This window comes from Pinus tabuliformis, chromosome X (assembly GCF_031772625.1).
Source record: "Pinus tabuliformis cultivar Carrire ecotype Pingquan chromosome X, CPIR1, whole genome shotgun sequence".
Taxonomy (NCBI): Eukaryota; Viridiplantae; Streptophyta; class Pinopsida; order Pinales; family Pinaceae; genus Pinus; species Pinus tabuliformis.
In genome coordinates, this window is record NC_142308.1 from 1307620488 (window position 1) to 1307692576 (window position 72089).

At 38.4% G+C, this 72089-nt stretch overlaps 1 protein-coding gene and 1 pseudogene across 1 annotated transcript; both read left to right on the top strand.

Annotated features, from left to right (window-relative positions):
* The first annotated feature begins 29190 nt into the window (after nt 1-29190).
* Nucleotides 29191-29844, top strand: LOC149144875 (uncharacterized). The gene has a single exon (XM_089452296.1). It carries the CDS (start codon nt 29191-29193, stop codon nt 29842-29844), a length of 654 nt encoding a protein of 217 aa, XP_089308422.1.
* A 32632-nt stretch (nt 29845-62476) lies between these two features.
* Nucleotides 62477-72089, top strand: part of LOC149144876 (G-type lectin S-receptor-like serine/threonine-protein kinase At1g34300 pseudogene) — a 9837-nt pseudogene continuing 224 nt past the window's right edge.

Sequence of the window (72089 nt, forward strand, 5' to 3'; positions counted from 1 at the left end):
TTACAAGATATGGTCAGATTCATTTCTTCTTTATCTAGGCTTTGTTCCTGGAGTATATCCTCTTCTTTTGACCTTTCTTGCTCCTTTTTTTCTTCCTCTTCACAATCTATGTAGAATAATTTCTTCTTAGCACACTTATGACCTTTAGTGTATTTGCTATCACAACTGTAACAAAGCCCTTTTGCTCTTTTTTTTCCAATTGTTGTGGTGTCAACCTTATAGGTTGTGGAAGACTAGGGGAAACAACACTTCCATCTTCATAGTTGTGAGTGGTATGCTTCCTGGTTGCCATAATTTTGCTTTCCTTTTTTCTTGCTAACCTGAATGCCTTCTCTAATGAATCAGGTTCCCAAAAGCGAACATCATGTTGGATATTATCCTTTAAAGTCCCTATGAACACATCAATCCTATGCTCCTCTAGAATATTTTTTACCCTTATGTTCAATTTTTGGAACTCCTCAATGTGCTCCATTATTGAACCCTTTTGTTTGAGACTTATCAATTGGCTAAAAAAAGTGTTGCTTTTTTTATCCTCATAATGTGCTGTCAATTCTTCCGTAAAAATTTCCCAAGTGATAATTTGTTTACGGGAGAAAAGCCATTGATACCATACAAACTGATTTGGTTCCAAATATAAGGTTGCAATATGTACCTTTTGTGTGTTTTGCACATTATTGAGATCGAAAAATTGCTCTATCTGTAATATCCATGTTGTGGGATCCTTGCCATCAAACTTTCTTATATCGATTTTTGGAATATGGTGGGTCTTCGATCCAACATTAGAGCCTATGGAATCACGATTAACATTTCTTTTGTTCTCATCATGAGTTTCATTTACTACCCTTTCACCATTAGTGACCATTTCTTGTAGCAACTTATTCATATTTATCTTCAATTCTTCCATCTTATCATCCATGCCATCAATTTTAGCATCCATGCCATTCATCTTAGCTTCCATGCCATCCATCTTAGGTTCTATGCCTTTCTTTAAACAATCCATTTTAGTTTCTACACCTTTCTTTAAACCATTAATCTTAGCTTCTACACTTTCCTTAAACCATCCATCTTAGATTCTGTTGCTTTTTGTGCAAGTGACACTTGTTGCACCTGGTCTCGTAATTTTGATATATCATGTTGCATTTCTTCCTCTTCTTCATAAGTCATGCTAGAAATTTCAGGTTGCTTACTAGGTGTTTGCATTTTCTTTCCTCAGGGCATCAATTACTGATTCAAACTAATTTTTCAAACCAAGCTTATGCAAAAATTTAAAAAAACTACACACCTTTTTTCACTTTGTAGAAGCTTGATATTGAATCTGATGTATCTCTGCAATTTCGAATCATCTAGTTCTGAAATTGCGACCCGTAGTGGCCCTCTGTGTCCTCTTTCCAATGCCACTAGTCTGATCCAAGTTGGATTCTCCAAGGGAGAGTTATGCACAATCTCCCAAGATGACCTGATTATATACTATTTCAGTAGAGCGAACTTGTATGATGTGCCACGAGTCACTGTTTCGACCTTTGGATCTGAAAAAGATATACAAGAAACTACAGTCCGTCCTCTTTCTGTAACTTCTTACTAAATTTCAATCTGATGCTTAGAGAGAAAGTTATGACAATTTTCCCCAGGTCACTTGTTTGGAATGTAATTCAGGAGTCTACAAAAAGACCAAATTCCTCAGATCATATCTCCGCAAATATAGTGTGAAAAGCTCTAAAATTTGGATCCGATATTCAGCGTGATTTCTTCTCAAATGGGTTTTTTTAGCTTCTGAAACGTCGTAGCAAAAAAGTTATAGTGAAAATGCCACGATGACCTGTTTGGAGCAGTGAAACCCTAGAATCCAAAGGTCTGATACCAAATGTTATGAAACCAGCTCACAAAAAGATAGAAAAGAGAGATCCACGCCTTAGAATTCAGCCTCTTCGAGGGGGAAACCTCCTTTACATTACATAAATGAGCAATTCTTCGATGATTCAATTGAAAAAACCTCCTTTCTATATATAGGAGTCTAAGGAGTCACAATATAACCCAGCCGACCTAACAATAATAATATAAAGCCACAAAAATAACAATAGAGGGATTCTATGGGGCACAGTAATAATAATATGGGGACAATAGGGGCACAACAATATTAATAAGGGATACAAATACAATAGTAATGGCGTAATCACTAGTATTATAGGTACCCAACACATTGACTCTTTTTGCATCTAATTTGGATAAGAAATTTCCAGCCACTAACCATCAAATTCGGCCTGAAATCCGCCAAATTTGCCACATTTCAGCCACCGAAGCCATACTTTTCGACAGGTTTGGAAATCACAATCGCAATCGACATTGGTGAAGAGACGGATGGAACAACTCCTTTCAAAAACTGCGATGAGTGATTTGCGATGGCGGACTTAACGATTTATGCACCACTGTTCATAACAATTTCACGTCTGGTATATATCGCCTTGTCGCCTATGAATCAGGCTGTGAATCGACCATGTTCCAACCATTGTTAGCATCCAACAGACTGTACGCCTAAATTTGCTCGGACTTATCCATAACGATACACCCAAGGTCATTTGGGGTAGAGTAAGTGAAATACTTGTACAAACCATTACTAAAAAGGGTGAAGTCTGAATTCGACTTCTTGTATCCATAATCATCCACCTCTACCAACTCCGACCCGACAAGTTTGCTAAACATGTTGTTGTACAAAATACCGCTTTCCTAGTATTTGTAGTCATTCTTCCACAACAACACAAGCTGGTTGACTTTGCTTGGATCCATTTGAAAACTAAAAGGACTCCGCTTGGATGAATTAAATTAATAATTTATTTATTAATTATGTTTAATTTATTTATTTTAAATTAATAATTGATTAATTAATTACAATTGATTTATTGATTTTATATTTTATATATAATTAAAATATTTAATATATTTTATTTATAAAAAATACATTTAATATATTGTGTAGTGTTTATCAATATTTAAATTTTATATAGTGTTTAATTACGTCGAAGGTGTTTTTTAAGGGAGTGGTATTTTGTGATTTTTCATCGTTTGTCGATAATCATTGGGACCTCGCTACATATTTGTCAATTTGTCCACTTGCACATTAATTACTCCATTAATTAGATGAATTTGTAATTACTCATATCAATATTTTCCGTTAGCTATGTTTCTGCTAGTAGGAAGCTAAACGGTCTAGGTCAATAAGGGGAGACTAGAACGTAGAAACCCATGACATATAGGCATACTAGGAATGCAATTGTTGAGAAGATTTGGAGGCATGTTATACATGATGGGAAGTGTCAATAGATTGTTTTGTTGTGCTAGAGCAGTGAGGGGCAAGGACTCAGCCTCTAATTGTGCAGGGGTTGGCTCCTCTTCATCCAGCGGGAAGCATCCCAACCCTCATTTCCATTAGTTACAGTCAAGTCTAGGACACTCAATAAAAACATGAATGGAATTTGGAAAATAAGAAAATGCAAAATAAAATTGGGTCCGCACCATCTACAATTGTTTCGATAGAGATGATGACGAAAGATTCCCATTGATGGATATCTCTGTAGAGCTCTAGTTCTCAAAAGGAAGGGTCGTTTCATGGTGATTCGTATTTGTATGGGGTTTTTCGATTATTCTAATTCTGTCAAGTTGAACCCACCTACCCTACGAGTCTTGGATCAGTGTTTTGTTGGCTTCTTGCCTCTGAAATGGTGGAACCAGGTAGTGTTCCTTTAGAAAATCTCACGACATAGTTCACCATAGTTGGATTATAGCCTGATGACGATGGAAGAGTTCTTCCCTCCCATGTTATACGTCCAAAATATGGAGATCGGCCTCCACATTATAAAAGGAGGATATAACATGTGTGGGCTTAAGAGCTTCCAACAAGGCTGTAGAGCCTCCGCACCGTCGGATGCGTGCCTTTGGTTACTCAATTTTCCGCCGCCCACAGTGGAAGTTGACTTAACAGCCTGCAGTGTTAAAATGTCCATCGCAGTGAACATACTACCAGATCACCATTGAAATAAATCACAACAAAGTGTAGAGAGATGGCATCTTTCTATATGTTTTGGACTATCAACTGGTAAATTGCCATTGTTATCAACCCTTCAGGCTGTTGGAGCAGTGGAAGGCCAGGATCAAAAACCCATTGTAGTAAGAGTAGATCATACCGTTGACCCGCGTAATGTAGAGGATTTTTTCGCAGTAATGGAGAGTTTTGACATTGGATTTCTTGTTCGAAGACTTTTTGTTGCAGCATTGGATGGAGAAACCCCATCTAGAGGGCGACAAGAAGTGTCTAAATTGAGGGAGGTGGGTTTTGCATTCACGATTGGTCTGGTCCACTGATCTACATTAGAACATAAGCTCCTATGGTTTGAATACTCCTCTATATCACATTTTTAAGGCTCCATGTGCTCTATTGTTAGCCAACATTGCGTATTCCACCTTGTCGACCATACATCCTAGTTACCTCCCTCTACATGCCCCACCTTTTCTAACTATTGAAGAAGAACGACAATCATTTTATATTTTCTAAATTAAATTTATTAATATGGTTGGCCTTATGATATTTTCATAGAAGCATCCCAAAAAAATTTCTAAATTCTATTTATTAATATGGTTGGTCTTACTGATGGCTTCACCAGATACGTTTAAAGTCTTAAAATAATATGACAAATATTTGAGATTTTCAAAAACTCTTTTCTGAAGGATATTTTTCTCTGTTTTTAGGGTTTAGGTTCGAAACTTAGTTATTATTTTAATAATTATTATTGAGAATTGATTTAACATAATATTCATAGGAAAAGATCCCATTTATCATGAATCAAAAAATAAATTTTGATAAATTAAATTTAATAGAATTTTATAATAGAAAATTGTGATTTAAATAATGAAATTATTTCACACATTTAAATTTTGTAAATAAATTAGTAAAGTCTCATTCCTATTAGAGTTATTTATTGCAATTTTACAAATTAAAACTTGTAATTTCAACAATTTACTAAAAATCTATGTACTACAAGATTAGCTATATTATGTTTTATGCTAGATAATAGTTTACTTGAATTTTAACATCATTTACCTTCTTTTTTGTCTTACACACAAAAGGAATCGACACCATTGAACAGACTACTAGCATTAATGGTGCTATAAATTGTTGAGAACACTTGTAATAATGCAAGGGAGAAGTTGGAGATGGTTTTTGATACTAGACATCTTGTAGTGCAATTTATTTATTTATTTATTTTTTATTTTTTTTTAATAAGGCTACTTCTATATTAATACAAAAATATTTTACACTGAGGCCATGACATCGTAGAGCTAGCCCAAGATTGTGGCATGATTACATGCAAAACAAATCTGTGTGCCAAAATCCATTAGAGTATTGCCCTCCAAAACTGTAGAGAGCTTGTTCCTGAGTAAAGCAAAAATGCAGAAAGCCCCATAGTTGTACTTGGAATTGAGAGTTGAACCTGAGCTGTACGACAACCAAAACTTGGAATTGGGAATTAAACCGGATCTAGACGACAACCCAGACAATAAAACTAGACTTGGTAGCTGTGACCAGCTACACGACAACCCATAGCTGAAAACAGAGGTAACTGTGACTGCGACCAAAAATGGAATCTGAAGGTTGGAAGAATACCCTTTGCATATAGAAAACTGGCAGTATGAACTAATGCGATTGTAATCATAATTAGGACAGTGATAGGTGAACCTTCTCAAGCTGGCAGAAGTCCAACAGAACCAAAAAGAACCAACCTGCTTAAGCATCAGGAGAGGGATCAGGCGGCTCCTCGGTGATGCGGCATCCATATTTGTAATCATCGTCGTCATCAGAGGAGCTCGCTGGATTCTTCATGCTCTGTGAAGCCTTGCCTTTACTAGAGCCTGAAGCTTTGCTCTGATCGAGGTTTGCCTGGATGGGACCTGGATTGTCTGCCACCAGCCTGTCCGAAGTCGCTCTGAGGGAGCCGGCTCCATGACTCGAATTGAGCTCGCTAAGCTCAATGGTGACCGTGGCCATGAAGGTGGAAGAGCCATGACTGCAGGGGAAACGTAACCGAGCGGCATTGGTCATTGAATGGAAGGAGCTTGGAGCTGGTATCTGTAAACCTCTGCCCCTACCCCGTCCGCTCCGAGTGGCAGGGTATCTATCCGAGCGTAGGTCCGGGCCGGAAGTTGAAGAGTCTGTCATGGAGGAGGTGGCCTGGCGCCCAGTTTTCCCGCGAGAGCTGCCTCTTCTGCAGCTCATCCGCTTTCGCAATTTCGGCATAGCTGGAGGGGCGGGATGAACCTGGCTTCTTGGAGGACGAAGGAAGCAGTGAAAGGAGAAAACTAACTTGGCTTCAGAGCTCAGGGCAGCAAGCGGGTGGTGAGCATAAGAGCAAGGGGAACAGAGGATGGCTTGAAGGCAAAGCCAGAAGCCCCTCCAGCGAGCCAAAGCCTGGTTTGCTCCTGAGAGAGGACGAAGACAAGCCGCTGCAATTGCAATGGAGGAGGGGCCAGAGCGGAGAGGATAAACACGATTATGGCGGGTTGATAGCGCCATGATCAAGAAATTAGCCGGAGTAAATGACTGTCCTGGTGTCATTAAAGACGCATTAAGTTGGAGCAGATGTGGAGTGATAACCAGAGCCTCGAGAGGATATGTGGCTGTACAGAACAACCATGCGTCCATCCAAACCACTGGCCACGCGCCTTTGTTACCGTCAGACACCCGGATCTGGGATGGATAGATCTTGTTGCACCATAAGAGTGCAGTCGCTTTTGAGTTGTGGATCATTGGAGCAATTCAACGGACTAGAGAAGAAGGGGAGCTGCTGATGAGCCCCTTGATTAGCCAGTCTGTTTGCAACCTTGTTAGCTATGCGCTTGATGTGCTTGAAGGAAATGTTGCGAGGAGTTTTGAGCCATTCTTCGATTTGTTCCAGTCTACTGAGAAGCCTCCAACTCGAAGCTATCTTTGCAGCTGAGGATCTTGATTGTATCCAGATGGCAACTTCTATGAGAATTTGAGAATCCCCTTCAACCTCTAAGGCGAGAAAGTTCTCTATTTCTGCTATACATAACCCCTGCCATAAGCCTTCAGTCTCAATTGCGTTGTTGGTGTCTCAACCCATCGAATCGTGATACATATGCAGAACAGAACCCTCAGTGTTTCTGATGATGCCCCCATATCTAGCCGGCCCAGGATTGCCCTTAGCCACTCCGTCGAAGTTCAGCTTGTAGGGATGGATGATCGGAGGAGACCAAGAGTGTGCAGACTCAGAGTTTATAGAATTATTAGCCTTGATAAGATCTATAGAGGTGAGATTTAAATTCTAGTTGGCAAGAATGAGGCATTCCTGAGGGGAGACTGGCATGTATGAGTCTTGCCATTGACTGAGGGCTAGAGTTTCTTGAAGATTCTACTTGAGAAGCATCCAAAGGAAGTCTAGAGGTGAACTGTGATTTTTGAAGATCCTGCTGTTTCTTTCCTTCCAGATAATCCAATAAACGAAGCCCGGTAGGAGGTTCCAGAGAGCGTTGAGAAAAGGACTTTGGAAAGGCTTCTGTGGCCAGGTTCTGATAGTGTTTACGATATCTCCCTCTCTTCTGCCTATTCTTCTGTTACACTGTGTTGTTCTCTCCCACATTTGAGCTGCTAGAGGGCAGGTGTCCAAGAGATGATTAATATCCTCTAGGTGATGATTGCAGTTGGAGCATCTAGATGGTCTGATAAATCCTCGCTTTTGTAAGTTATCCCATGTGAGGATCCTTTTTTTGCTAAGAAGCCAAAGGAATGTGGAGACCTTAGGCCATATTTTTGGTTGCCAGACTTGATCCCATAGTTGATCTTTTTTTATCTGAATGGGGTGATGAAGGATTTGATATGCTTCCTTGGTAGTGAACATACCCTTGGTGGTATATCCCCATCTCAAGCGGTCTTTCTGATCAGAGAGTTTGATTTTCCTGAGATTGAGTTCTTGATCAATCTCGTCATATGTTTCCTCCTGCCAATTGGCCTGCCAAGTGTTTGCCGGTTTCCATAGATGAAAGCTTTGGGGAGATTGTTGCTGCCAGAATTGGTGAACATGGATTTGTTCATTCTGCTACATGGTTGCTTGCCACTTGGGTTTGTTAAAGAGGGAGGCAAGTTTGGGAAGTTGTTGCCAGGAATCGTCCCAAAATCTCGCAGTGGTGCCTGAATGAATTTCCCAGAAGCTGTGTGCTTGAATGAAAGCATTGTGTATCTTGGCAGCATTCCAGATTAGCGAGCCAGGAGTGGTTGGACTGCAACGGATTAACTCCTCTTTTGTACTTCCTGGAGCATACTTGGCCTGCCAGAGACGACCCCAGGGAGTGTGCGGTTTAGAGATCCAATTCCACCATATGCGCGCCCCCATGATGTTGTTGTTGTGTTGGGGATCCCACAGACCCAGTCCCCCTGCTGATTTCGGAAGACATACTTCCGTCCATTTGACCAGGGCCCATTTTCTGTTGTGGCCTGTTGAGCCCCAAAGGAAATTTCTTTGCAAATTGCGAATATTCCTGAGAACCCATTTTGGGGTAGCTAAAATTGAGAACAGATACAGAGGCATGGCTTGAAGAACAGATTTGATGAGGATGATCCTACTGGCAATGTTGAGGGAGCGGAAAGTCCAGGAAGAGAGCTTGGTTTCTAAGTTGTCAAGGAGGGCCCTCCAAGAGGCATGTTTGATAGCAGAGTCAAACAGGGGAGCTCCCAAATATTTCGACGGAAGCTTGGCTATAGAAAAGCCCAGAATTCTGGCTATGTTCCTCTGCGTGAGAACGGGAGTATGGAAGAAAAAGAGCTGGGATTTGGAGGCATTGATGGTAGTGCCCGAGGCTTCTGAAAAAAGATTGAGCAGGAGTTTGAAGGCAGAGGCTTCTTGTACTGATGGGTAGCCAAAAAGCATATTATCGTCGACAAACTGTTGGTGAGTGATGGGAGACTGGCCATGCAATGAAATGCCTTTTAAGGAATGTGAAGAAGAGGCAGAATGAAGAAGGCGGCTTAGCCCTTCAGCCATGAGAACAAAAATGAAAGGGGAAAGAGGATCTCCTTGACGAATACCCCTAGAAGGTTGAAAAGGAGGGGAGGGGGATCCATTGAGAAGGATGGAGAAGCAAGGGGAGGAAATGAGATTCATTATCCATCGAGTCCAGGTAGCATTGAAGCCGAATGCTAGTAAGATGTGTTTGATATAGGTCCAGCTGAGTTTATCGAAAGCTTTGGAGAGATCTAGTTTGAGAATCATACCTGGTTTTTTCAATATCTTGAGAGAGTAGATCACTTCATGGGAGAGGATGATGCCATCCAAAATCTGGTGCCCTTCTACATATCCTGTCTGCTCTGGCGAGATGAGAAGAGGGAGAAGAGGTTTGAGTCTGTTCGCCACTACTTTAGGTATAAGCTTATAGATGACGTTGCATAATGCAATTGGCCTATATTTTTCAAGAGTCTTGGATTCTTCCACTTTAGGAACGAGTGCTATGAAGGTCATATTTAGGGAAGGAAGAACCCAATGCATTGACCGAGATTCATCCACTAGCTCCCATACCTCTGTTTTAATAAGCTCCCAGAAAGCATGAAAGAAGTTGGCTGTGAATCCGTCAGGTCCAGGCACCTTACCATCCTTGAGTTGGGTCATTGCATCCTCCACTTCCTGCAAAGAGATAGGCTGAAGAAGCCTATTGTTGTGATCCTCATTAATGATTTTAGGAATGTGCTGCACTATATTTTGTATGGCTTGAATTCTGCTACCCGACGGTTCTTTGAGAGTGTTCTGAAAGTGTTCTTGGAATTCCTGTACTATGTCTTCATGCTTCTCTAGGCGCTCCCCTTGTTGATTGTTGATGAAGGCGATGTTGTTGTGCATTCTCCTTTGAATGGTTGACCTGTGAAAGAATTTTGTATTTTTCTCCCCATCCCTGAGCCATCTGATCCTGGATTTTTGACGCCAGAGAGTCTCTTCTTGCTGCCTGCGAGTTTCAATCTGATTTTGGAGAATCTGCTCCTGTAGTGCATATTCCTCCTTTCGGCCTTCTGATATGATGCACTGTTGCAGCGTGTTCATTTGTTGCTCCAGCGCTTTCCTTTGATCAAATATGTTGCCAAACTGAGTGCGATTCCAGGTTTTTAGCACTTGCTTAAGGTATTTGAGCTTTTGTTGGAATTGAAACATCTTGGCTCCTGCGGGGGGAGTGAAGGATTTCCAGGCAGCTGTTACCACTTCTTTGAAGTTAGGATGGGAGAACCAGAAGGATTCGAAGCGGAATGGTCTATTGCTCTTTGACTCTGGACGTGACCACTGAAGCATTATAGGCCAGTGATCTGAGCCTGCTTGAGGCAGAATGGAGGCGTGGAAATCTCCGCCTAGATGAATGGCATTATCCGATAGGAGGAAGCGGTCAAGTCTGGAGGCTATGTGCTGAGTTCCTCTTCGTTTGTTGGTCCAAGTAAACATACCGTTTGAGGTCTGAAGATCCATGAGCTGATTCCTTGCTATAAAATCTTTAAAGCCAATGCTGTCTCCTTCCAGTCTTGCTCGGCCTCCTGATTTTTCCTCCAGCGCCGTAATAATGTTGTAGTCACCACCACTTATCCATAGGGGATGGCTTCTGCCAGAGCTGAGGGCTGTGAGAGAGTTCAGTAAATCCAGCTTTTTTTGAAGATCTTGAGGAAAATACACATTAGTGAGGAGACCATGGATGTTGGTACCTATGAGATGGAAGGTAGTTGAAATGAAGAAGTGAGAGGCATGGAAATCTTGAAGGGAGAGGATTTGTGGGTTCCATAAGATCGCTAGCCCTCCAGAAGCGCCTGAGGCATCCACAGAGACTGAACGACAACCTGTCCAAACTTTGTTTAGAATTTTCTCTAGTGCATTACTATTGCCTTTGGTTTCTTGTAGAAAGACTAGTGAGGGCCTTTCTTGCTGAATCATGTTTTTTAGCATTCTATGTTTTGCAGGGCTGTTAAGCCCTCACACATTCCATGAAATTAGCTTCATGAGGAACCATGGGGTAGAGCTTTGTAGAACTTGGTCAGCTTGGGGAATTCTCTAGAATCCACCAGCATTTCTCCAATAATGATAGTCCTTTGCAGATCCGTTTTGCGCCCTCGTTTTTTCGTGTCTTTCAAAATTTTTTTACCATCCCAATGACTACCTGCTTGAATGCCAAGATATTTATTTTGTTGTGCCTTGGTCAGGACTCCTTCAAGTCTTTCGATCTCTCTTGGGGGAATTTCACTGAAATCTTTTTGTAGACACGCTGCTTCCAGTTTGAGTAGGTCCAGATCTGTTAGATCTTCACCTTCTGGTTCTTCTTCCATGAGTGATAGATTTTCCTGTTCCTCCTCATCTGACCTTTGATTATTATTGTGGGCTAGGGAAGTGTCAACCTCCATGGTGGAGGATTGTATGACTGTTTCAGCGGCAAAATTTTGTCTATAGAGGTTGAAGCTGGAGTGCGGATATGAGCTGACTTGGAAGTCGAGGCTGAAGGATGAGGGGGAGGCACAGGGGTGGAGGGGGAGGGATCTGAAGATGGGATGGGAGTATTATCCTCCGTGAAGGTAGGAGAAGACAAGATGCCGAAGCTATTCCGGGTTACAGGCTTCTTGGGCTCTTCTAGAGCTACTGGAGGTTTCTTGGTATGCTTTCTACGGCTAGGAACTCTCGTGAATCCTTCAGCGTCTTTACTTGTCTCTGATGCGGATGCTTTCGACTGAAGATTCAGAGGGCAATCTCTGAAAATATGGCCATGCTCATGGCATCGTCTGCAATGAAAAGGAATGTGCTCGTAGTCTATAGTTTGTACCCATTCATAATCATCATGAAATAAACTTACCGAGTCCGTGAGTTCTTTGGCCAGATGCATGTGTACGCAGATCCTGGCATAGGAGGTGTATCTACGGTATTTGGTTTCCTCGACTACTTTGATGAAAGCTCCTAGGCTATTGCCAATGTCCTTTAATGTCTCTTCATTCCAGTATTCCACTGGAAGAGAGTATAGGCGTATCCATACCAGAGCCCAGGAGAAGTCCTCTTTTTCTGGGTCGAACCTTGCTTTCCATTCTCGAAGATATAGGCCTGCAGAGTTGAAGAAATACGGTCCTCCTTCGAATATGCGAGTTTTGTCTTCCAGGTAGTTGAAGATAGCAGTGAAAAAACCTTTGGGTCCTAGCTACAGTGAGACTTGACCCTTAGGTTTCCATTTGGAGGCTATCCAGCCATGCAAGGCTTTTTCAGTCGGCCAGAACCCAAGGAACTTGCCTATGAGTGCATGATCACTCATGTATTGAATTTGGGCGTTGATTCGATCACTGGGTAGATCTATTTTGATTCTCTCTACCGATTTAGGAATGCATGTTGCAGAGAATGCTTTTGGCCGTGACATCGAGTTGTTCTAGTTTGTTCCTTTGTCTTTGGCTACCGTCTGACCTGCAGCAGCTTTTCCATTGTTGTTTTTATCAGGATCTGAATGAAGGCCATCAGTTGGGTCAGGACCTTGACCGGTTGGAGCATCTGCATTTACTGACTTGTCAGTAGAGGGATCTGATGAGGGAGGGGGGGCAGAGCCCACCCCTCCGAATGGCATGACCATGGCGAGGAGATCAGCGGCGTTGTTGGTCAAAGAAGATGAGAGCGCAAAGGGAAGGGGCGGCGGGATTTTTCTGAAACCCTAATGGGGGCAGCATCGATCACTGGTTCGATGAGCGCCGGTCATGAGGATTGGGTATCGCCTTTGAACTTGACATCATGTAGTGCAATTACTTTAGTGGTTATGAAAAATAAAATTTTGAATAGGTTAGCTATGAGGAGCTTCTCAACAAATTCCAACATTCATTGATATGAAAAATTCTTACCCTCCAATGCCTCTTCTAATGAGCATGAAATAAAAGAGTTAATTGTTTTCATTAATGAAGTTAAGTAAGGGTTTCAAATTTCTTTCTAGCCCTTGCCAATTAAGAGAGATTTTGAATCTACAACACTATTAGAGTTTTCTTACACATATGTTTTATATATATTCATTTCTTGCAATCCTGTTGCAGTAGAATCACAAATTTGACCTTTCTAATTTCCTTTATTTCTTGAGAAATATTTCCCTTCCATTACTTTCCTTGTATGTGTCAATCTAGGAATAGGTGGTAGAAATTTAGGAGTCAATGAGATATTCCTTTACCTCAACTCTTCCATTTTTAATAGAGATCTTAAATTCTTTCATACAGTTGATGTTGTATCAATTCGTATAAAAAAAAAATTGTTTATTCAATTGGAATGACCTTGATGGCCTATGCTTTGTTATGTTAATTAAAATCATGGTGTTAGATTAGTTTTAATCTCATTCACTTTATTTATTCCCTGTAACTTTATTTGTAACATGAAGTGGGATAAATCTAAAGAGTCCTTAAGGGTGGCGAAAACCAAATGTTCCACAGATGAGACCAATACACTAGTACGAGTTGTTTCTTCTTTCTTTTATTATGAGGAAGATTGTGAGAAACGTGAAGTAGCCCAAGAGCTCTTGCAAATCAATGAGTAATGGGCCGAAGTGTCCGTAGTTTTTCATAAGTAATTTCAAAATTTTGTTTCATACCAAGATGAGGTGACGTTGGTCATAAGTAATTTCAAAAGTTCGTTTCAAACCAGGATGAGGTGACCCTCATGCTTCAGGAGTATGATTTGGAAAGGAACTCGGTGTGTTACGTCCTTGCTTAGAGGATGAATTGTTAGGATGAGATGAATTTTAAGCCATAAAAATATGGTTTCCCTCCATCTAGCACCAGAATTTTGATGGTGCTAGAACCTGCCAACATGCAAGGGGTTCTCCTTGATGTGAAGTCCCAATTAGACTGCACACCATTTGGTATAGGATCCCTTTCGGAAATAAGGCTTGGCTTATATTATTCTCAAAGATTTTCCTTGGCTGTAATGGTTAGCACAAGAGAGTAATGTACATGTACTATTGAATGAACAAGTGAGTATGCCTTGTTAAATATTCAATTGTAGAATATATCTAGGTTCTTTCACCAAAGGGAAAAGAAAATGAGCCTTTAAGAGAAGAGAAATAGTACTAATCTAATAAAGGAACACGATATATATATATAGCTATTTGATTAAGGATTCTTATATATATATATATATATATATATATATATATATATATATATATATATATATATATATATATATATATATATATATATATAAAAGAATCCTTAATCAAATAGCTAAATAGTTCACATAATAGTAACAATCGTTGAAACACATACGACACACATTTAATAAGATAAGCACCAAAGCCACAAAAATAGTTCAATTTCTTTAGTACAAAATAACAAAAACGTACACTACAAACATTCAAAGAGTAATCTTACAACGTTTATGATATATGCATGAAAGTGTGCTATCGCAATGAGCTTCAACTATTAAGTGAAAATTCCAAGATACATCGATACAATTGACATCGCTAACTCCAATTGTGGAGTGTTAGAGCTACCACTTTCTCTTTGTTAGCACTCCATAGTTTTCCTAGGCTGAGGAGGAAAATTGCAGAGGTAACCACAAACAACTTTAGGCCAATATCTAGCCCTTCTAGCCTGGCGAGGACTCTCTCACTTGGTTTACTTCAATAAATAGGATATTAGGCTAGGTAATAAGCTCAAAAAAGTTTGGTTTTCAAAGGTTTGCTAATGAGAAAAGAGATAGATCCATTGGGCATGGAGTCATGTCAAATCAACTTTTGTGTTCAATGATATGAGGGAAAGAGAGGATTTTCTCCATAGTGGAAAGGAAGGCAGCTTTGGTTGTGGATTTAGATTAAATTGTTGTAGGAGGTGAGTGTAGAAAGGATGAAAGGCAAATACATTAGAGCATTAAACCATGGATGAATTCTAAAGTGTCGCTTAAGCAGAAAACTTTAATAACTTGGTAAAACTGAAACAAAGCATCATTTGGATGAATTATGTATCAAACATATGGCTTTTCCAACCAAGAAGATGAACATTGAAGGAATTAAAACACATAAGAAAACTTACAAATCAAAGGAGCACACAACCACAAAAAATATAACTCATGAATCCCTGCAAATCACCTTCTGTTTCATTCATTCACTAGCAAAATTTGATAAAAATATAAAGTGCACAAAGAGTTTCTTCTCTAATATGACCAACCACCCTATTACAATGCTTTATATCTCGATATATACATCATTAGATTCATTCTCCCACCCAATCTGGTCGAATTCATTGATAGCAACCAACTTCTAACAAAATAAATCAAAATTTAGCTCATATCCTTAAAACTAGGAGTAGTTTTACCTACTACCAATCACAACTTAATACATCATTGACTTGGAATATTAGTCATTAAGCCTTAAATACATCTCCTAAAATAGTATGCCACCTATCCATAATGATCTAACTACTTCTAGGAGCCAAAATTCGAATTTTGAAGCAAATTTGAAGTGACTGTCCAGATTCGCAGCGCTTTTGCCAAACTTGCAACGCATGGAAGTGGAGTTTGTGCTATGTATGGTTGCAGCGCCTTTCAGACTAAACAAAGAAAATGGGTATGCTCCAAATACTCCCGTGATGGTGAGGGACCTCCTGAACAAGTTTCAAAACTGCTGCAACCAACCCCATGACTTGTTCCCCACTTTCACAGCGCAACTGTCTACTTTCGCAACGCCTTGAGCAGCACCCTTTCTTTTTTGAATATATCCCAAATGGTGAATATTAATGGGCTCAAATTTTTACATAAATTTAATATCATAATAATTCATCTCCACAAAAAAATGAGACAAATCTGAGTCACAAATTTCAAGAAAATCCAAAAATGGTTGTAGGTGACAATAGCTCATTTATAAAAACCCGTGAAGTATTTTGGGCTGAAACTAATTGAGTTTATTCATCTCACTCCCATGCATCTACTGTAAAAAATTTAGGGAAAATGGGTACATGGTTTAAGAGATATGATGGAAATATGTTTGTGCAACGCACTTTCGCAGCGCCAAGGGAAATTGAATTTTCAAACAGTTTCAAGCATAAAAATTTGAGGTAGCAACTTTGATTTGAATTTAAACCCAAGGTACCATTTGCATGTAGAGGTTCATACAACAAAAATATGAAATGGCAGCGACAAACAAGCAATAGAATGCACTGCGTGGATCTGCAGTGAGCTAGGAGAAAACTCAATGAAATACAGAAAAGCAACAACACCGATTTTGTTCTTTTTACAAGCTCTAGACAATTGTGCTGGCTTCTAAATGCAATCTCAGAATTCTATCATGACTTAAAGAAAAAATGAAAACTAAATCTTCCCCTATGAGAGGATTTGGATCATTGAGATGCAAGAAAATGAACCTGTGTGGATTTGCAGCGCCCCTGCCTCCCTTTCGCAGTGAAAGAACCAGACCTCTTGAGCTTTCTGATGTCGATAAGGAAAAGATGAGTGCTAAGAGATAATAATTCAGGTTCAAATGATCACTCTGAAGGGCTCGGATCGAGGATGATCATGCTAATTATTATTTAGAGAGAATCATCATGAATTCGTAGTGTTTTTCCTGGATTTGCAACGCATTGGGAATTTCAAATACCATCCTCTGGCCGTTATCATTTGCTGAGCTCACATGTTGTCCTTGTTGAAATGACATCCAAACTGTTGTAAGGACGCCTCCAAAACTTTGTCACGATCATTGCATGATTGCTTTGATGAAGCCCCATTGCCAAACTAAGGTGGCTTACTAATTCTGACTTAAAATGGGACTAAACCACTCATACTAACTAAAGGCTTGTGACATGAATTTTTTACCTTTTACAAGTAATCAAAGACCTTTCATGATTTCCCTTTGTAAGGAAAAGCATGACTTTAGTCATTGACCTCTTAATCAAATTTACAAGCCTTACCTAACACCCAATCTAGACGCAGACCTTTTAAACAATAATAATCAACTTATTCATGACTAATATTTACATTTTTTACCTTAGATACATTGCAAGACTAACAAGACTAAGATTCCTAGACATAGGATACTAACGCTCTCCAAAAGAACTATCTTCCTCTCTAATTCCTAGTAGGATAATCCAAGGTGAAAAGTCCTTTTCTTGAGCTATGAGGGTGTATATACAACAAATGAGGTGACTCTCCACCTTCCTTGTGACTCTTAGACTACCCTCATGACTCTTGAGATTCCATCTAACTTTTCAAATTTCCATGAGACTCTTTGAGTTCTACATGAATTTTCACATTCTATAGGTGACTCTTGGACTTCCACTTTACATTACATTTCTCATATTATTGAAAATTACATAATTACATCCACAAATAATGTGGAAAATTATCACTCATATGACACCTTGAAGGGACACCTTGATAGGACATGACATGGCATTGATGATAATGTGGCAATGTTAAGCCACTCTTCCTACTGCTATCTTTGTGACTTCTTGAGAGATAATACATGCCCTTCCTCTTCTTCCTCCATAAAGCTTGAAGGTAGGGATTCTTTATTATGATTTTGATCTTCCATCTTTTGTCACAATCTAGTGTCCCTTCATCTTCTCGTTCAATGATCAACCTATCTTTATAGATTCGTAAGTGTCTTCTAGCATATTCTCCTTATCCTTTTCTTCAATAATAATCTTGTCATGTGAATATATAATACCTGTAACTGAAAATTACTCATGACAAGACAAGATCAGTTCGGAAATATCCTATTCTAGCTTTCTTCATGAAGATCATTGATTGAGCTAGAATTGGGTACTAGACAGGAAGGAAATCTAAGGGATTACACAGTACATAGTTTTAGAGGCCATGAGTGAGGTGTTGATGCTTGTCACTGCACAATGCACGACACTAGAGGACCAGAGGACAAGACAAAACAATTGAGGGTCACAATGAGGCAGGATTATCCACTGTGACTCCATAATGCACATTTTAGGAGAGAGAAAAAGCTAGAGGATTGTGTAGTTATGCAGTTCAGGGAGGAAGAGGGACAGATTGTTGCTTGAAGCTACACAATGAGCAGAAGGAGACTGGTTGGGAGGAAATATTGTGTAGTCCTAGAGGTCAAGAAGTCATGATTGAACACTAGGATTACGCAATGCATAGTCCGTGGAGGCGGAGACTATGCATTGTGCAGTTCTAGGAGGCAACAATGCATGATTGAGTCTTACAAATGCACAATGCATAGTTCAAGAGGGAAAAGTGAGCTAAGGATGGTCGGGCATGAGACTTTCCAAAATTTGACTAGGTTTGGGATCAATAAGGTAGATATGAAACCAAGTTTGGACTTGAACATGATCACACACTCATAAAAATCGTTGATACAATATTAAAGACTCAACACTCAGAAATAACATGGTCCCCTTAATGCGATAACAAAAAAACATTCTCCTCCAAGTATGAAACTTAGGATACACTTTGTGACGACAGTGAAGACACTAGTACAACAGAGCATGGAACTTTAGGAATGAGCCTAATACATGTCTATATGATAAATATGACCCATTAGTACCGAAGTGGCCTCTTAAGACACACCATAACATTGATTTCTCAAAGTGAAACCCTTCCCATTCCAAAAGACGACACTTAGGTTTTATCCAAAAGGGACTAGAAAAATTAGAGGATATAAATGGGATGACTCTTACTACTAGAAATGACAACTTGCAAGGTCAAAGTAGGCTCTGAAATTTAGATGTAGGCCAAAATTTTGGAGGGTGTTGTAGCAACGACAACATTAAGTCAATTCAACATGTCACAATTTTGTTTTTGTGATCAAGAGTATAGAATTTTTAGGGTGGTGTTATATGTGCAGTAAAATACCTATGAGGTCCCACTCTGTATGGGGTTTCATTTTCAATATCTATTTGTCTAGAGTAAGGAATATTTCAAACATTTTCTACAGTAGGTAGAAGACTAGGTTGTTGCACTTTCCATTGGCCATGTCTCTCTTACAAAAATCTAGAAAACAAGAATTAAGGAAGGTGGATTTATTTGAGTAATCCAATAGCATCTAGAACTCAAGCTTTTGATTTGAAGGACATGGATCTGATGTATTCCCTATTTCATGGACTCCAAGGGATTGTTTCTCACCTAGTGGACTCTGTATTTTAATCCTTCCATAGAAATATGTTATGAGCCTATTTGGATTATATTGTTGTATTTTCCCGTTCATTTCTATGATGATGGTGTTTTCAAATCCATAAGGGACAAATTTATTTTCCTAGTGCCTTTATAAACTGATAGATGCCATAAATGTAACAAAATTTTTATTAAATTCACCAAGACTAGCATTTTCATGACAATTATAATGAATGGGTAAAATAAATAACTACTCATATGTACACTAAACAAAAAAAATATCTTTAGAGTAGATATATACCTGATGATTCAATGTCCAATTCGAGTGAATCCACTTATTATATAGGTTATCAGAAATTCTTCATAAAAGAGAGAAACTTTGTAATCTTTGATTCTATACCTTACAATGTTGGCATCACTTAATAATTATCCAATATATATGGGCTAAGCATGGGAGAAAGTCGCATAGTTAAAAAAGAGGGATAAGAATTTACTTTGATGGCCAAATACTTACATGAAAAGCTTTGAGTTGAAGACACCCCAAAGGTTGCTACTCCACACAAACACATCACCAAGAAAAAAGAGTCCAACCATTGATTATGTTGTATTAAAAAAGAAAATTGGTCCTCAAATTCTTTACCCTCATATATTACATGTTGTTGATCCACATGCATCCTTTGTGAGAGATCCAAATTCTACTATCATTTTTCCACATAATCAAAAAAATTTACATATTGGTGAGGTTTTCTCAACGAGTGACTTAATCATGATTAGGAAATAATTTCTTCAAATAATTGGCAAGAAAAAACTTGGCATGCGCCCATTTTTTCTATGATTGCCAAATCTGAGTACTGACATAGCCATTACAGATAATCCATTTTGAACATAACAATCATAAACAAATCCAATATGGTTTAATCCCCTCAATGGATGTCAATGACCCTTCATCACAAACATTTTCATGTTGGAAAAAACAAACCACATTTAGACTTCCCTAAGGAATAAAATCACATTATTTAAGGAAGAAAATTTAGTTTGTTCATGTTTCCTCTCTAAAACAAAGTCTATATTTCGCACTTAGTTTATCTTGTATTTCCCTTCTACAATGTGTCTTAGTTTTTCTTCATTACCATAAGTTTTCATTCATTACCTTAACGACTCAAAACCCTCATTACCCTCATTGCATCTCTGCAACGTATATTGTACCCTAACAATTATATATAAAATATCTCAACCCTTAAAGCAAATAATATACATTACAACATTCTGTCTTTTCACAAATATTTATTATTAAAGAATATAGGAGACATTAAAATACACTTCTAACCTTTAAATACAAATTATGAATCCATGGAGAAATTAAAAGACACTTCTGACCTTTAAATACAAACTCACTCAGTTCATCTTTCGTTTGTCTATATAAATACAAACTCATTTAACCCAAACGTTGATTTACTGTATTGTACATACTGTAAAACTCATTAGATCCAACTTTGATTTATTGTCTCTTTCATTTGTCTATATAAATACAAACCTAATAAACCCAAACTTTGATTCGTTGCCTACATATGAAAGTTGTACAAACTCATTAAAGACAACTTTGATTTATTGTCTCTATATGAAAGGCCATTGAATCATACTTTGCTTTGTTCTCTATATATGAAAGTATTGATTTGGATTTATCCATATAAACACACACTCAATGAATCCAACTTTGATTTGTCTATGTATGAAAGTTGTTAGCCTGCATGCTCACCTCTAATCTCCTATTAAAAACCAATTTGAATTTATCCATACATAGAAGTACGAGCCATGCTTACATCTAATCTTTTGTTGACAATCGACTTCGATACTTCGATTTATCCACATATGGAATTCCATGTCATTCTTATATCTAATATTCTTTTGATTTATTCACACATGGATTTGCAGGTCATTCCTCAATCTATTCTTCTATTGACAACCAACTTGAATTTATCCACACATGGAGTTGCAGATCATGCCTAATTTTAATTTTCTATTGACAAACAACTTGGATTTATCCACACATGGAATAGGTCATGCGTATATCTAATCTTATTTTGATAACCAATGATTTGAATTGTTTGTAAGTTGAACATTCAAACATAAACAATCATATGGAATTAAGGAATATCCTATTTAATATCAACATGTTGGAAATTTGCAAAGACATTGAAATCCTAGAGATACTATCTAGATTGTATCCTTTTGAATACACTACATATGTTGTCAAACTAGATCAACGAATTTATCAAACCTTTCCTCCCAAATAATTTCAAGGAATAATCAATGACATGCAATGGAACAAAAAATCTTCATGTAATAATCAAGGCATCTAAACTTAATAGAAGGCAACTCTTCTCTTCTTTCATATAAAAAGACTTCGCATTGTTTTTCAAACATATACGAGCTTTACTAATATTAGGATATGCCTCACCTTCAAGAGATTGAGATAGAGAATATATAGAAAATGGGATATATCTTTAAAAAATAGGAAGAACGCAAATCAAGAAGGGATGCCGTGGGATTTACATCTGATGCAATGCATGCATAATATGTTGCTTTCTAAGACCATTTTTTTAGAAAATTGTGTTTGTACACAATTAATACCAACATTTTTTTTTTTTTAATTTAGTGAGGGTTAAAAGATGTTCATAAAATGATCGTTTGGATATCCCACTCAAAGGAAATGATTACCCCTCCAACCTTAAGAGTGGAAAATATAGACTCGATGCCATTTCAACAATTCCATGACCTTAAAGTCTAGGCCTATCTACCCCTACTGCACCTTTTCAACAACCTTAAAATTATAAACCTCCAAAAATTAGGATGCCTAGAGAATCTGAGCCAAAGAAGGAGAAGGATAAGACAACCTTAAAAGCATTAAGCCTCTCTACTCCCTACTTTAAATAACTTTAAAAATTATATGCCTCTCTACCCTACTGCACCTTTTTTAAGGCCTACTTTCAACAAATTTAATGTATATGCATCTCTACCCCCTACTACACCTTTTTAACGACCTTAAGTATAAGCCTCTTAAGATTAGGATACCTAGAGAATTTGAGCTAAGCATAAGCCTCTCAATATTAGACCTCCTCGACTATAGGCCTTTGAAAGATCAATCTTGAAGACAACTGATTTTATATTTAAAATATTGATATTATGTAAACCTTCCTAGGCGACCCAAATAGCTTCATGAATTTGTCGACTAACCAAGAAACCAAACTGTTTAGGAAGTATGACCTTTGAGAGAATATGCTTAATATGCCTAGAAATAACCTTTGAGAGAATAGGCTTAATATGCCTAGAAATAACCTTTGAGATTACTTTGTACACACAATTGCATAAAGATATGGGCCGGAAATCCTCAAAGGAAGAGGGATTGTCTACCTTTCGAATGAGGTCGATGAACGTAGAATTAAAAGCAGGGACACTCCTGCCATCCTAGTGTCACTCATTGACAACCTGAATTAGATCTGGTCCCATAAGTTCATAGAAAGAAGAAAAAAATCAAATAACCCAACCATTCAGACCAGGGCTCTTATCCTTTTAAAATATTGCAATAACTTATTTTAGTTCCGCATTCGACACCTCCTCAATGAGTTCCATATTTTCCTCATTTCCAACAAGACGTGGAAAGTATTGAGCCACCCTAATAATTTCCATGACATTAATCACCCAAGGAGCATTGAAAATTTCTTTGAATTGTTTTACCCCTATCGCAGCCAACCCCTCAAAATTTGACATGGTATACCCCTCCTCATCCTCCATACCCCATATGGTATTATGCAGCTTCCGCACTTGGCATAAGCATGGATTTTTTTTTTATTTTTTTTTTCCGTCCTCACTATCCAACCAAACTACCCTGCTTTTGAGTCGCCAAAATTCTTCCTACTTTGCTAGAATCTCCTTCCTTGTGGCAACCAGACCATGGTATGTATCCCACAAAAAGTTTAGATTGAAACCACCCAATATCTAAATTTGTAAAGGCTCGAATCTCCTGTTCTATCTCCAAGAGGTCTGTTAACTCCCTCTCGTGACAAGTCGTAGCCCAATCTTTTATCACAACTTTTAAATATGCTAGATTATAAGAAAATTTTCCTACAACATAAACATTCACCCCTTCATCTTAAGGCGTCCATCTCTGTTGGATCAAAATGGAGAAGTCCTCCTCTTTTAACCATTTTTCATTCATTTTAAAAGGTCTAGTCGATTTTTGTGACATTCCCTTAATCTCGAGACAAATAGGTCTATAATTAGAAAATACCCCCGGATCCAGTTCACTAATGGATAAGAGGAAAGGCACTGAGAGTAGATTCAACAAAAAAAAATGATCGAGATGCTTTGCGATTTGATCCTCCCCCACCTTTTCATTATCCCAGGTAGGAATCAAATGAACAAGGGGAATGTCGATCAACTGACACAAAGTAAGTTTTTGATAAAAATAATCAGACAAGGTGTCTGCTCATGCCCAAAGACCCCATGACTCCACTTCTCCCATGGAGAAGTTTAAATCACCACCGAGAATGACATTTGGGGACTGAATAAGGGACATCCAAAAAAAAGAGTTCTAATAAGAAACCATGTGTTATAGACATATTTGGGCACTTCAACCCCAATCACATATGTTGATAAACCAAGGGCTCTTAAACCCCTAAAAGTGTTGTTTCATACCCTAAAGGATCATGGTCAACTGATTACATCATTTTCCAGAAGTTCCACCTGAAAAACCACTCAAAACTAGCTAAAACTGAACCATAATGACTGCTCCTTGGTCAAGGTGCGATGCATCTCACCTACTACACACAAGAGGTGTGATGCATACTGAAAAGGCCTTCTGTAGGGTGCGATGAGCAAGAGTAGACAAATGGCAGAGACAGTTTGCTAAGTGGAAACCCAGAGAATCTTCTAGAAACTTCTCATATGACACTTGCCTCTCTGAATTCGCCTAGGGATGAGTAAGAGATCATGAAATCTCCAAGTGGAACCAAGAACTATCAGTGAAATGACACTAATCAAAAACCCAGAAGCTAACTCACCCCTCTGCAAATATCTATAAATGGATCCCTCATCTCAGAGATCTAGAGGCTGGAATTTTGTAATTTGTAAGGAAGTGTTGTTGGTTTCTCTTTGAGACATTGTATTGTTGGGTGATCTTGCTTTTCATGAGGTGAAGAGGGCTTTCATGCTAGGAGGATGATGTTGGATCAGACAGCTAGGTTGTAATCCTCTCTTCTACTTCTACTATCAATAAAGTTATTTGAGTTTTCCTCCATATACTTGTGTATTTGTGAATGCAATTGTATGGTTAATGTATTTCTGATTCTGCATTGTTTATGGTATTATAGATCTCTATGCTTTGATGGTGTTTTGTTGCTTTGCCTCTATAGGTATTCTCTAAAGCGGGACAAATGGGAAAGGAGTGGCAAGCTCTATAAAGGGAGAGAGGAAACAAGCAAGGAGCCAAGCGAAAGATACAGGCTGGTGCTCTCTGCTTCTCTCTTATCTATCATACATAAACGAAATCATCAAGTGCTTTGAATTGTTTGTTTCTAAGATAGCTACCCGTCTTAGTGGGACTAGCAGATCGAAAAGACACTAGTTTTCTCGGAAACACCATGTCCTTCTGAGGACAATAAATGTTGATATTAAAAGGTTAAAACCTTGTCTAGCTTTGAGGAATATCTTATCAATCCCATACCATAATGAATACTCCAATAATTATGGGCCTTTATCTTTTGAGAATCTTAACCTAGAGAAATACCACTCGCGTGGCCTCAAACATCACTTATAATGAAACACCAAGAGAGAATAATAAACTCCAATATTTTTACCACATAGTCACCATCCCCAAGAATTTCTTGGAGAAAAATAACATCGGGACTTTCAAGGGAGAAAAGTCATTTAAGAGCTAGTATTTTGGGAGCACTGGAAACTCCCTTGTAGTTAAAGGAGAGGGTCTTCATAAGGAAACCCCTTGAAGGGCTTTCATTTCTCTAAGCGCCCCATCCATAGAATTCTAACGACCCAAAGCCAATTCCACATAGGCCTTTTCCTTTCCCAAGGAGATTTGATATTTCCTTCCCCTACCCTTGCTAGAGGAATGTAGCACAGATGTACAACCCAAACCACCCCGAGGACCTCCCAAACCTAAAATCACTAGACGAGATTGTAAGTGATGTAAAATTTCACCCTCACTCGACTCCCAAGAACAACCCAAGAATGCAGAGGCCCGAGGAGAAGTGAAATCAGCCGACCCAAATGGAAATGAACAACAGGCATTTTGTAAAGGAGAATGATGAACATTTAAAGGCATATACCTAGACACCCCCTCTGAACACACATGAAGATTCATACATAACGATTCAGAACAATAATCAATATGTAAATTATGAAAATAGAGGGTAACTGAATTGATAGGTTCCGAAGACATCTCCTAAGAAATAGCCACCCTCGCCTGCTGCCAACATAGAGAATGTAGATGGAACTAGTAAATGACTCAAGCTAGTCACCATCATCGAGATGGGAATGGCCGAATCATTTGACACAGAATCTTGAGCCCATCCTTCATCCATATAAGGAACCCCCTAGGTTGAACCACCAACAACTTGATCCGTCCTATGTGTCTTTGAAATATTACCTTCATTTGAATTACCCCTAAAATAAAAGGTGCATTGATTGACCAAGTGTCCAATCTTATGATACCTCTTGCACCAAAAGGGGATACCTTCATAGTCATATCTACTAATGTTCATAGTAGCATGTAATTTCTTCTTAAGGTCCAAACACACTAAAACCCTTGCAACAAATTTATTAGGCATCTCAAGAAATTAATAGTCTGCATCTAGAAACTTCCCAAGACTGTTACCCATTTTTTTGAAACTTTGTGAGCTCCACATGTTTGACAACAAACCAGGAAACCAAACCCACATCGAAATTTCATCCATCCTCTCCTTTTGGCATAAAAAGGAGGAGTCCACAATTTAAATAAAATTGTCATGGAGTCGATGGACCAAAACCCATAGCAATGTGATCTACATACTCTTTTTTCTTAAAGGAAAATTGGATCTAACCCATGGCCAAAAGGAAAACTTATGGTGCAACGGAAGTTACCACATACGATATGAACTTATCATGCCACTCCATAATGGTACTTACCCCAAATTTCCTCCCATGGGCATGCCTAACCAGAGATTTTACCACCAAAGTCATCACATCTATCATTTCCTCTTCGTCACCCATGCATAAGTTGTAAGGGACAAGAGTGAGATCCCCCTTTAAACCTTTGAACTTATTTTTACCTGAATGAGGTTGATTAGAGAGGCCCTCATCTAGAGACTCCTCAGTCGAAACTCCATGAACAGTGGCTTTCGGCACAAGAGATTCAATAGGCTCCACAATTGGCCCCAAATTCCTTACTGAATATTGAGGGGAATAAACCCCCCAAGCAGGGCCATCCCTTGACTACAACGATGACCCTGCAAAAGGGCCCACCACACGACTAGCATTAGACAATGGAGGAAGGGAATTAAAAGTAGAGGAACCACCACTAGAACTGAAGTTTAAACCCTCGCCATGAAAACACTCAACATAGGGTTTGGTCAGGGTGAGAATGCCCTCATTTGAGAAATTGGGAAGGGAAATACCTCCATACACAGTGGAAAGAGTGAAATCCCCTAACAAAAGATAGAAAACAACATCCAACACCACCGAAGGGGAAAACTGACAAGTGGCTGCAATTTGGGAACCACTCAAGACCATATTGTCAGGGTTCAGGATAACACATCACCCAGGGTCAAACCCGCAACGTAAAACCCCAAAGACAGAGATATGGAACCCCCATTTGAAAGAAAAATCGAGCCCTTGTTGGGACTGACCAATTAATAATCCACATGATCCATGTATTCCATAAGAACCACTCCGCTCCAACTAGGCCAGCTAAAAAAATAATCAGACCGGTCCCAAAAATGCCCAAGATTACCACAGTGACAATAAAAACCCAAAAATAACAATAGGAAACAACGAAATTGTTGGAAAGATCTAAGATTCCAAGGGAAAACCCAATTTAAACTGAAATTACACTCGTCATAGGCCCCACGAAAATGACATAAAGATTAAGAAAACATGAATAAGGACCCCATCGCCTACCTTCCATTACACAAGGATTAATGCCTGGAAAACAAGATAACATGGACTCGAAACCTACAAACCTTAGGTGAAAAAACCGTATGAGAGCGGTCATCATCGCTCCAACAATATATCCCTAAGAACCATAAATATATGATAAATATCAAGATAAATCATGACAAAAATGTTATATATTAATGAATGAATATACATATTTAATCAAAATATAATATATTAATGAATAAAACTAAATAAATATTTAATCAAAATGCTATATATATTAATAATTCAAAAGAAATTATTTAATCAAAATTTAGAAGTTGGCACTTGTGTAGAATAAAATTTATTACAAATTAATTCAATAATAATTTAAATGTTTTAATTTTTTTTTTACGAATTATTGAAAATTTGTCCAAGTCGAATGATTTAATGAGTTTTTTTTAATAAAAATATGAGTTTTTTTATATATATTTAAATTTACAATTTAAATAAAAGAAAATTGCAATCTAATGAATAAATATATTTACAAATTTCAAAAGAATAACAAGTTAAATGATACAATGTTTAGATTCTATCCAAAAAGCATCCACTAATGAGTAATTATATATACAAATTTAAAAAAGATAATAAGTTAAATGGTAGAATATTTAGATTCTATCCGAAAAACATCCACTTAATACCTTATGATTACCAGTAAAACTTCCACTTTAAAATAATGATCGAGAATTTTTATTTTAATAAAATAAAATATAAACTTATAAAACACTTAATACCTTATGATTACCAGTAAAACTTCCACTTTAAAATAATGATCGAGAATTTTTATTTTAATAAAATAAAATATAAACTTATAAAAATTAATAAAATAAAATATAAACTTATAAAAATTATAAAAATTAATAATGAAGAGAAAATAAAACAAAACAAAATGAAAAGATAATTGAAATATATAGAATTCAAGAGGTTAAAAATGTTTCCTTTAATGCATATTTTAGTTCTAATAATATAAGCATATAAAATTAGAAATACATAAAATTATTGAATAATTAAAAATATGTATTTTTGGAATTTAGAGTTTCATAATCGGAAAATGATATATATCTATCTATATATATAAGTGATAAAATGGAAGAACTTAATTCCTTCAAGTTGAAGAATAATTTAGGGAATGCTAATGGTAATAATATTGTATTACTAACGATGATGTCAAGATGTTTTAGGCTCTAACGTAGCCGCAGGCAGGCAGGTGGCACACGCGCATCCCTGCACCTGCACAGAGACAGAACAAATATTAAACTCAGTAAATCGGGCACCCGCGATAGTTGTTACCCTACCATTTCGACCTGTCGACATCCGTTTACTGTGCGCACGGTCAACTATCTTCCTGGCGGTTTTGGTGGCAGTTTCCGTTAATGGAAGAGATGGATATCGAAGAGGAGGCCCTTGATTATTCCCAGGATCTGTTCAAGGGACAAACCATATTTGGCAGTCGAAGCCCTAACCCTAACATTGACAGTTCTGCTTCTCCTTACCCGGGTTCTTCGCCGATTGTCACGCTTCTGGGATCCTCAGCCTCGCCGCTACGCTTTGGATCTCTCTCTCTGGAAACCTCGGGACTTGATTGCCCCCCGCTCTCCCCTGGCACTCTCGATCTCCTCACTGCCATATCGCCTCCCTCACCTGCATTCGATCCACTCCCTCCCCATAACCCGTCGCCCCCCCTGAGCTCTCCTCCTCCGGTTTCTGCAAACCCTAATACCCTCCCTTCGGGTTGTTTCGACTCTCTGGTCATAAAATCAAAAGCGGTGACTCCCTGAAGGATGTGGGCTCAGATCCATTGACAGAACACCCATCGACGCCAAGAACAGGGAAGATAAAGGTCAAGTGCGTGAAGATTTCAACAAAGGACCTTACCATCACATTTGGTGAAGACATACCAATGGGCGAGGTGGTGGACAAGGCCAACAGGGTACTTGTTGGGCATGTGAGAGGAAGGGCTTACTCAGCAACCAGGCTCACAAATTGGGTAAAAGAGATCTGGGGTGGCATTCTTCAGGAACTCCCAGAGGTTCAAAGCCTGGCTCGGGGTTGGTTTGCCCTACATTTTTCAAAGGCAGACTATACTGATCTGATTCTTGCAAAATACTGGCACATAGAGATGGCACCGGTCCTCCTCAAGCGCTGGTCACCGCTATTTGATCCGGAATGGGAGCAAATTGGAGCAGGACCTATCTCGGTGCGATTACCAGGTCTTCCTCTACAATTCTGGTCTGAAGCAGTGTTTATTAGGATTGGAAATGCCCTTGGGACGTATCTGGAATATGATAAAACCTATGTTCAGACAAAAAACCGTGCGCTGGCAAGAATCTTGGTTCACTTGGACATGAGGGAGGGTCTGGAAGAGAAGATCACCTTGAAATGGAGGCATTACACCAGAATACAGATTTTGGATTACGAGGGTGTTCCATTCCACTGTAGAAGGTGTCATAAGGTAGGGCACGTATTCAAGGAATGTCCTCTACTCGCGAAACCAGTAGATCCCCTCGGCTCTCCACCGCCACAAAAAGGAAAAGCACTTGTGTCAGCAACTTGAGCTCCTGTGTCGGCAATGCAAATCAACATCTCGGTCCCAAAACTATTTAACTTGGGTGAATCCTCAAAGGATGCGAAAGAAACCTTCAAGTTGCCCTTGCCCCCTCTAACTTGGGCAAGAGCTGCTGCTGCTGCGGAGATGGCGCGAAAATCGGGTACTACTCCTTTCTCACCCCTATCCTCTCACTCATCTTCATTATCACTTTCCGTTGTTTCATCATTGGATTTTATTGCACCTCTGGCTCCTGCTATTACTTGTGCGATTTCCATCCCTCTGCCCATCATAGCTCCCTCTTCCCTTACTGTCCATCTGACCCCATCCTCATCTGGGGTTTTGGTCACTTCCCACTCGGTATTGCCTCACTCCTACAACCTTCGCTCTAGGCACATACTGGGTCCTGACTCACAATCTGGGTTGGGTCTAACCTACCCTGGACCCCCTGCATAATCTTCCCGAGGACGTAAATCTTTCCTGACAAAGGCCATTTATAAAGCTAGCGTCGAGGTTGCATCTGGCAAGCAATCTACCATGGAAGGGGTTCTTAGAGTATTGCAAACCCCAGTAGGGGTTCCACCATTAAATGCCTCTCCTTTAATTGCAGAGGTCTGGCTAGTACCTCCAAAAAACTAGCCATGCAGAGGTTGATTGAGAATGAACCCGCTGATATCATTACGCTGTAAGAGACTTTGGGCAATTCTGATTCTATTGAGCAAACCCTAATTACCATCAGACCCAGATGGCACTTCCATGCCCTGGATGCCATAGGTAGAGCCAGGGGCTTAGCCATCGGATACAATCCTTGAACCATCAACGTATCTGCCACCTGGGGAGAAGTGGGCTTTATAGGTATGGATCTCTTCTCAGCTAAGCTAGGGGAGACCTTGAGGATCATCAATGTATATGGCCCATGCCAGCGGAGAGAGGAATTCTGGCAGTATTTTCTTGGATTAAACTCGACATCTATGGATCAGGTTATCATAGGGGGCGATCTTAATTTCTCCATGGGATATGGGGAATCCTGGGGATCACATGCCCAAGTTGACCCCTTGTCTGATTTCTTTAAGGAAATTCTGGACTAGCACCATCTTGCAGACATCCCCATGAACAAGCCTATGCCTACGTGGAGGAACCGGAGAGTAGGGGATGCAGCCCTGGCTAGAAGACTCGACAGATTCCTGATCAAAATCCCCCTGCTTCAAAGATTGACCAGATACAGACAATGGGTGGGGTCAGGGGGAATATCATATCATTCTCCTATTTACCTGGAGATTCTTGGACCTGATGCCAAGCCAAAGGCACCCTTCAAATTCAATCATGTTTGGCTCCAAGATGAGGGATATACAAGTTTAGTCAAGGACTTTTGGATCACCCACCCTATAACAAATCACAGAACAGTGACGGAAGGTTTCTGCCACAACCTTTCTCAGCTAAAACAACTAACCATGGCCTAGGCTAAGGAGAAGAAGGCTAAGGATGAACAGAAGATTTCGGCCATTGAAGCTGAGTTGGAATTATTGTTGGATGACAAAAATCTTGGTTTTACCTCAGCAGCAGAGAAGGCCAAGCTGATTGAGCTTGAGAAGTAGAAAGACAAGATACTCAAGGAGAGGGAAGAATCATGGAGACTGAAGAGTAGGGCCATTTGGTTAAAGGCAGGAGACGAAAACACCAAATTTTACCAAAATTTTTCCAAGGGAAGGAAGACTACAAACACGATTTGGAAAATGCCCCTTCCTGATGGAGAGCAAGCTGAAAATTCCAAAAACTCTCCAGACTGGGCACCTCCCACTTTCGAACTCTGTTTAGATCTCCCCATGAGGCCAATCTAGCAGATATCATACAAGTGGCTGGACTCTTCCCTCGCTTTGTAGGGGAGGAAGAAGCAAATGAATTGATTTCACCTGTCACTCTGGAGGAACTTGAGGGGGTATTAAAGTGGTTCAAAAAGGATAAAAGCTTGGGACCTGACGGGTGGACAATAGAATTCTATTTGGCTTTTTATGATCTATTGGCATTGGATCTTCTACAGGTTGTGGAGGAATGCCGATCATCAGGTAGATTGTATAATGCTATCAACTCTACCTTCATTTCCCTCATCCCAAAATCTGATTCCCCTACCTCCTTTGATGATTTCCGACCCATCTCCCTCTGCAACTGCCTTTATAAGATCATCTCCAAAATCATTGCGAATCGTATCAGGCCTATCCTTTCTCGGCATATCCTCCCTGAACAATTTGCTTTCCTTGAAGACCGCCAGATTCATGAAGCTATTGGCACTACTCAAGAAGCCATTCATTCCATTCGTGCCCGCAAACTAAAAGGTATCATCCTCAAAATTGACCTAGCCAAGGCTTTTGATCGAGTGAACTGGCTTTATATCAAAATGCTTCTTATCCACTTGGGCTTCCCCCTCTCATTTACCAATTGGATAATGGCTTGCATATCAACCCCCACCTATAGTCTGCTCATTAATGGCTCTGCCTCTCCTTTTTTCCATGCTGAAAGGGGACTCAGGCAAGGTTGCCCACTCTCACCTCTCCTCTTTCTGCTTGTTATGGAATGCCTGAGCAGACTCATTTATCATGAAAAGTAGAATGGTAGATTGTCAGGTTTAAAGATTACTGATCAATGTTACCTGACTCATCTCCTGTTTGTGGATGATGTCCTCATCTTCTTGGATGGAAGTATTCAAGATTCGATCACTCTTGAAAAGATCCTTGCCACTTTTTACAGAACCACTGGTATGATGGAAAACCACTCAAAATCCACTATTTCTCAGGCATACACTTCTGCACAAGAGTCCAATCTTGCCTTGCATTGATTCCCATATAACCCTCGACCACTTGACCAGGGCTTCAAATATTTGGGTTACTAGATCAAGCCTTTGGGACACAAGATAGCGGATTGGACTTGGCTGATCTCCAAATTTGAGAAGAGGATTTCTCACTGGAGCCATCACTTCTTATCCAAAGCAGGAAGGCTGGTGCTTATTAAATATGTCCTGGAGGCTACACCTGTATTCTGGATGGCATTAGCCTGGATACCTAGAGGTATTCTAGCTCGTCTCAAGCAAATATGTCGCAGATATCTTTGGAATGGAGGACGGGATAAACGAGTTTTTGCATGGATTAGCTAGGATAATATTGCCATGCCTAAAAAGTGGGGAGGATGGGGTCTTAAAGATCTATCATCCTTTGCACATGCTCTGGCTGTGAAAATGGGATGGACATTACTTACCAAGCATAATCTCTAGACATCTATCTCATACCACAAATACATCTGGCCCCTACAAGTCATGGATAGGATCCGACTGCCTGGTTGGAACAGAACATGCATCTCATCGGTTTGGAAAGCTCTACTGTGCTCTCTCCCCCTCATATGCAACCATCTTACTTGGAGAATCAATGATGGAACCAGGGCTCGCATTAGGATGGACCCATGGACCGGTGGAGGGGGGAGATGTTACCTCCCTCGTGAGCTTATTTGATTACTTGATCAACAGAACATAAAGGTAATTGCCCATATTGCGGACCATGAGAATTCATCCATTTTTACACAAGCTTGGAAATCAGCAGCGCAGCTAAATTTTCCTCCTATCTGGCACCACAATTGGGAGGATTACACAAACGCATTGAGTGAATCCCACATCCGCATCAAGGAAGGCCCAGATGAGCTCATGTGGAGCAAGGTCGAATCTGGTTACTACTCCCCCAAGGAAGGTTACCTGTGTCTGATTATAAACAAACAACCAGAAATCACTCAGAGATGGTGGAAGCTCATTTGGAAATTAAAGACTCCACCCCGGACCAGACTCTTTTTCTGGTGCATTCTTCGGAATAAGGTTCCTACAGGGGACTTGCTTATGCACAGATCTGTGTATGGTCCCACCTGGTGCATACTCTACAAACAACACTCTGAATCGACAGAACATCTTTTCCTTTCTTGCAATACCACAAAACAAATATGGAATGACGTGGCAAATGAAATCAGGTTCACGGCAACATGGGAAGGTGACAACATCTCAGTAGCATGGGATGCCTAGAACCGAGCACATGCAAGAACTAACCTCCCATGTCTTCCTCTCATCATTTGCTGGGCAATATGGCTGGCAAGGAACAAATTGACCTTTGAAAATGGCCCGATCTGCTGGCAATCCATTATTGCCAAAATCATAGCATCATATCACGAATTGCCTAAATATACTCCACCTCGTTCTCACAAACCAGCTACCCCCGATCCCATAGACCACTCCTCACCATGGGAATTTTTCGATGGAGTTGCTCAACAACATGGATGTGGGTGGGGGGGGGGGGGGGGGGTTTCATTCTATATCTATCAGATCAGCATTATTTCAAAGTCAAGATGGGCCTAGGCATAGGAACGAACAACTTTGCAGAACTCATAACTCTTCGTCATCTTATGCATTTTGCTTTAAATCATGAATGCAAAGACTTATAGATATATGGTGACTCAAATAATATCATAAATTGGATCAATCAGAATACTAGATGTCATGCTCACACACTCTTAAATATTCTGGACGAAGTAATGCATCTCAAATCTCAATTTAATTCCATTCTTGTTCGCCATATCTATAGCGAGCATAACCACAGTGTCAACGGATTATCCAAGGAAGCCACGCACCTGCCAAGAGGACAGTGGATAATCCAAGAACATAGGGGTACCTCACAATACCAGTACTACCACAGGCCTTATATAGATCAAATCTACCATCAGGTGGATGGTCACTAAATTTTTGAAGAACTATCGAACATATATGATGATGTAGATAATTTAGTTTTATTTATGATCAGCACCCTGCGAGGTGTAAATATGTTTACATAGAACACTATTTTAGTATCATCCTACATGATGATTTTTTTATTTTGACACAACCATTTACAGGAATGGATTGTAGATATTAAGGATATATTGGCTCAAATCACATATGCTGAACAACATATACTACATGTAATTTTTCACTATATAATGAAAGATTACAATTTTTTCGATGGAAAAAAATATATAAGTGATTAAATTATTATGGTATTTTTGTAGATTTGTCCAAAAAAATTATGGTTAGTTAATTAATTTTAAAAATTTAGTTTTATGAGTATGTTATGGAACATTATAAGCTAAGTATATTGAATTAAGTACTTTTAATATTTCACTTAATTTATTGATTTTTGATTCAAGATGTTATAGGTCATTTTGTCACATTCTATCAATAGGCCTCCTAATGGGATCAACCAACATCTTATTCCCCCTTGTCATCATCTTGAACAAAGTCCTAAGCATGTATCTTTCATTCCCCAGAGTTTCTTCGTTTGTGTTATCTGACTATGCATGTTCTAGTTTTGGCAGTCAGAGATGGAATTGGAGCATTCAAGCTAAAGAATGAGTGAAGCCCATGATGGATTCCATGTAGGCTTCATACCATCATCTATTTACTTTAAGGAAAGAATTAGGCTCTTTGTCTCTCTGTTGTTCTAGGTTAGCCACCAAACCTAGGGGATATACTTTTGTCTGCAACGATAAATCCTGTATAAAAAATTGGCGACTCAACTAGGGATCAATATATTCCCTTGGTGGTTCCTTTGTCCATTATGTTTGATTACCTCTTTGATAGACCTTTGTTGCTTTACCCAGCCAAGAACAGACCTAGGAAGTCATTTCATTGAGTCTCTTTTGAAATTTATGTGTCGAAATCTTCTATCCCTAGACCAAATCTCCCCCAGTGCCTCTGACATAATTTTGCACCTCACCTGAGCCCACTCTGTACTAGCGTTGCAAAGAATTTGTGCCTCTTCTGCACTAGTGTTGGCCCCTGTTTTTGCACAAAATTTGCTCTTGTTTTTTATTGTCTCTTTGATCAACCTACTTCCAACTGACCTTCCCTGAGTCTTGAGTGTCTTGTGGTCTCTCTAAAGCCTCCATTTGGTTTTCATTTGTGTTTGATTTCCTTTGGTAAGGATTAGTTTCATTTTTTCTTTGTTCTTATCATTAGGTCTCTTGCAAACTAATTTTGTTTGGTCGTTGACCACTTAGATGAATTGTTGTTTTAGTCCTCATTCTAAAAAGTGCATTCAAATCAGTGATTAAACATTTACATCTTAGTTATCTTCATTTTGAAAATTAAGTGTGTTGAAAAGAAAAATCTTTGCATTTGCATCTAGGGTGTGCAATTGGAATTCCCTAGTGTGAAATTGTGTGTTTTTGCTTTCATTTTTACAAAAAAAATCCCCCTCAAGCGTCAAGGGGGGCGGGAGGGGCACAGGTGGGGGGGGGTGGGGGTGGGGCTACATTGTGTATGAGTGTTAATCACATCTAAGTGACATCACCTTTTTTATAATATTTTGTTTCATTTTTTCTTTCTTCCTGTCAAATTCGAGTTGTATGCATAGATTGATTTTTGAATTTGAAAAGAGACTTTCACATTACAGTTAATGTTTGTGTGGTTTATTTTTGTCAACAATCAAGTTGCATTCATATGTTTCTTTGCATTGGAAACATTAAAACAAAATAAAATAAAAATCTCTTTTCATCGCATATAGGGCTTTGATTTTGATTGGAAAAGTGAAGTTATACAGATCGATTGTTGCATCACTTGTTTGTTGCATTGTTGGTTGATTTCTTCTTCCCCTGCTTAGTTAAGTCTTTCATTGTTAAAAGGAAATTGAAAAGATTTATTTTTCTCATATTAGTTGCATCATAGGTGTGTTCAAGTGATATCGAGTTCTAAGCCTTGAAACTGAAATCTAATTCAAGATCAACTTTAAAATTCATCTCAATTAACCTAAGGAGCATTTGAAACTTAACGACACACATAAAGGTCTAGGCTAGAGACATGTTCCAGTGTCTTTAAATGTAGGAGATGTAATTTTTTAACAACAATTCATTCCGGGGGTGATATACCATTCCATGTATGTAAGTGTATCAGATCGTTCTCCACGAACCTTCAGGTCTACCGAATGGTGCTCCACGCATGATAATTATATGGGAACTCTCTCACTAAATGGTTACGCATTAGACAACACTACTACAGACTGCACTCCCACTTACCCTCAAGTATATTTTGGGAGTCCTATATAGGTTTATATCCATCCATAGGTAACTGAGTCAGCCACCTTGTATACCGTGATACACTGAACACAACATTCGGGGAGATTGGTTGTCATACATTAAGTCCTTAGTTTGCCAAGGTGTATATTGCAGTTCAGGGTTGCTTGGTAAATCTTTATGCCTAGTTCCCCCTTTTTTATTTTATGTTTTTAATTTCTAAAATCAATTAATTTACCGCAGAACAACATCACCCCTATGGAACAACTGTTTAGTGGATATTATGCTGAGGCTAATGGAAACAGTTCCCGAGTCCACCAATCAAAGAAACCCTTCTGACGGGAATCATAATCATTTTCCTCCTTTTGGAAATATTGGTGATCCTTATACGGTAACATTGTCCCTTCCCATATTTACCATTGCCTTTCCAGTTTGGTTGTTTTCGACGACTATGGTTTCGAATGTCCAAACTGCACCTCAACCAATTTCTCCTCAACTTGAACAATATCAACCTCAAGTTGATCCTTAAGTTTACCCTTTACCTTCTTCACCTGTTATTTCTTCATCTATTTATTCCTACTCACCTGGTGAAATTATTGATTATATTAACCAAGAAGCTAAGAAGAAGAAGAAGAAGAAGCATAATAAGCAGGGGGGAAACCACGCAACCATTGCTACAGATGAAACTAGTATGGAGAAACCTTCCAATCATCCCTACAAAGTTAAATTCCCTTGCATGCTTTGTAAGGGTGATCACCTTCGTAGAGATATTCATGGTATTCCCAAGGTATTATAAGTGTGGTCTACAGGCTCACATCAACCTTTGTCATCAGCCTCTGGAGATCATGGTGGTGATAAACCATCCACTAGTGATAGTAAGGTCCATGGGAAAAAGGTTAAAGTCAAATTTCCCTGTAATTTATGTGAAGAGAATCATCATATTCACCTTTGTCCTTATATTGATGGATCCTCAAAAGTGTTGGAAAACCTTACAGCTTCTCAGCCATGACTTCCAGTTCGTTATTGGAAGATTTCTCCCAATCCTCCACTAGTTTATGAAGTGATTGATCAGAATCTGAATCCAATCAAACTCACTCCCTTTTAACGTGAATCCCATGAGTTTTTTCCCGAACAACCATTGGTTGAGAAAATGGTTAACTCGATTCCACCTTCAGTTGATCGTACCTTTCCTGCAGAGAGTGGACTTCATACCGCTTAGGTTCTTCTCATTTCTTCAGGTTCCAATGAACTAGGGAATAGTTATCCTATTCCCACAGCACAAGTGGGGTATCCTCCCGTTCCCACAACACTGGAGAGAATTTATCCTCTTCTGATAACATAAGGGGGAAATTCTCTCGTTCCCACAACACCCCCTCAAAGTAGTCTGGTCACTTCCTTTGATATGAGTCGACTCGCAGGATATCATATTCCTCCTTACGTGCCCTTCCATATCATAGTACATGCTTATAATGTGGTTGTACCTAACACAATCATAGATGAAGGCGCATCTCTTAGTATTATGTCCTTAACTACTTGGAAAGATTTAGCTTCTCCATAGCTTGTGCCCGTAACCCAGAATCTGTTGGCCTTTAACAGAGGAACTAGTCAACTGTTAGGGATCCTTCCTAAGTTTCCTATTAATTTAGGAGGAAATATTGTCTATATTGATGTGACGGTAGTCCAAGACCCTTCAGATTTTAATTTAATCCTTGGGCGTGACTATGTTTATGTCATGGGAGCTCTTGTCTCTTCACTCTTTCATGTGATGTGTTTCCTATATGAAGGAAAAATCGTGACTATTAACCATCTTTTGTTCATTGGTCCTAATTTGACTCCCAATGAACCAACTTCCCTAAATGGTCCTTATATGAAAGTAGTATCTTCCCCACCATAGGCTAATTATGTGGCAACCTACTCCCATTCACATACCTATTGATGAAGATGAACCTTTCATTGCCTTCTCAAATTCTTTTAACTTAGATCCAATAGGTGATATGGTGAATAATTTACTAGGGACATTGGACCTTGGTCTTTCATGGGACCCCTTGATATATATCCCTTCCATATAGTTTTTCTCTCATTTGATGAGAACCTCTTGGAAGCCATGGTCTCTTGGAGGCCATGATCAGATTGGAGTAGAGTTCCTTTTCTTGTGTCAAGATCCTTAAAAAAGGAAACCAGTTCCCGGAGCAAAGTTCCTTTTCTTGTGTCAAGCTCCTTAAAAAATGGAACAGGGTCCCGGAGTAGAGTTCCTTTTCTTGTGTCAAGCTCCTTAAAAAATGAAACAAGGTCCCGAAGCAGAGTTTTGTTTCTTGTGTCAAGCTCGTTAAAAAATGTAACAAGCTCTTATGAGCATAGTTCCTTTTCTTGTGTCAAGCTCGTTAAAAAATGAAAAAAATACCCTTTCAATTAGAGCCTTTGATTAGATCTCGTAAATTCCCAGTTGATTCTTTCAATTGATCTCGTAAATGAAACTTCATTCCATCCACCTATTAGTACCCAGTAGTCTACTTAGGTGCATGAAATGAAGCTTGGGGGGGATGTACCTCGAATTGAATCATTATGTTAGGGGCATGCAAACTTATTTCAAGGATAGTTTTTTCTTTTTTTTCAAACTTGTGTAAAAATGAAACCAATTTCAAGCATAGTTTCACATGTTTCAAGCTTTTGTAAAAATGACAGCATTCCCATTTTATCCCTCGTAATTGCCATTTTTATCAACCATTTTTTTTTCCAGATAAGCCTTGGTTTTTTCATTCCATCGTCACCATCTACTTGGTCGATCATACGCTTTCACTTGGTTTTTACCCTTTCTTGAGGAACCACTGTGATGAGTGGGCTTAATAGCCAACCTCTTTACCTTTGTGTGTTTTGAATAGTTCCATCATGACTAGAACCAATTGCTACTCTTTATACCACTCGTTCCTCCGGGACGAGTCATCTTTTAGCTCTTTTCAAACTCCAAAAATATGAAAAGATTTATGAGCACTTTTCTTTTAAAACTCGTTAAAGTAAATGAAAATATGTCTACCCAGTATAAGTTTAACCCTTTTCTAGACTAAGATAGACTATCTACGACAAAGGAATGCCTTAGTCGAACATGGCTAAGAGGTTCTCTTAAGTATATTTTTCTATCTTTTCAGACTTCAAAGACTATCTATGAAAAGGGACACCTGCAGTTTTTTTTTCACCTCTTTTTCAAAATATTTAAACATGAAAAAGATGTCAAGTTTCACCTTTGCTAGACTCGTTAAAATATCAAGCGACGATGGGCTTCTTTAACATGAAAAAAGCGAACCACTCCTTCTCTAGGTTCGTTAAATATACTCTGAGGGATTAATTCAAAAAATGAACTTACAGATCAAGCATATGTTATTCTCCTCAAGCTTGTTAAAAAATAAAGAGGTACTAATGATTATGGCTGGGGAAATTAGGAAAACAATGTATTCCATTTGCTAATGGAAATGAGTCGCTCTTGAACATGAAACTCTTCCACTTCATCTCTGTGGTCGTTGGGTTGGGTAATCTTCTTGTCTTTTGGTTATCACATTGTTTTCAGAGCCTCCATTTCGATTTTGGGTCAATACTGCCAACTCCATTCAGTGTTGCCGATGTGTTCTAGAGAAGTCATTTAGTTGATATCCGTTACAATACTCTTAAGCCTTTATTCCATGTTTGCCTTTCGTGATCCAGTTCTGTATCTACATCATTCTGTCTCAATCATGATACCCCTTTCGTGTCATTGATGGGGGATACATCAAGTCCCTCCTGTGACGGTTTGCTTCCTGTCGACATCAACACATTATCTAGGAAGTTGACTTACAAACACCCTGTCATGCGAAAAGAGTCAATTTTGCGGACAAAACCGACCTCCCTAGAAGCTAAGGCTTTCTAGTAACAAAAAAGACAATTAAACACTACCTTTCCCTAAATATGCATTTAGAATACAAGTAATCAGGTGTTTATAACATACCTTTAGTCCAACGCTTTGTAGTAGTCCAGCCTCGCCGATCCGGATGAACTCCTCCTTCTCTTTGAAACCTGCATTCACTAACAAACAAAAGATTACATAGCACCTGAATAACTCATAAAATAAAACATATTCATCATACAGACCAAGGAGTATATGAAACAAATCATGTATAACAACCTGTTGAGAAAAATGAGTTTAATTGTATTAAGTGGAAACAAAAGAAACCATTACAACCTGTGCCTTGGTGTTGTGCAGGTCCCTCCCAGGGTCCAGCAAGAGTTCTCCTTTACTTTGATCAGCTCACCCACTTCCAAATGAAGCTAAGAAAGGATGGGAATCTCTCCTCTCAAGCTCTATAAGGGAGTCCTAATTCCAGCAGCATCTACCCTTAGGAATGTTCAGCTTTCAACCTCCCCTCCCTCTGGCCCAATGCCTGTATTTATAGTGCTTTAGAGGAAGTTAATCAGGTCCACCATCAATGGGATAAGCCCCTCTTTGAATGGGATAGCTCCCCCCTTGATGGGATAAGTTCCTCTTTCATAGGGATACATGAACCATCTGGAGGCGCTCAATACACGTCAAACAAACTTCTAGAATGCTCTAGAAATGACCACAAGTAACTTTTTTGAAGTGAAACTTGCACCTTTTGACCTTCACAGGAGTACGCACCCACCCCTTTACAGACAGAGCGTACAAGTACGCAGGTATTGTGAACTTGGGGTGCGTACACGCAGGTAAGGCTAAGAGAAACTGCGTAACCAGAGTTATTTGACTTTTTAAGGACGTTCTCTCTTTCTTGGAGTTTGACATGAGGAGCAGAGGTATGAGACTTGCCAAGGAGGATAGTATGACAGTTGATGGAGCCATACTAACTGCAAATAGTCACGGTGACAAATTTTAGTGTAACACACCCTTTGGTACTTTTGTGCTTGCATACATCAATGAAAAGTTTCCTCACTCTCAGATAGGTTTATGTCAATGGCCTTTGACTGAAAGACTTTGTGTTGTGTTCTACATCAACTAATTTATTCACAACGTACAGATTGTACTGTAGTGCCTTGAGAGCCATTAACATCATCGATGGTTTCTCTCATGTCTATTAATGGCTTACATCATTGTTCGGTAATCAAATGGTGTCTACCATGTTCGTCATCATATCATTGATTCACATGGATAGACTCATATGTTGGTTGGTCATTTGAAGGAGATAGAAAACCCCGGATCTAGTTTCATCCATCCAGGCTGTGATTCAAGAGTTATACAAAGATCAAAATGTATGATGGCCATGATCATACAGACAGTCATCTAGTCATGGGTCCACTAGTTGTCATCTGTGGATGTGTCTTTTGATCATTGTACATGTTATGTTAGCTTATGTTCTGAGTATGGGTATGCCTCCCTCAACAAAAAATATGTCATGATGAAAATGTATTGTAACAGATGAAGCTCACCAGTTGTTCTTGATCCCGACTTGTCACAAGGTAAATAACTTCAGTCATCAGTCATCATTTATGACTTTGCGCTTTAGGGGCAATTTGTTATAGGCCATTTGTCACATCTGGTCAATAATACTCCTAATGGGATCAATCAACATCCTATTCCCCCTTTTCATCATCTTGCACAAATTCCTAAGCATGTATCTTTCATTCTCCAGAGTTTCTACCTAAAAATGCATCATATGAGCCAATTTTAGGGCCAATGCTCCCTGGCCTCTTCATGGATGACATTCACCTACATGTTGCTCCACTATGTCCTACATTGATCACCTACATGTTGATCCCTTTTGCACTTGCATTGGTTCTAAAAATTCAAGAAAAAGAGAGAAATTATGGAAGCCTCATGTTCTAAGCGCTTCTAGAATTTGTTATAATCATTTACCTCATATAAAACATCTGGTTCATATCCTACCTTACTTTGGAGTTTCCATCCCTTATCCTTTGATCCCATCCTCGCATCAAACGTGGATCTAAAACCTTAGATTGGTAATTAGATAAGAAACTTACCCCACTCCTCTATATATATACAACCTTCCATTTGCAATAGATTTATTTTGGAGAGTGATTCTACCCTTATGTTGTTGTTGTGAGAGGTTTCATTTCAGGTATAGGTGACAATTGTGACAAGGAAAGGACAAGTCAGCCTTGGAGGAGTTCTTCTACAATATCAACACCTATTTATGGTTGTAAAATCCTCCTAATTATATTAATGCAAATAATTCTTTGTTTTCCTATATTTGATGTTGTTATTTCTTGTATTTCAATACCATGTGGATCTATTGAATAGAGTATATAGATGATACTACACAGTTCTCGTAATTTCTTGGCTTGTGTTATCTGACTGTGCAGGTTCTAATTTTGGAAATCAGGGCTGGAATTGGAGCATTCAAGCTAAATAAGGGTTGAAGCCCACGACGGATTCTAGGTATGCTTCATACCATCATCTATTTACTTTAAGGAAAGAAGTGGGTTCCTTGTCTCTTTGTTGTTCTAGGTTAGCCACCAAACCTATGGGAGATGCTTTTGTCTGCAATCGTAAATCTCATATAACACGAGGATTTTCACAAATAATAATTTAAGTTGGTTTAAACACAACGAAGAGCTCTCAAAGAGCTTTTCAATGTAGTTTAGATGAGGTCAATAGGAATTAATATGTGAAAGATATGGCTAGTTGAAGTTTTGGACAAAACCGTGAAATGAAAAAATGAAATGATTAATATTTATTTTGAGCTTAAGGTGCTCATATATTATTTTATTTGTCATTTTTATCTGTAATAAGAAAGTAAGACAAATGTAAGAACTATGTATCATTAGTGCAAAAGCTAAGTAGTATTGTAGTTTCCCAATCTCATGGAAGAGTTGAGATATTGAGATGGTATTAAAATCTTGAAAATGTGCTCATGTCAAAGATCTCATAAATAAAATTTTAACTCAATTTCAAGGAGTCAAATAGACACCGTATGCAAAATTTATGACATGCTAGATTTTAAGCCAAACGGGGAAAATATTGTAGGAAGATGCAACATTGATGTCACCATGCTGACTAGACCTATATACAAATTCTACATGTGCCCCAATCCAAACATGACACATGGCACAACAATATCCCAATATGGCATTGACACATCTAACACTCAGATGTTGACATGTAGCAAGATGAAGTGGTAGGGTTGACATGTGACACACTCATATGTTGACATGTGACAAGGTGAGATTATAGGGTTGACATGTGGCACACTCAGATGTTGACACATCCAAGATGATGTGGTAGGGCTAACATATGGCACACTCAGATGCTAACACATCAAAAGATGAGGTGGTAGGGTTGACACATGCCACACTTAGATGTTGACATGTGGCACTATAAAGTGGTAGAGTTGACACATGGCATACTTGAAGTTGAAATGTAGCACACTGATATGTCAACACTTCACCGAGCTAGTCAACTGGTCAACAATAAAAAATTGGCATGTGACTACCACATGGACGAACAGTAGGCTACCACATCGATCTTCTAGAAATCTTGTGTGGCAAGAATAGTTAGCGAATCAAAACTACATTGCACTAAATCTACAACAACAAGGTTTCAACCCATGACCTTCAGTCCAACCTTGAAGTGATTTTACCATTGCACGACATGCATCAAATCAAATAGATATGGAATAATATGATTTATATTTTATGCCCTTTTTGTTCTGAAAATAAAAAAGGAATACATTTGAAATGATTTGAACTCATGATCTAGAAGCACACCAAATTTACCACCATACCATGCACCTCACTTATGTTATAAGGTGGAAGATATTAGATTTATTTAAATAGAGAAATTCCTTTTATTTATATATCGAATCACAACACATTTGCGATAATATTTTAGCATTAGAATCCAAAATAATTGCTCGTAACTTATAAAAGGATCAATTTTAATTGTAAAAGTGTGGTATACTTTTTGTAAGCTTTTTAAAGATAATTTTATAAACTCTTTGAAAAAGAATAAGCAAGTACTAGTCTTTCTTATGAATTGAAACCTCTTAATTGGGAGAGAGTTTTTGTGAGTTCATTATAGGAGAATGAGCCACTTAATGTGAGAAGCTAGATTTCAACCCTTTTTGTAAAAGGCGGAGCCATATTTGAAGGAGAACTAATGAAATAGTTTGGTGTTTGTATGAACTCAGAGATGTAGCCAATGCTTGGTGAAGTCCATTATCATATCGGTTTGCATATTATTTTTGTGAATTTGATTGTATAAATTCAATTTAATGTTGATTTTTAAATATTATGTTAATTTCACATTAATGCCAGTAAATTGAGAATTATAGAATTCATTCAAAAATGGAGAAAAGACTAAGTTCGTTTTATTATTCCTGATTTCAGATCTTGTTGGTTTTAAAGCTGGTTAAGAAAAGGAATCGTTAACACATTTTCTGCTTTGTGTTAAATTCTTGCATTTTTCTATTCATAATTTAGAAGTGTAGGTTTCTTGGCTAGACAAGGACAACCACTGGAAAACCTTTGAAGAGAGGAAGGTTTCAAGAAATTGAAGTCATAAATCAATAGAAACAAGAGGAAAAGTATGAATTGAGAAGAATATAGAAATACTTGGAGGAAAAAAGCAAGATCTGCAAGGTAGACTATCACTTCATGGAGAATTTCTCATGGGAATAATCCAATAGTTGCAACTTGGTTTCAAGCCATGTAAGCGATTTTGAAAAAATCCCATAATGGTGAAAAACTAGAGGAGATAGAAGAGTTTACCATTCAAAAGAGACTATCCTCTATAACAGACATAGAAGCCATGATTGAAATATGTATTGTAAGTAATTCATCATGTTCTCTTTCTTCCCATTAAGATGTAGATGGTTATTTTGGTGAATTTGTGAAGCATAATCAAGGTATTGGTTTTAAAATACTAGCCAAGAAGTTCTTTAATGGAAAGGGCCTTAACATCAATGGCCAAGGAATGACTAATGCCATATAGGTTGAGGAAATACCTCGTTATGTAGGTTTTGTGTATGGAAAAGGAGAAACTAGAGAATGATCCAATTAAATTGAAGCAAGACATGCTTCAAGCAAAGCACCCAAGTCATTACAAGAATAATTCATACAAAGTGATGGAAGTTCACTCCATGGTGGTGACAGTGAATGAAAATAAAAATCAAGAAAGGTACCATCTTTCAATAATGGAAAGATGTCCAAAAAGAATGCAAAGCATACCCAAAGAGAGATGACCATTCCAAAGGAGGATTTAAGATAATTACCCCTCATTAGATTTGCACAAAGGACAACTATAAAAGGTAAAACAAGAATGATTACTCTAATATTTTCTTCGATTTCTGGAAGAATGGCCATGCAGCACATAAATTTTGGCATGCATATCCATGTACTTTTTGCAGATTACATAACCATTATGTGTCCAAGTCTTGGAAGAGAAATTCCTTGTAAAGGAATATCATGTCATGTAGGAAAGAAGAAAGATAGAAAGGCCACTATTCAATTCAAGATGAGGAAAATGGAAAGAAATATTTGTTATCCAAAAACATCAATAGAGACTATTTCACTCATTACAATATAAGTGGGAATTGGGTTGATAAGTGTTGGAAAATTCATCCAAAACACGATCTAAAGCATTAAAGGGGAGTTATACAAGTACTCGTCAAGAAGGAGGTAGAAAATGAAAGAGATTTTCAAATACCAAAAATTAAAGAGACAGTCCATGAAGTAGTCCACCTATCCTAGGAATATTGTATTAAGGAGCAACCCAAAGAGGAGAATAGACTAGAATGTTCTAACAAGAAATGGATAACATATCTACATACTTGAGTCATTTGATCATGCATATGTAACACCTCCAAAATTACTTTGTGTTTGTTTCCATTCATAAAAAACATGAAAAAATTAATCTCATTTGTATGAGAAATTCTAGAGGTAGATCACTCATAGAAAGTGGATTTTGATGTTGCAATATTGGTAAACCAATCATGTTGCATCTAAGACTCCAAGAATGAAAAATTGTACAAGTGATGACCTATTATAATATTTCTTCAATGTGTTTTTTATGCTTTTATTGAGAATGTTGACCAACACGAAGAATATAGAAATCAATCTCCAAGAGAAAGAAAGTAAAGCCACCCATTATGACCATAGATAATGGCTTTTGGTGGGCCAAACATTTATTTTTGAGGGGGAGGAATGATCCGGGATGATATTGACAATTAGTAAATTATTCAAGTTTGTCCTATTTCTGCCAAATATTTTTACACAACAAAGAGCTCACAAAGAGATTTCTGGCATAGTTTGAATGAGGTAAAGAGGACTTCATATGTGATAGATATAGCTTGTTGAAGTTTTGAAAAAAATGGAGAAATTAAAAACATGAAATGATTAATACTTATTTTGAGCTTAATGTGCTCATGTATTATTGTATTTTTCATATTTATTTGTAATAGGAAGTTAAGAAAAATGTGAGAACTATGTAGCATTGGTGCAAAAGCTACATAACAATGTAGTTTCCTCGTCTCAAGGGAGAGTTGAGATATTCATGAAAATTAGATAGTATTAAAATATAAGGAGAATGCACTCATGTCGAAGGGCTCATCGAGATATTTCCAATGTAATTTGAATGGATTCAAATGGATACCATATAAAAAATTTATGTCCTACAAAATTTTAGCCAAATAGGGAAAATATTGCAGGAAGATATAGAATTGATGTCAGCACGATGACTGGATCTGTAGAGATTTTACACATGGCTCAATCCAAACATAAAATATGGCACAATAGTGGACCAATATGAAGTTGACATATGTACCACTCATATGCTAACATGTGCCAAGATGCAGTGCCATGGATAGCACATAACACACTCAGATGCTAACACATGGCAAGTTGAGGTGGTAGGCTAACACATGGCACACTCAGATGCTTACACATGAGAAAATGAGAATATAGCATAGACACATGGAACTCAGATGTTGGCATATGTAAAGATGAGGCATAGTGGGGCAGACATTCGACACTCTAAATGTTGACACATGGAAAGATGAGATTGTAGAGATAACACATGGAATACTCAAGGTTGTCGCATGTCACACTCAAAGGTTAACACATTGCCAGACTAGTCAATAGGTCAACAATGAAAAGTTCATATGTGGCTACTGCATGGAACAAATATAGGCTTGTTGCACATACAATGTCATTGATGTCAATTGTAGTGTCATTAATGTCAAAGTCCAGTAGCATGGGATATTGTTGAATGTGTGTTGTCATTGTGAATAACATATTGTCAATGATGCAGTTTGGATAATATAGCTTTTAAGGTATTTCTTCTCTAAATCCATTGTCCAAATGAGAATGAAAGTTGTATTATTGAATAACATGTTTTGATACCTTTCCAATAGTATATGGAACTTCTTTTAACTCCACAGGAATCAAGAGGAAAATGAAGTGAAGAAGTCAAAGAGATTTTCTAGTTGGTCAAAGTTCCATAATCATATCCAATTCTAAGCAATGTATTCAGTGATTTCAAAGATATATAGGATGCACCAAGGCATCTAGGCATCCGGGCATCCAGAGCTTCACAGAAGCAACCACTTGAGAAGTGGGATAGATATAGAATTCCCTTCAATGAAGGCAAAGAATTTTTGAATCATCCTATTTGAGTCAATTGACAACAAGAGGGGACCTCAACCCATTCTAAAAATAATAGGAGGGTACCCCCCACAATGGAAGCCATCATGGTTTACCGCTGGTGACATGGTAGCAAGTGGTTGGTTTTGACCCCCCCTGTTCAATACCAAAAACAGGAAGGAACCCCCACATTACTCGTTGTTTACTTGAAAAAACATTGTATGTAGACCCCAATATGACATAGAAACACACATGGATACTAGTGGTAGTGATGTGGATTAGGTGATGTTGTGGCAACCAAAGGTGACAACACATGGCACTCAATTTCGACAATTTTAGATGGCTAATTGGATAGATTGAAAATGACACATGGAAACTATATGGACACATGAAAACAACAAAAAATGACATGTGGTGGTTTGCTGACTTGGAATATGACGTGGTAGTGACATAGAAAATATGACATGGCAAAAGAAACACATGTCGAGTTCTGATTGGTTCTTGGAGTTTTGATGTGGAAGTCTCAAGATTTGGATTAAGGATTGGTTTGTTGAAGGTTTCCTATGTATTTTCATTTTGGAAAAAATGGCAAAGAATAAGGAAATCATGCTAAAATTAGTAGTGGAGAAAGGTTATCCAACCATCTGGGTATCTAAGGGTACGTAATGCTGGCTAGTCAAAAGTAAGTTAGAATATGATTCAAGCAAAGACAAAGGATCTAGTAAAATTTATGATCTAGAAAGGTTTCACGTGGAGGTAAAAGATATCTAACCATCTAGATATCTCGAGGTACGAAAAATTTGCTACAGTCTATAACAACTGGATCTAGATTCAGATGCAAAGGTAGATTGGTTAATATTTTATGGTCATCGTTTTGTATAGAATAAGTTGAAATGTATCTAGTTGTTACTTAATCAGGGGTGTGCCATAATAAAAGACCCAAATTCTCATATATTTGGAGCTTGCACTTTGAGGTTGTGGTCTTTCCAATTGGTTGTATGGGATAATATTAAATCCCATGGAGCAGGAGTTAAAAGTCATTCAGACATATAAAGGATTCAGGTGTCTATTGACTTGTTACGTATAAGTGGACGCATACTCGGATTTAGTGGGATGTTTGTTTAACTAGGGTCATATCATATGGTCATGTGAACTAAAGCTAAGCCCCTAGGGACCAAGGAGCCATCAGTTTAAGTCTTATTTGGGTCCTCCAAACTAGATCTCTTACTGAGAAAAATAAAGTAATATTCCATGTTTTTCAGATTGTCCCCATAGAGAGTTGGCCACGTAAAGTTTTGGTTGACAAATATAGTATAAATATTTGAAGCTCAAGAAGTTTGAAATGTAGAGATGAGATGTTCGTGTGCATAGAGTCAGATTATTCATGGATTGATCGTTGTTACAATTGTGGTGTTTTTGTTGTGTGAAGATGGAGAAGGAACATAGAAGTTTAACGAGGATCTGCATTATCTAATACTAAAGTCTATGGAAGGCGTGTAACTAAGGAAGAGTTTGGAGATTAGTTCTAGAATTTGAATAGACATATCAATACTATATGTAGATTTGAAAGATATAGAATAAGGAATGGAATTCAAAATAAAGGAGAAACATACAAATATTTTGATAAATTGAAACTAAAGATATAAATAAGCACTCTAAAGCATTTTAGGTCGGTGCCTTCATTTCTCAAAGTAGTGGTGTCTCTTTTTGGTTGGTGCTAGTAAGATATTTTAATGTTGGACCCTCCTTCTGGTTGGTGCCAACAAATAATTTTAGGTTGGTTCTTGAATTTCTCAGGGGAGTGGTGACTCCTTTTAGTTGGTGTTGGTTAAAAAATTCATGGGGTTGGCACCAGAAAATCTATGTAACAGTAGATTTGTTCCTACTATATCATTTAATACTAAAATAAGTTCTTCAGCCCTCTCCCTTATGGTCGAGCGATAAATCGATGGCGGCCTTATCAGTCGAGCCCATCTCCTTTGATGTGTGTGTGTGTGTGCATGCACGTGCACATGTGTGTGATGTGATCGATATTATATTTTCATTGAAGTGTTTTGATTGCTTAATATTGGCCATTTTACTGATTCAACCCCTAGTATAATCATATTCCCAACAAGGTTGCCACATGGATCTTCTAGAAGCTTATGTGGAAAGGTTCGTTGGGAGATCAAAATTACATTGCAAAAATGTTATAGACATATTTGGGCACTTCAACCCCAATCTTATATGTCGATAAACTAGGGCTCTTAACCCCTAAAAGAGTTGTTTCATACCCTAAAAGAACATGGTCAACTGATTACATCACTCCCCAAAAGTTCCACCTGAAAAACCATTCAAAATTGGCCTAAAATGGACCATACTGACTACTCCACTGTCAGGGTGTGATGCATACTGACTTCTACACTAGCCAGGTGCGATGCATACTGATGAGGCCTTCTATAGGGTGTGATGAGCGAGGATGGACAAATGTCCGAGACAGTTTGCTAAGTGGATGCTCAGGGAATCTTCTAGAAACTTCTCCTATGACACTTGCCTCTCTGAATTCACCCAGGGATGAGTAAGAGATCCAAGAAATCTCCAAGTGGAACCAAATGCAACAAGTGGAATGACACTAATCAAAAACCCAGAGATGACTCACACCCTTGCACACATCTATAAATGGATCCCTCATCTGAGAGATCTAGGGGTTGGAATTTTGTGAATTGTAAGGAAGTGATAATAGTTTGTATTTGAGAAAGAGCATTGTATTGTTGGGTGATTTTTCTATTTCATGAGGTGAAGAGGGCTTGACGCTGGATCAGACAACTGGGTTGTAATTCTCCCTTCTATTTAATAAAGTTCTTTGAGTTTTCTTCCATATAACTGTGCAATTGTGAATGTTATTATTTGTGAATGCCATTGTATGTTCATTATATTTCTGATTCTGTAATGATTATGATATAATAGATCAAGATGCTTTGATGGTTCTTTGTTACTGTGTTTCTACAGGTACTCTCCAAGCGGGATAAGTACGGAGAGGAGTTGCAAGCTCTGTCAAGGGGGAGAGAGATCAAGCAAGGAGTTAAGCGGAAGATCCAGGTTGGTTCCTTTTTCTTTCTCTTATCTATTATACATAGAAGAAATCATGAATTGCTTTAAACTGTTGTTTCTAGGGTAGCTGCCAAACCTAGAGGGCTAGTCGATCGAAAAGACACTAGTTTTCCTAGAAACAAAATGGCGACTCCACTAGGGACCGAATAGATGTTTGTTTGTTGTTATTGTTTGTTTTATAAACTATAGATATATCCTGAAGTCAGCCAGGTAGCCTTTGAACTGCTCTTGCTCTGCAATTGCATAGTAGATGAATTCTGCTTCAGTCAATCTCTGGTTTAGTTTATGAATTAAACATTTTAATTACAAGCATTCTAGATGCCCTTTTGGTAGCTCAATAAGCTCTCAAGATCATTCCTCTATACGTTTCTCTTTACTTTCCATCATAGCTCAGCTTAAATCACTAAAATTAGCTGCAAGTTTGAGCCAAAACCCACTTCAGTTGCACTCCTTGGCCCATCGCATTGTCTGTCATTGTCAACCAGTATGCATCGCACCTCCCAAGCCTAAAAAGTTTGATGCATCCCTGTTTCTGTGAAGCCCAGGTGCGATGACTGACTAAACCTATTTCCATTCTTGAAATTTGGGGTTTTTGTCCTTGTTTTCAGTTCTGTTTAGTTGATTTGCTGCTTATGAACAATGCCTCATTACTGAAGCCTGCTTGCATCACATAGATCAGCCTCCATCGATTAGGATAAGTAAAATTTTTTATGTATTTGTCCATCATTTACAATCCTTTGTCGAAAAGTTGCTTAAATCGATCTGTCGCTTTGGTACAAAAAGTGTGGTAACTATCATTTTGTGTCAAAAAGAGAAGTGTCATTGAGTCTTCCTTCCCTGAATAGTCGATTGAACTTTTCTTCAAGTATTTGATTTGATTTGTTAATATTTGAAGTGTCGAAAGCATTTTCTATTCGAAATTGAAAAGTGTCGTTTAGTCTTCCTTTCTATTTTGAAAAAGAAATTGTCGAAATTGTTGCTTTGAGTAAAATATTTCAGATCTTTGCTACATTAGTTTTCCTTTTTGGCATTTTTCACATTAAGAGGAACGAAAAAAAATACATGCATTTGCATTTGCATTTAGTTTGTGTGCGAAATATTATTTAGGAAAATGCACTAGTGTGTGCTCCTTGCTCTTTGTTTGAAATAAATTGTAATCTTCTTTCCCTAGTAGCTAGGATTTTCATTACTCAAAATAAACAACGACATTGGAGATTTCATTTTAGGAATCTCAAAATTATCACCACGTGGTGAACCATTGAAAGGAAAAATTTTAAATAAGATCAACTCTAAAATAAATTTCAATGAACCTAACAACGCTTTGGAACCTAACGCAACACATCTAGAGGTCTAGGCTAGGTACGTGTTCTGGCGTCGTAAAAACTAATAACTATCGTTTTCATTGAAGGTTGGGTGATTCCTCCTCTTTGATACCACAAGTGCTAGCACGGACTTTTGCTCCCCGTACAGTCGAGTATATATTGGGAGACCATAATAGGCTTATATCCTTTATCCATAGGAAGCCATGTCTGCCACCCTATCGATCACAATGCACTGAACACAGCATTCAGGAAGATTGACTACCGTACATAAGTCCTTGGTAATTTCTCTTTAATTTATCACCAAGGTGTATATTACAGTTTTGCGATTGGTTTGGTAATCCCTCTATCTAGATTTCTAGAGTAGTCACTTTCGTTCCTTTTCGACTCCTTAAAAGAAAAGGTCCATCTGAGCACTTGTCACTTCAGGCTCATTAAAAATCGAAGGGGACTAGAGTCATCTTTAGCTTTTTCTTGACTCTTAAAAATTGAAAAAGCAAAGTTGTGTCAAAGCGTCATTAAAATTTATTAAATTCAGAATAACATCCTTGTTCCTTAGTTGATCTTAGGTTGAGATATATGGAGACAAATCCGGGATCCACCAATCAAAGAATCCCTTTTGAGGGGAATCCTAGTACTTTTTCCTCTTAGGGAAATATTGGTGCTCCATATATGGCCACATTGTCCCTTCCGGGAATTACAATTGGCCTACCAGTATGGATTTTCTCAACCTCTGTGGTTCAAAATACCGTGATTCCTCCACAATCGAATCAGCATCCAGTTGATACTGAAGTTAACCCTTCACCTTCTTCTTCGTTTGTTTCTCCCTCCCCTTCTTCCTCTTCGCTTGGTGAAAATATTGATGCTAGTAACCAGGTGGCTGAGAAGAAGAAGAAAGGGAAGGAGAAGAAGAAGAAGAAGCTGATTCAGTGAGGGGGCAACCATGAATCACCTGGTGAAAATCTGCACATTAAATCTCCTAAACCCAAATTTCCTTACATAATTTGTAAAGGAGACCATTTTCATTGAGACTGTCCTTGCCTTCCTTGGATCTTGAGAGAATGGTCTCCCCATTCGCACCGTCAGGTGTCATCAACCTCTGGTGATCATGTTGACAGCGCACCATCAACTAGTAATAGTGAAGTTCATGGACAGAAAGGAAAGGTCAAAGTTCCATGTAGGTTATGTGAAGGGGACCATACCCTTCACCATTGTACTTTTTTGGATGAAGCCAAAAGAGTCTTGGATAACAGTCCTGCTTCACTGTGGCGACTTCCATTTGGATACAAGAAACTCTCCGCAAGTCCTTTACTAGTTGAAAAACCGACTAAAAGTGAATCTTTTGAGTCTATACCCGATGAAAGTCAACAGGTCGAGGTGATAGTTGACCCAGTTCTACCTTCAGAAGATCATACCCTTCCCAAAGAGAGTAAGAATGATACCGTTCAAATTCTTTTTGTTACTTCAGAGTCCAATGAACTTGGGGGCAATCCACCCATTCCTTCACAACAGGAGGAAAATCCCCCAGTTCCCGCTACTCAAGGGGTTAATTCACCCGCTTATTCAGTACCCCCTCCAAGTAGTATAGTCACTTCCTTTGATTGGAATCGACTACAAAGATCCTGCCTTCCTTCTTATGTACCATTCCGGATCATAGTACAAGTTTACAAAATGATCGTGTCTAGCACTATCATAGATGAAGGTGCATTAGTGAGTATCCTTTCCTTAACTGCTTGGAAAGCGCTTGGTTCGCCATCGCTTATGCCTGTTACAAAGAATTTATTAGGCTTTAACAAAGGAACTAGTCGATCGTTATGGATCCTTCCTAAGTTACCGATAACTTTTGGAAGGAAAACCGTTCACCTGAACGTGATGGTAGTCCGAGGACCGTTAGATTACAATCTACTCCTTGGATGTGACTATGTTTATAAAATGGAGGCTATCGTTTCAACACTCTTCTGAGTGATGTATTTCCCACATGAAGGCAAAATTATCATAGCTGACCAGCGTTCATTTCCCGGTTCAAGCATAGCTCAAAGTCAATCATCATCCCTAAATGGTCCTTATACATCAGCGGTATCTCTTCAACCTTCATTCCATCCACTTGATTTCTAGGAGTAGTCCAGTGAATGTAACGAAGCTTAGGGGGCATGCACCCTTGTCTATTCTGTGGATGAAGCCAGCTGAAAAGATAGGTTTCCCTGTAGGTTATGTGATTGGTCTGAGACACCATTCACATTTGACTATTCTGCGGACGAAGCCAAGGAAGTGTTTTGTCTACTCTGCGGATGAAACCATCTTACCATATGAATTTCGCTGTAAGTTATGTGATTGGTCCAACACACCATTCACCTTTGTCTATTCTGTGAACAAAGCCTAGGAAGTGTTTTGTCTACCCTATGGACGAAACCATCCTACCTAACCATAGTGATTTCCATATGGTTACTGCAGACTCTCCTTTTCATCATGCTAGGGGCATGCAAACCCTTTTCATTTTCATTTTCTAGCCTTTTAGATTTAGCTTTTTAGCTTTTCTAGCTTTTTAGTTTTGTCTTTTCTGGCTTTTTTAGTTTTTGTCGTTTCTAGCTTACATAAAAAGAAAAACTAAAAATCGAGCATATGTTACCCCACGGTTCAAGCTTGTTAAAAAATGAACCTGGCACTAAGCATAGTTCCCCATGGTTCAAGCTCATTAAAAAATGAACCCACCTTTGGTAAATAACCTTTGTGATTGCCATGCTATCAGCCTTTTGAGCCTTGGTTGTGTTCCTACCATCACCTCCATTCTTTTGGCTGATCATATGCTTCCACTTGATTGTTTACCCTTTTTGAGGAACAGCTGCGACGAGTGGTCTTATTAGCCAACCTCTTCACATCACCATGTTTTGAGAAGTTCCAAGCTTACTCGGAACCAGTTGCTACCCTAAACACCACTCGTTCCTAAAAAACGAGTCTCCTTTAAACTCTTTTCAGACTCGTTAAATATGAAAATATTGTCGAGCAATTGGCCTTTCCAGCTCGTTAAAGTGATTGGAAGTGCCATCCCTCCTGTATATTTTAATATTTTTTGGACCTGAGGGATTATCTCACGAAAAAGTTCGAGCGCTTGTCTTTTTTGGCTCGTTAAAGTGATCGAAAAGTCATCCCTTTCGTATTATTTTATCCTTTTTCGGACTTAAGGGATTATCCTATGAAAAAGAACTACTGGAGTTTCCTTTTCGTCCCTTTTCAAACTCTCTAAACATGAAAAGGACCGAGTTATCCTTGTCATTAAACTCGTTAAAACAATAGCAACAAACTCGTCCAGATGAGACAGAGTTTCCTTTTCGTCCTTTTCAAACTCTCTAAACATGAAAAAGACCGAGTTATCTTTGTTGTTAAACTCGTTAAAACAATAGCGACAAACTTTTCCACATAGACAAGAACGAGTTTCACTGTCGCTAGACTCATTAAAACATAGTGACAGGTTTTCCCAAAGGGAAAATTATAGAACAAGCATATGTTATCCTCCTCAAGCTTGACAAAAATAAAGAGGTACTAGTCAGCAATGACTTGGGAAAAAGGGAAGAAAACTTGAAGAAATTTATGTAGCAGGTCGCTCTTGAACATGACACTTTCACTCCATCACCATGATTGAGTCGGGTTGGGTTATTCCGTTCACCGGTCATTTCACCATTGGTCTTCTACACCATCCACATGTTGGGGTTAACACTACCAATCCATATTAGTGTCACCGATATGTTCAAGAGAAGTCATTCAGTTGAGAAACCACAATCTAGTTAATGCCTCATCCACTGCAGTACCTTCAACCTTCATTTTTTATGAATTCCATTCCTGAACCTTGTGTCGTCAGATCATTTTCACCTCCAGAAAATCATTTTCTTTCGCTTCATGTCGTAGATGTGGGATGCATTAAGGCCCTCCTACGATGAGTCACTTCTTTGATGTCAGCTCATTATCCAAGAAGTTGACTTAGAAACAACCCTTTCAGTACTTTGGAGCTTACATGCCTCAATGGCAAGTTTCTCACTTCCAGCGATAGGTTGACATCAATGGCCTTCGACCGAAAGATTTTTCATGGTGTTTGACATTAGATCATATATTCACACCATGTGAATTGTACTGTAGTACCTTGAGGGTCATTATCATTATCGGTGATTCCTCTCGCATCTGTTAACAGCTCACATTATTGGCTGGTAATCAGGCGATGTCTTTCCATGTTTGACTTCAGAACATCTCTTCACATGGATCGACTTGTACACCGGGCGAAGATTGAATGAATTTTGAAGACCCTGGATCTAGTTTCATCGATCCGGGCTGCGATATATTCAGGGATATAAAGACATCAAATGTACACAGAAACTGCACAGATGGTCATCTGAGCTAGGGATGATGACTCTACATTTGAAGAATCATCAGTCTGTGACTATAGACGATTATCTATTCTATGTACATGAAATGAATTTATAAATCTGAGCATGGGAATGCCCGCCTCAGCTAGATCATGAAAATTATATGATGATGATGTATTGTATTGTATCTTATACAGGTCACTTTCTAGTTTGAAACGTCGGATCCTCATGATAAAGCATTTCACCCGACATCAAAGATTTACAACTTCATGCTTTAGGGGGCAACTGTTATAGACATATTTGGGCACTTCAACCCCAATCTTATATGTCGATAAACTAGGGCTCTTTAACCCCTAAAAGAGTTGTTTCATACCCTAAAAGAACATGGTCAACTGATTACATCATTCCCCAAAATTTCACCTGAAAAACCATCCAGAATTGGCCTAAACTGGACCATACTGACTACTCCGCTGTCAGGGTGCAATGCATACTGACTTCTACACTAGCCAGGTGCAATGCATACTGATGAGGCCTTCTGTAGGGTGCGATGAGCGAGGACGAACAAATGTCCGAGACAGTTTGCTAAGTGGATGCTCAGAGAATCTTATAGAAACTTCTCCTATGACACTTACCTCTCTGAATTCGCCCAGGGATGAGTAAGAGATCCAAGAAATATCCAAGTGGAACCAAATGCAACAAGTGGAATGACACTAATCAAAAACCTAGAGATGACTCACACCCTTGCACACATCTATAAATGGATCCCTCATCTGAGAGATCTAAGGGCTGGAATTTTGTGAATTGTAAGGAAGTGCTGATAGTTTGTATTTGAGAAAGAGCATTGTATTGTTGGGTGATTTTGCTATTTCATGAGGTGAAGAGGGCTTGATGCTGAGAGGATGATGCTGGATCAGACAACTGGGTTGTAATTATCCCTTCTATTCAATAAAGTTCTTTGAGTTTTCTTCCATATAACTGTGAAATCATGAATGTTATTATTTTTGAATGCCATTGTATGTTCATTATATTTATGATTCTGTAATGATTATGATATAATAGATCAAGATGCTTTGACGGTTCTTTGTTACTGTGTTTCTATAGGTACTCTCCAAGCGAGATAAGTACGGAGAGGAGTTGCAAGCTTTGTCAAGGGGGAGAGAGACCAAGCAAGGAGTTAAGCGGAAGATCCAAGTTGGTTCCTTTGTCTTTCTCTTATCTATTATACATAGAAGAAATCACAAATTACTTTAAACTATTGTTTCTAGGGTAGTTGCCAAACCTAGAGGGCTAGTCGATCAAAAAGACACTAGTTTTCCCAGAAACAACAAACTATGAAACACTAAGGTTAAAATCTATGACCTCCATGCCAACCTAAAAGTTATGTTACCATTAAACCACATGTAGAACATACAAGACATAATATAGTTTATGTTTTGTGTCCTTTTTTTTTCTAAAAGTTGAAAAAGGCACACAATTGTAGTGATTTGAACTTGCAATCTAGCTTGTACAAGTGCACCAAGATTACCAATACCATGCACCTCACTTATGCTACAAGGTGTAAGATATTGAATTTATTCAAATAGAAAAACCCCATCGATTTAGAGATTCAAACACATTTGGGATAAGATTTTGGCATTAAAATCCAAATTAATTGCTCCTAGCCTATAAAAGGATGGATTTCATTTGTAAAAGTGGCATATACTTTTTGTAATTTTTTTAAAGAATATTTTATAAACTCTTTGAAGAAGAATAAGCAAGTAGTAGTCTTGTTTATGAATTGAAGCCTCTTAATTAGAAGAGAGTTTTTGTGAGTCCCTTATGGGAGAATGAGCCACTTGATGTGAAAATATTAGCCCTTCGTAAAGGAGAATCAACCCCTTATTGGGAGAATATTTCAACCCTTTTTGTAAAAGGAGAAGCCCTCTTTGAAGGATAACTAATGACGCAATTTGATGTTTGTGCGAACTCATATACATATTCAATGTTTGGTGAGCTCTGTTATTGTATTGGTTTGCATATTATTTTTGTCAATTTGATTGTTTAATTTTATTTTAATGTTGATTTTTAAATATTAATCCAAATTTCATGTTAATGACAATAAATTGAGAATTATAGAATTCATTCAAAAATGGAGAAAAAATCTAGTCAGTTTTACTATGCGTGATTTTAGATCAATTTTAAATTTAAAAAAAAAACAATGAATTGATCATGACCTTTACTTTCACTTTAAATGGGCATTAAGAAGATTATTTATTGAAGTTCATTTTCTTGAGTCTTGTCTCATCCTTCTCTTCCCTCAATACTTCAAGATCTTCAGATTTATCATGAGATTCGACTTGCTCTTAAAGGATCCAATGTTTTTTCAAAAGAATTCATTAGTGACATCATACTACTAGAAATATCTAACCTTGCAAATCTCAACTCCCCTTCATCAACAAGGCTTTCATTGTGCTTATTTTTTATATCAAGGTGTTGGTAACTTCTTTATCCTTCCTATTATGATCTTGGGGTCCACATAATCCCACTCTTCCTTGGATTTTGACATTTTGAAATGCCTAAACATATATTGTGTTCAAAACATATAGATGTCTAAAGAAAACCACAATGATATGATATGGTTTGTAAACCATCTCGAATTTTCCAACAGCTAGTTCACTAAAACATATTTCAAACTATTTTTTATTATAATGAGTGTTTATTTTTGTTATTACAATGAGTCTATTTTCATTGACAATAGTTTTTCATACTTTTTAAAGAATTCATAGAAATGTATTTAAGCACACCATATACAATCTTCAACAATTGTGAAACAAAACATAACTACAATAGCAAAGACACGCATTGACACACCACACATAATATTTTGCACCTTGAACAAATAAATGTAAGAAAACTCCTACAAATCGTTGTGCCTTCTTTTCAAATCAAATGAGACTAGAAGGAAAAGTGCCAAAATCATTACACTTCTTACAAATCTATGAAACACAATGGTTTATTATAGTTTCTTATAAAGAATTATTTCTCTTTTACTTTGTTATATGTCCATTGTTTTTGGCTACTTCTTTAGTATAAAACATCAAATCACTATAATAAAAATTCAATATTTTTCTCATTTTTTAACTAGAATTTTAACACCTTATCTTATCCATTAGAATTTTAAAGTTTAAATTTGACTCATATAGTAATTTTAAATTTATAATAAATTTCTATTTGACACTAAATACACATAGATTAATCACAATGAAATGACAAGGCTTCAACATTATCCTATCTCAAATAATTATACTAGGAATATAAATTTTATATATAAATTGTATTTAAACAAATGACCTCTACTTAAACCTACATATAAATTCTATTTAAGCAAATGACCTTATTTTTAAAGTTATCTCAACATCAAAGAACTCGTAATCCACTTTTTTAATAGACAGTAAAAGATTTTCAATTTTAACTTGTAAATATAACAATTAGGATTTAATCAAAATTACCCCTATAAAAGCCAAGTTAGGTCTTACCCAACTAGAAAATCAATAAACAATATAGAGATAATCTATCTCCTATCAAACTCATATTATGTCATCCCTGAGTAGAGAATCAATAAAACAATGTAGTGACAATATATCCCCTATCTTCCCACATTCCACATCATCAATAAAATGAATATGTATATATATTTATCAATATAATAAATTGATGTTTGTTAAATAATTTGGCTTCGTAATTGATTTTATTTTGGAGATTAACTCTAAAATCAATAAAAAAAATATACAACAACAATGTCTCCCCTATGAAACCCAAATTATGTCATCCTTGGTAGAGAATCAATAAAACAATATAATAACAATGCATTCCCTTATCCTTACCGCATTCCACATCATCACATTAATATGTATATTGATGTTTATTCAATAATTTGGGTTTGTGATTGATTTTATTTTAGGGATTATATTTATAGAGTATTATTATAACTTGGAAGTTTTCTTATTATAAATTAAGAGTATATTCTAACATTTTGTAAGTTAAATATAATTAATGACTTGTGATTTAGCAAGGTGATGTTTTTTAGGAACATCTTAGTTGACCTTTATCTAATGGGAAAAAGTCAACATGTTAATTGTGAGAATTGAACTTGGGTGTGAAGGAGAACAAATAGTTTGCCTAACCACCTCAACTGTGAAACTTTGACTAAATTAGAAAGAAAGGCATGGCCTGGACTTTGATCCATTTATGTGTGCAAAGGTCATGAGACCATTTATATAATCTCTATAAATGCAACCATATGTTCCAACACTACATTAAGATGTTAACATGGTTTTCAAGGTGAACAACACTCATGAAAAACAAACCTTGCCCAGAAAATAGAATTGGAATTCGCAGATAAAAGAAAATTCTATCCCAAACAAACCAACAACATTGGAAAACTATTTTAAAATCCCAAAATTGAATATCAAAATTATATTGTACAATTTTTGGTTATCAAAATTATAGTGTACCATTTTTGGTTATTTGAAAAATAATGTTTAATAATAAAAAAAAATTAACAGACAATGTATTGTAATAGCTTGAAAGATATTACATGTGAAGGCAAATTTTATAATTTTTGATTCTTTAAATGATAATTTTAATATTATGTATTTTGTATAATTATAGATTATATTTATCTTTGTATAAATGTTTTAATTATTTTTTTGAAATTAAAAAAAATTATAATTTTAAATTTATTAAGATTATACCATTCAAATATCTACAATCTTAATAAAAAAATACATCACACAGTAATTTATAAAAATAAAATAAAAACCCAATAGTAGGTTTTGGTATATACCAATCGTAACCCTGGAAAATTAAAAAGTCGGTCTGATAGCTCTGTATTCAGAGGAATTACAACTAAAGTAACATTGACAAAATTATGGTCATCCAACTCAATATTTAATAAAGGGAAAAGTTCTTGGAAAAGGATGGTTACCAATTACAACGAAATTGCTTGGAAAATGCTTGGTAGAAGAGTCATCACTAATGGTCGATTTTGGAAGTATTTTAGAATCCCATATGTTTGACCTTGATTTTGTGCGTTGGATTTTGGAGTCCTCTAAATCTTTGAGTTCCAGATAAGCTCAACAGAATGCACCAAAGACTTCTACTTTCCACAATTTGAATTCATGGCTACGTTTATGAACGGACTTCGGCTTTTGCTGGTTTTGCTGTCCTCTTCTAACCATGAAATTCCTAGTACCATATTATTTCCTCTGCGTGACATTATATGCCATCATCATCATCCATGTAGTTTCTGTAGTTGTTGACGAAGAGGTGAAGCCAGGATCGATACTCAGCCCTTCGGACCACCAACCATTCTGGCAGTCTCCCAACAACAACTTCAGCTTTGGATTTTACAACAGCGAAAACGAGGGACTCTACGTTTTGGGCATCGCCTTTGCCAATATAAGTGACACCACTCTAGTATGGACTGCAAGCCCCCGTTCCGAAGTTGACGAAGGAGCCCAGCTTCGATTCCAGAGCGATGGAGACCTCGTGTTATTCAATGGGATGGGCCGCCCCGTCTGGAAGAGTGATACTGCGAATAAAAGCGTGGTGTCTGCTCTAATGCGTGATGATGGCAATTTAGTGTTGAAGAACGGGAGCTCCGGAAATGTGTGGGAAAGTTTCCATAACCCCATTGATACTCTCCTTGTTGGCCAGGCTTTTACTGTCGGAAAAACCCTCACTCTGTGTCCTTACTCCTTCTCTTTCGCTTCATCTAGAAATCTCGTTCTCAAATGGCGGAGTAACATCACGTACTGGAACGTTAGCTCCTCCTCGCAGCCTTCCCATGAACTCAGAGTATTGCTCAGTGCTCAGGGGATATTCTCGCTCTCCAATTCCACGGGTAAGTGTTTTTTTTTTTTTAAAGAAAGGATGAAAACCCCCAATTACAGGGTATGTCCTTGACTATTTGAACATAAATATGTCACTTAGGATTTTGACCTTAGCGGCCTCTGCAGTATGGAACACACGCTTTACCTTATAACCAGACCTCTTTTCGCATTCATAATTTATTCCTTGCCCATATGCTTTCCATTGCCCATTAATTCCAAGATAGATGCATGATGTGAATGTGACTATAGCCCAGGAATGAAAAGAGAGAGCGGAACAGCGAAAAACCAAGACGAAGGGTTTCTGCGCGGAATTTTCACCATGGACGGGGCAGAGGACTCCCTCCTACAAAGAAGTCAGCCCTCCAGAATCAGACAGAGGCAAAACGATGGAAGGAGGAAAAATGGGGAAAAGGAAATAGAAACTAACAAGGAGAAGGAGAATGTTGGCACAAAAGACAAAGAGGAAAATGACAAAAAACAGGGAGCAAAAGACAGAAAACAAAAGGGACCATGCAAGCCCAAAGTTGAAGTCGCTCCCAGAGTAATCTTAAAAAACCCTGAGCTGCAGGCCCACAGGGAGCACATGCAGACTTATGCAATCATGTGCAAATTCATGGGACTATGGCCCACCGAAAAGGCTCTACAAACATGGATCAGATACCACTGGAAGCCTAAAGGAAGTATTGATCTTCATCTAGGATCCAAGGGTTTTTTCACTGTGGTGTTTGCAAACATTGAAGACAAAGACAGAGTGTTTGAAGGTGGGCCCTACTTCTATGCAGCAGAAGGGCTCTACATGCGGCCGTGGATGATGAACTTCGTGCCGGAGCGGGAAACCTTTACCTAAGTCCCGGTTTGGGTAAGACTCTATTCGCTACCTCTAGATTATTGGCAAATAGAATCACTAACAGCCATAGGAAATAAATTAGGGAGGTATGTTAAAACTTCTGAAGCCACAAGAAGGGGAAAATATACCTCCTTTGCTAGGATTTGTGTAGAAATGGACCTATCTGGAGCTCTTCTGGACGAGGTCATACTGGAGGTTTATGATGAGGAATGGGTGCAGACGGTTGACTACGAGCATATTCCATTTAGATGTCGAAAATGTCATGAACATGGACACCTTCTGAGAGACTGTCCTCTCAGTAAGGGAGAGAACAAAAGCAAACCTAACACAATGAAAGAAACAGAGGGCTTTCACAAAGTAGCTCACAAAGGTAAAAACGGCAAAAAGGAGCCAAACAACACCAAAGTGGAGACCAAAAAGTGAGGCCAAATCAGTTCCACGTTCTTGAAGAGGAGGAAGATGCAACAGTTTAAAATCAAGTTAGGAAGGATGAAGATGATAAACAAGAAAGCGAAGAAGAACAAGTTCAGAAACAGGGAAAGGAAAAATACAAAGAGATCATGGTGAGTGAACCAAAGATGGATATGGATTAGGAAATGACCCAGGGCGAGATGGAAATGGAAGACAATGAGTTACAAGAGATTCTCGACAGAGAAAACCTAGATCTAGAAGGGTTCTTGAGTAAGGGAACAACTAATGGAGTAGAATCTCTACCACAAGAAGAATGCAATCGAATAAAGCAGCTATTCTTATGGAAAACTCAGACAAAGGGCTTGGGAGAAGATCACAACAGTGAAAGACAGGGTAAGCAGGGAGTGAAAGCAGTAAAATCAACTCCAGTATTAGCTTCAAGAAACCCGGGGAAAGAAAGGGGCAGAAAAAAGCAGAACGAGCTATTAATGGAATGTGGAAAGCTCATGATAGACTCAAGTAAGATGAAAGCCCTAACCAATTACTCCTTTACCAATCTATAATTATGAAGTTTACAACTTGGAACACCAGAGGTCTAGGTAGTAAAAGAAAATAGAGAATGCTGAATAATAGAATGAAACGGGTAGCTCCAGATATAATTTTTGTCCAAGAAACGAAAAGCTCTACCCAAAAGATAAGACAAATCCATAGTAAGTGGCTCAGCAGATATGAGTTTATAGAAGTCAAAGAAGAAAATACAGCAGGGGGTATCCTCATCCTATGGAATCCCCAAAAAATAGGTATTATTGATGCGGAAGCAACAAGGAATTATTTATCAGTTGTCATTCAGCCTGTAGGAGGCAAGGATACTTATCTTGTAACGAATGTTTACGGCCCACAAAGGTTAGATGACAAAATCAAGTTTATTGAGTCCTTAGTGGACCTTTGAAACAGATTTGCAGGGCTATCGTGGGTTATAGGAGGAGATTTCAACATGATTAGATCCCTCTCGGAAAAAAAAGGGGGTACAAGAGCACTAAACAAAGATTCCTCAGCTTTCCAAAGTTTTTCTGAAAACATGAAGCTGGTGGACATTGAGACAAATAATGGTCTTTGCACTTGGAACAATAAAAGAGGAGGGGATTCCCAGGTAGCTTCCAATCTAGACAGATTCATGATATCGAAAGAGCTCATGCTTCTAGACAAGGAAATAACAGTGGATATCCTTCCTTTTGGAGGCTCACATCACTGGCCGATACAAATGAAGATCAAGGGCATTGGTACCCCAAGAAACAAACCATTTAGGTTTGAAAATATTTGGCTTTCACACCCAGATTTCATCAGCAACATTGAAAAATGGTGGGCTGAAGACCTACAGATTCAGGGATCATCCATGTACCTGTTACACAAGAGATTAAAACACATCAAGCAGAAATTAAAGGAATGGAACCAGAAAGAATTTGGCAATATTTTCACAAGTAAAAAAATTGTAGAAACCAAAATCCTAGAGCTCAACCAAGCTCTGATCAAGAATGGCTTTGATAAAGACAAAAATGATCAAGCAGAGAAATATCATCAAGAATGGGAAATGCTGTGTAATCAAGAAGAAATTTTTTGGAAAAAAAAATCTAGGGTTCTATGGCTAAAAGAAGGAGATCAAAATACTAGATTTTTCCACAGATCTACCATTGCGAACAGAAATCACAATAGAATCTCTTCGATCAAGAACGAAAATGGCCAAATTCTTCAATCCCATGAGGAGATAGATGCAGTGTTAGTAAAGCATTTTCAGGACATTGCCAAGGAAAACTTTTCAGGAATGGAACCTTTCATTAAGAAATTAATTGAACATATACCTAAACTGGTATCCAAAGAGGATAATTGTAATCTCAAGAGACCTATAACTGAAAAGGAGATCAGTGAGGTTCTCAAGGAAATGCAAAATGGAAAGGCACCAGGTCCGGATGGATTTAATGTGGATTTCTTCAAAGCTTGCTGGAATATTGTTAAAATGGATATTGTTGAGATTGTCAAAGACTCCAAGCGGAAAAAGGCCATTTTGAAAACTCTCAATACCTCCTTCATTGCTCTTATTCCAAAACAGGATAATGCTCAAACACCTGAGAGTTACAGGCCCATTGCCTTATGCAATGTGGTCTACAAGATAATTTCCATGGTTGTGGCTAACAGACTCAAACCCCTGCTACCCACGCTTATCTCCGGGGAACAAACAGGGTATGTAGAAGGAATACAAATTCTAGACAACATAATTCAAGCTCACGAGGTGGTTCACTCGTTAAATTGCAACAAGAGAGTGGGAATGATCATGCAACTGGACATAGCGAAAGCATACGACAAAGTAAATTGGATTTACATCAAAAAAGTGCTCATAGCGTTTGGTTTTGATCATAATTGGGTCAGATGGGTCATGGCCCTTGTGACTTCTTCCAGCTTTTCAATTTTAGTGAATGGCTCTCCTTCTGAACTTTTTCTCCCTTCTAGGGGTCTTAGACAGGGAGATCCGCTTTTCTCTTTTCTCTTCATCCTCATGATGGAAGGGTTGGGGCAGTCCATCAAGCATGCAAGAGTAATGTGAAAAATTCAGGGACTCCAACTTTCAGAGAATGGGCAAGTTCTGACTCATCAATAGTTTGTAGATGATACCATGCTACAGGGAATTCCCACAGTTAAAGAAGCACTTGCTTACAAACAAATTTTGAATGACTTTGCGAAGGCCACAGGTATGGAAGTAAACCTTTCCAAATCAAAAGTCTTTTTCTTTAACACTGATATAGCCATACAAAGAAATGTCTCCAGAATTTTAGGTTTTCAAAGAGAATCCCTTCCCTCTAAGTATTTGGGAGTTCCCCTCATAGCTAAACCCCATCACAAGAGTATATGGGATCCTCTAGTAACTAAAATGCAAGACAAGGTCAGGAAATGGACAAACAGATCTTTAAATTTAGCTGGTAGACTGGTTCTTACTAAAGCAATTCTCCAAGTGATCCCAATCTTTATGCTATCAGCCCTCCCAGCTCCAATAGGAGTCTTACAACAATTTTGGAATATTCAACGAGATTTTCTCTGGGGCAAAGAGGAAACAAGGAAAAAATGGGCCTTAGTCTCGTGGGAAAAGATCTGCAAACCCAAGAACCAAGGAGGCCTGGGTTTGGACAATCCCAAGACTCTCAACAAGGCTCTTGGAGCCAAACTCTGGTGGAGGTGGGTTAAGGATCCTAAAGCTCAATGGGAAAGCATCTCGAAGGAAAAATATGCCAATGACTGGCCGGTTTCTGAAATCATTCGTATGACAGGAACTATAAAAGGCTCCCCCATATGGAACAAGACCTGGGAGAATAGAGAAGTGGTTCAAAAAAACAGTTTCTGGGAAATCAGAGAGGGAGATCTGGCACTTTTCTGGGAGGACAAATGGCAACAAGAACCGAATCTACTGAAGGAAGAATTTCTAAGCCTCAAGCAGGACACTGACAATCAAGGTTTAGTGAAAGTGAACGACTTTTGGGAGAATCCACATAATGTTGGTAAATGGAGAATTTGGAAAAAAATTGAGGGCAGAGAGGATAGGACCCTCAACAGTCAAGTAGAGTCCCTTAAAAGAATGCTGGATCAGAGAATAATTTTAGTAATGGAAGGGCAGGACCAACTGAGATGGGGTAACAACAAAGAGGGCAACTTTAATATTAAGGAAGCTAAAGGTTTTGTCCTTGATCAGTAACCCCAAGCTCCAAATAAAACTTGGCAGAAGCTCTGGAGACACAAAGGTTGGATGAAAATCAAACTCTTCATGTGGTTAGTTCACCACAGGAAAATATTAACCTGAGACAACCTTAAAAAGAGGGGCATGCTGGGACCCTCTAGATGTCATCTCTATGAGGCCCATGAGGAGAATATTGAGCATCTTCTCAACAGCTGTATTTACACCGACAGGATTTGGGATTTTTTTATCAATATTTTCAAACAGTCTGACAGAGACAAAGAAAGTATTGCTAACACTCTCAACAATTGGAGGAATATTTTTTCTACTAATGAAATTCTTAATTCAGCCTAGGATCTGTTGCCGAGTTTCATTATATGGAATGTTGGAAAGAAAGGAACAAAAGAATATTCAAAGAGGTAAAGGCTGCCCCTCTTAGCCTAGTGAAGCTGATAGCAAAACAACTTAAAGAGACAGTGGTCACCACAGTCAGGAATCTCCCCAAAAATCCTCCCTCAGTAGAAGAGTTAAGAATCCTCCAAATGTTAGACATGCAGGGGCTTATTCCTCAAGATCTAGACAGGGAAGAAAGCATGAAAGATAAGGGGGAGGAATACTGGCATCCTCCCCCTAAAGGTTTTCTAAAGCACAACATTGATGGAGCTTCCAAAGGCAACCTGGGGTGGCTGGCTTTGGGGGAGTTCTAAGGGATGATACAGGCAGCATAATCTCCCTCTTCCATGGACACTTAGGAAAATCCACTAACAATATGGCTGAACTAATGGCCTTGGAACAATGCTTAGAATTTTTTATTCAGAACAACTGTCAAAATGTCATAATAGAAGCGGATTTAGAGTTGGTCATAAACGCTGCCAAGAGAATCAGTAATGGTACAGGGCCGGAAAAGGTCACTAAACACTGGAGGTTAACTCAGGTTCTACATTGGATCCAAGAACATCTACGAGAACTTCGCACTCTCAGATTTATTCATGTGAGGAGAAAGGCCAACAAATTGGCGGACATTCTTGCCAATCAAGGTGTCAGCTGCAAGGACAGCGCAATTTTAAGGAAGTGGAGCACTATGGAGCAGAGCAATCTGCAAAAACTCTGTCATAACCAGGCGGAGGAGGACAAAGAAGAGTTTAGAAGCAAAAGAACAGAATCAAACCAGTAATGGACCGCGGACCGAGGGCTTCAGTAGGTTGGATAGAAAAGTTCACGATGAGGTGTATGACAAGGTATGAGGCAAAGTCGACCACGATCAGGATTATGCTCCGCGACCGGCGTCAGAGTTTCCTGACCGTTGATTTTTTCCGCATCACCCACTTTTTCCATTGGCTGCAGTTATTACTGCCTTGGGAGTGGGTTCATTGTGTCGCACCGCTTTTAAGTCAAAAGTGGTTTTATAAGTTTGGCAGTGATGCCACTGAGAGCGTGACACATGGAGATGGGCCCGTTCCTAATACCACTTTCCCCACTCCCTAAAAGCCGTTCACTTTGAACATGCGATATGGGGCTCAGCCGTCCGATGGAGCGAGGAAAATCAACGCTCAGGATCGAACATGTTGTTTGGTGGGGCCCTCGTCGCCCGCTATTTTCCGGCTTTCTTGGTGGGTGCGTTTTGACCCTTGACCGTTGGATCCTTTTTAGTTAAGCAATGGTGGAGATGGGTTGAGCAGGTTGGAGGCGAGACCACTTGAGAGGCGTGCTTCTTGCATTTGCGAGATAGTTCAGAGCCATTGGATAGGGCTCGACAGTTCTTCACTGTGGTTTCTGGTGAGAGATTCTTTTCTCGGCGAGTTTTGAGCGGGCCCCTCCTTGTGGTATGGTTTCTTTGGAGTACGGTTCTCTGCAGGTCTGGTGGGGCCTTTTTTCCTTGGCTCAGGTCCGTTTACTTCTTAGATTCTTTTTGGATTTATTCCTGATCAGCTTGGATGTTTCGAAAGGTAAGGTTTTTGGGCCGAGTCTTTTGCCTTGGCCAGTTCTCGGTTCCTTTGGGAGGCAGTGCTCCTCCGCCACTTTTCTAAGTGGTGTTTTGTAAATTGTGTATTTTATTAATGGTAAAGAAGGTCCTACTCTTGCTTCAGCAAAAAAGAATGTGATTATACTCTTGCTTCAGCAAAAAAGAATGTGATTATAGCCCCGGGTGAAACTGGTACTTAATTTTTCATATGTTATTACATTTACAACTAACCCTCCCACCTGCCTCCAATTTTTATTTTTATTTATTTATTATTTATTATTTATTATTTTTTATTTTTTCCAGGTTTCCGGCTTTGGGTTGTTCGTAGCAGTGATTACACAGACATTTCCCTGACATGGAGAATAATCAGGTTGGATTCAGATGGGAATTTACGGTCATATGGGTGGCATGAGGCCACGCAGTCATGGCAGGTTGGATGGAGTGTTGTGCAAGACCAATGGAGAGTGTATGGATGGTGTGGGAATTTTGGAGTTTGTGTTTACAATGGAACTACGCCATATTGCATATACCCATCTCTAGATTTTACGGCAGTGGATCCTACGGACTCAAGGAAAGGGTGCAGAAGGAAGGAGGCAATTACTTCATGTCCTACAAACCAGAGCATGGTGAGAGTGATCCATACAGAATTTTTGTCTTATCCTCCAGAGTCTAGTTCGGATAAATTTTATTTGGGTAGACCTGACTGTAGTCAAAATTGCCTTAACAATCCCACTTGCTCCGTATCAACAATTTTAAGAGATGGTTCCGGTGGCTGCCGACTTAAGACCTCTAATTTTACTAGTGCTTATCATTCACCGGCTATTCGAAGTGCTTCTCATGTAAAATTTTGTGGACCAAGTCGACCTCTACCTTTGTCATCTCCTTCAACAGTAAACGAGACTTATCTGCCTCTGCCTCTGACATCTCCTTCAACTAAAAAGATGACTTCTGCAAAACCATTTATAGTTAAAATAATTCTAGCAGTTACAGGTTCTGTAATTCTCTTGATTGCTTTTGAAACAGGCCTTTGGTGGGCTTGTTGGAGAAATAATCCTAGGTTTAGGAGTTCATCTACCCAATACACTCTTCTGGAATATGCCTCTGGAGCTCCAATTCAGTTCTCTTATAAGGAGCTCCAGAAAGCAACAAAGAATTTCAAAGATCGGGTGGGTTCTGGTGGGTTTGGAACAGCCTACAAGAGGACATTACCAAACAAGACTATAGTTGCAGTGAAGAAACTCGAAGCATTTGAGCAAGGCGAGAAAGAATTTCTCATGGAGGTTGCCACCATTGGAAGCACACACCACATTAACTTGGCTAAGCTAATTGGCTTTTGTTCAAAAAGAAGCCATAGATTTTCGATTTACGAGTTCATGAAAAATACTTCTCTAGATAATTTTCTCTTCGCTTCAGCTGATGAGTTGTCTAGGAAGCTCGATTTGGACACCCACTTCAGGATAGCCCTTGGAACTGCAAGAGGAATTACCTATCTGCATGAAGAGTGTAGAGATTGTATCACCCATTGTGATATTAAACCTGAGAACATACTGTTAGATGAAAATTTCCAGGCCAAGGTCTCTAATTTTGGGATTTCCAAGCTTATAAATGATAGAGAACATTGATATCGTGCTTTCAGTAGTATTATGGGGGGCAGAGGATATTTGGCTCCAGAGTGGCCTTCCAATTTACCAATCACTTCCAAATAAGATGTTTTCAGTTATGGAATGGTTTTGCTGGAGCTCATTGGCGGAAGAAGAAACTTCGACATCACTGCAACTTCAGGAGGAAGGAAGTTCTCGACATGGGCATTTTAGTAATTTGAAAGGGAAATCTTTCAAGCATTGTGGATGAGAAGCTTGGTGAGTGTTTGAATATGGATCAAGTGCATAGGGCCATTCAAGTTAGTTTTTGGTGTATTCAATAGCAGTCTTCCAGACGTCCTTTAATGGGAAAGGTTGTTCAAATGCTTCAGGGAGTTTTACCTATTGAAAGACCACCAGCCCCTAAATCTTTTGAAGTAC

Excerpts from the sequence above, each read along its gene's own strand:
- LOC149144875 (XM_089452296.1), top strand. The coding sequence starts at position 29,191 with ATGGGCGAGGTGGTGGACAAGGCCAACAGGGTACTTGTTGGGCATGTG.